General features: G+C 39.4%; 8 protein-coding genes and 2 long non-coding RNA genes across 14 annotated transcripts; 2 read left to right on the top strand and 8 right to left on the bottom strand.

The window, feature by feature from the left end:
* Nucleotides 1–11,092: 11,092 nt before the first annotated feature.
* On the bottom strand, nucleotides 11,093–16,431 carry LOC120732119 (formyl peptide receptor 2-like). Its single transcript, XM_040029472.1, has 3 exons — nucleotides 16,285–16,431; nucleotides 14,572–14,688; nucleotides 11,093–14,185 (listed from the first exon to the last, which is right to left on the bottom strand). The coding sequence occupies exons 2-3, from the start codon at nucleotides 14,579–14,581 to the stop codon at nucleotides 13,092–13,094; spliced, it is 1,104 nt and encodes a 367-aa protein (XP_039885406.1). The 5' UTR covers nucleotides 14,582–14,688; nucleotides 16,285–16,431; the 3' UTR covers nucleotides 11,093–13,091.
* A 3,242-nt stretch (nucleotides 16,432–19,673) lies between these two features.
* LOC120732120 (formyl peptide receptor 2-like) lies at nucleotides 19,674–22,549 on the bottom strand. Its single transcript, XM_040029473.1, has 2 exons — nucleotides 21,970–22,549; nucleotides 19,674–21,582 (listed from the first exon to the last, which is right to left on the bottom strand). Exons 1-2 carry the CDS (start codon nucleotides 21,977–21,979, stop codon nucleotides 20,510–20,512), a joined length of 1,083 nt encoding a protein of 360 aa, XP_039885407.1. The 5' UTR covers nucleotides 21,980–22,549; the 3' UTR covers nucleotides 19,674–20,509.
* A 1,620-nt stretch (nucleotides 22,550–24,169) lies between these two features.
* Nucleotides 24,170–26,590, bottom strand: LOC120732118 (C3a anaphylatoxin chemotactic receptor-like). The gene is made up of 2 exons (XM_040029471.1): nucleotides 26,326–26,590; nucleotides 24,170–25,533 (listed from the first exon to the last, which is right to left on the bottom strand). The coding sequence occupies exons 1-2, from the start codon at nucleotides 26,333–26,335 to the stop codon at nucleotides 24,488–24,490; spliced, it is 1,056 nt and encodes a 351-aa protein (XP_039885405.1). The 5' UTR covers nucleotides 26,336–26,590; the 3' UTR covers nucleotides 24,170–24,487.
* A 4,154-nt stretch (nucleotides 26,591–30,744) lies between these two features.
* LOC120732110 (C3a anaphylatoxin chemotactic receptor-like) lies at nucleotides 30,745–35,264 on the bottom strand. 3 transcript variants are annotated; one of them, XR_005695528.1, is made up of 3 exons: nucleotides 34,786–35,264; nucleotides 31,005–34,521; nucleotides 30,745–30,915 (listed from the first exon to the last, which is right to left on the bottom strand). XR_005695528.1 is itself a non-coding variant. In XM_040029466.1 (2 exons), exons 1-2 carry the CDS (start codon nucleotides 34,793–34,795, stop codon nucleotides 33,470–33,472), a joined length of 1,062 nt encoding a protein of 353 aa, XP_039885400.1. In that variant the 5' UTR covers nucleotides 34,796–35,264; the 3' UTR covers nucleotides 30,745–33,469. The 3 variants fall into 3 exon arrangements, 1 of the variants encoding a protein (XP_039885400.1); XR_005695529.1 differs by having other exon boundaries at nucleotides 31,014–34,521; XM_040029466.1 differs by having other exon boundaries at nucleotides 30,745–34,521.
* A 127-nt stretch (nucleotides 35,265–35,391) lies between these two features.
* LOC120732111 (chymotrypsin-like protease CTRL-1) lies at nucleotides 35,392–37,241 on the bottom strand. The gene is made up of 7 exons (XM_040029467.1): nucleotides 37,120–37,241; nucleotides 36,745–36,848; nucleotides 36,538–36,617; nucleotides 36,376–36,457; nucleotides 36,096–36,276; nucleotides 35,765–35,895; nucleotides 35,392–35,568 (listed from the first exon to the last, which is right to left on the bottom strand). The coding sequence occupies exons 1-7, from the start codon at nucleotides 37,163–37,165 to the stop codon at nucleotides 35,407–35,409; spliced, it is 786 nt and encodes a 261-aa protein (XP_039885401.1). The 5' UTR covers nucleotides 37,166–37,241; the 3' UTR covers nucleotides 35,392–35,406.
* A 467-nt stretch (nucleotides 37,242–37,708) lies between these two features.
* On the bottom strand, nucleotides 37,709–42,290 carry hsc70 (heat shock cognate 70). Its single transcript, XM_040029456.1, has 9 exons — nucleotides 42,094–42,290; nucleotides 40,743–40,947; nucleotides 40,377–40,582; nucleotides 39,909–40,061; nucleotides 39,281–39,836; nucleotides 38,972–39,174; nucleotides 38,652–38,850; nucleotides 38,308–38,540; nucleotides 37,709–38,116 (listed from the first exon to the last, which is right to left on the bottom strand). The coding sequence occupies exons 2-9, from the start codon at nucleotides 40,945–40,947 to the stop codon at nucleotides 37,922–37,924; spliced, it is 1,950 nt and encodes a 649-aa protein (XP_039885390.1). The 5' UTR covers nucleotides 42,094–42,290; the 3' UTR covers nucleotides 37,709–37,921.
* A 475-nt stretch (nucleotides 42,291–42,765) lies between these two features.
* Nucleotides 42,766–53,092, bottom strand: si:dkey-238d18.4 (GTPase-activating protein GYP7). Of its 2 annotated transcripts, none has more exons than XM_040029465.1 (10): nucleotides 52,554–53,092; nucleotides 51,181–51,366; nucleotides 50,936–51,054; nucleotides 50,543–50,646; nucleotides 44,913–44,980; nucleotides 44,645–44,791; nucleotides 44,122–44,212; nucleotides 43,804–43,952; nucleotides 43,561–43,699; nucleotides 42,766–43,478 (listed from the first exon to the last, which is right to left on the bottom strand). In XM_040029465.1, the coding sequence occupies exons 1-10, from the start codon at nucleotides 52,759–52,761 to the stop codon at nucleotides 43,310–43,312; spliced, it is 1,380 nt and encodes a 459-aa protein (XP_039885399.1). In that variant the 5' UTR covers nucleotides 52,762–53,092; the 3' UTR covers nucleotides 42,766–43,309. The 2 variants fall into 2 exon arrangements, with proteins under 2 accessions (XP_039885399.1, XP_039885398.1); XM_040029464.1 differs by having other exon boundaries at nucleotides 43,561–43,702; nucleotides 52,554–53,087.
* Nucleotides 49,573–57,800, top strand: LOC120732113. Of its 2 annotated transcripts, XM_040029468.1 has the most exons (10): nucleotides 49,573–49,702; nucleotides 55,138–55,254; nucleotides 55,390–55,450; nucleotides 55,725–56,111; nucleotides 56,205–56,225; nucleotides 56,318–56,368; nucleotides 56,452–56,572; nucleotides 56,917–56,991; nucleotides 57,251–57,329; nucleotides 57,431–57,800. In XM_040029468.1, the coding sequence occupies exons 3-10, from the start codon at nucleotides 55,390–55,392 to the stop codon at nucleotides 57,503–57,505; spliced, it is 870 nt and encodes a 289-aa protein (XP_039885402.1). In that variant the 5' UTR covers nucleotides 49,573–49,702; nucleotides 55,138–55,254; the 3' UTR covers nucleotides 57,506–57,800. The 2 variants fall into 2 exon arrangements, with proteins under 2 accessions (XP_039885402.1, XP_039885403.1); XM_040029469.1 differs by lacking the exon at nucleotides 55,390–55,450.
* A 2,405-nt stretch (nucleotides 57,801–60,205) lies between these two features.
* On the top strand, nucleotides 60,206–62,162 carry LOC120732115. The gene is made up of 4 exons (XR_005695531.1): nucleotides 60,206–60,262; nucleotides 60,379–60,431; nucleotides 60,523–60,857; nucleotides 60,944–62,162. It is a non-coding gene; the product is annotated as an uncharacterized LOC120732115 (long non-coding RNA).
* A 5,235-nt stretch (nucleotides 62,163–67,397) lies between these two features.
* Nucleotides 67,398–68,011, bottom strand: LOC120732117. Its single transcript, XR_005695533.1, has 2 exons — nucleotides 67,901–68,011; nucleotides 67,398–67,752 (listed from the first exon to the last, which is right to left on the bottom strand). It is a non-coding gene; the product is annotated as an uncharacterized LOC120732117 (long non-coding RNA).
* Between the last annotated feature and the right edge of the window lie 169 nt (nucleotides 68,012–68,180).

The following is a 68,180-nucleotide window of genomic DNA, read 5'->3' as shown; positions in this document are numbered from 1 at the left end:
GACTGTTCCCACCACTAACACATGACCCTACGCTGTGTTCACTGCATCATTCCATGTTTGGCACTGATCACCACCTGCACTCATGTATATATCATGTATATATCTATCTATCTACTTAGCACTTTTAATTCTTATTCTCATTTTTATTTTCATGTCTATTTAAGCTTAATTTATAACAGTATTTATAACAGTATGTTTGCACTGAAGCACCGCAGCAATTTCCTAATGTTGTAAACCCGCTCAACATTTGGCAATAAAACCCTTTCTGATTCTGATTCTGATTCTGACACTAAGGAAGGACAAGCTCCTGTTTTTATGCGTTGTGGTTAGCAACAACGACGGTAACACCATCGTGTGTCCGCTTGTTTATGTTCCACATAAACCTTTCACAATAAAGTTCAAGATCCTGTTGAGACTTTTCAAAATAAACTGAATCACGTGACAGAGCAGATTATTTACGGATGAGAAGTAAAAAAGAGCCGCCAGGTGCTAAAAAATAAACCTTAGACTCAAACGTTAGAACAGGCTTTTCCCCGTAGCACGCCGTGTAATAAATACTCACAAAGAAAACGGCGGCTGTTACAACTTATGTCTAAAAATGTATCGTTTCATACATCGGTTAAAACACTCGACTCCAGCTACATGACGCGCAGTCGAGATTCACAGAATTTACAGAAAATGTTACATTTTTGTGATTTATATCGTTATTGGGACAATAGAATTCTTATATCGGGATATGAGATTTTGGTCATATCGCACAGCCCTACAATCCAGTAAAATATCAATGCTATATGGAAGTACTCATTGATGCTGGGATGAGAAACATGTAAAGGTGTTTTGGTTTCTTTGTTAAAATATTCATTAGCTGTGCTCTAAACTAATCCTTCCTGCATGTGTTGCAGTGGCTTTTATAAAGACAAAGACACCAGAGCTTGACAGACACACAGAAGGGATGGCACCAAGGCAAGACAGGAGGCATAGAAAGGGAATACAAAAGGGGATAAATAAACCCCACAGAAAAAGCAATCAGGAAACTACAGGCACAGAACATAGCATCGTCCTAAGCCTGGGAATGTAAATATAATTTCATAACCAGAAGACTAAATAAGGAATACAGAACCAAAATACAAAAACAGAAATTCAGGAGAAGATATGGAAAACATGCTGCCTTGTTCTGTACTGAATAATCCAACACCATCAGAACTGAATGACTATAATCCAGTTGCCCCCATATCACATGTGACGAATGCACTGGAGAGACTTCTGTGCAATTTGCATACAGCCTAATTCTGGGAGTGGATCATCTATGCTGCAGTGAGCTTACAACTGCCTTGTGAGGATCAGCTTCTGTAATTTCTGTGCTTTTAAAAGGACTCAACAACATGAAGCTACAGGAAATGTCAGTAAAAACAGCAACACATCAGACCATCAGTGCAATAACTGCTACTGAAACTGAATAACACCTTAGATGGTGATTGACTTCTTAAGGGAAAGGATGGCTACGTGACCTGTGTCTTTTCAGGGACAGGATGTTGAGGTGGATTGCTGTGGTGGACAAATATGAGTCCCTGGGTTCCCATATTCTTCAAAGACTCGGCAATTAATTTTTGCCAGGAACATGAGTGTGAGACCTTTACATAAAGCACCATTCTTGTAATTCATATAAGTCCTACTGTAATATCCTGTAAGAGGCCATCCTGAGCTATCAATTAAAATCTATTGATGCCACTAGTGATGGGAATTCCAGCTCTTTTTAGAAAACCGGCTCTTTAAGCTTGGCTCACTAAAAAGAACCGGCTCTTTCGGCTCCCAAGCAGCTCTTCAGGTTGTTTTGTTGCTTTAATTAATATATTATCAACAACAATATAAAATTATGCACAAAATGAATGACTTTTTATTTATATATGTTTAATATATAAATATGCTTGTGACACAGGACCCCGGAACACACACACACACACACTGGCGTTATGTTTGGGCAGCAGCCCTTTTATTTATGGCAACACAAACTGCGGTTTTGTTAGCCTTTCAGGTCAGGATGCAGACAGTCCTGGTTCGTTGCCACCTCACTTCTTCCCAGCCAACACTAGAACAGAATACACAGACTCATCATCAATCAGCCTGCCCAGACACACCTGTTCCCACCACGCTTCCGTGTCTTTCCTCCGAGCTCACTGCGTCACCCCTCCTCTGCAGCAGAACCGAGACCACACCTCCGCCACAATGCTTTTATTTATTCACTCCACATAAAAAATTATATATATATATATATATATATATATATATATATATATATATAAACAACTATTTATAATTCAACTTTGCAAAAACTGTCTCATAGAGCTCTGGGTTGGTTTAGGTGGTTGTATACTGCATGATTATGTAGATACTGCAGCAGAAGAAGCAGCAGCAGCACCAACAACAACATTTGCAGTAGACACACTGGCACCTTCAATAATATCACGCTCAACTGACTGTGTTTTATCTTCCCATTCCCATTGATGGGTGGACAGTTCTCAGGTGCCTGTGCTGCTGGTTGTTTGTAGAGCCGGCTCTACATGACACTCTTTTCTTGCAGACTCTCTGCAGACACTCTGCCTTTGTATTGTCAATAAAATTTAAATGGTTCCAGCTTTTGCTTCTTTCTTGGTGTCATTCATTTTCTTTATTATACCTTTCTAATGTGTCGATGTTGTCTCTTGTTGTTGCCCCGGCTCTCGTTCTCTCACTCCCTCCTGCTCTGTTTGTGTGCTACTGCTGCTGCGAGTGTAACTACCGCCCCTTCCTCCTGTGATCAGCAAAAACACAAGGCACAAACACATATTGACCAATCACGTCCGGCGTGATGCGAAAAAAGGTGTGAGAGAGAGGGTGAGAGAAAGAAAAACAAAAAACAAAAACACGGCTCCCAATGAGGAGCCAGCTCCCATCGTTCACTTCAAAGAGCCGGCTCTAAGAGTCGTTTGGTTTGCGACTGACCCATCACTAGATGCCATATTTGTGGGGGCTGGGCAGAGCACACAGATTAGATTTTCAAAATGACAAGATTTACAGCTTCCACATTTTATGGTGCAAAAGGTGGTTAAGTTATTAGATATTATAATTATGCTGGTAAAACTCAAAATTGGAGCTTCAGTTTGAGAACCTTAACTTTGATTTGGTAAGATTTCAGTAATGTTTAGTAATTTTACCTCTTTCAAAACAAAACATTTGTTTAGTGTCCTCTGCAGTCCGATGAAGTCGAAAAGATGCTACTGAAAATTGTGGAAGGTCTTATTTCTGTCAGGAGACATTGGACCAAAAAAAACAAGATAATGCTACCCCCAAACAGCCGGTCCTCTGATTACATCCAACAGAAAACAGGTGACCAGGTTTTTGTCATTTGTCATTTTTGTCTGTGTGGTAGGCAGGCTGGAAAGGTGGACCCAAGAGTAGGACTCAAAACCGTGAGGTTTAACTCAAAACGCAGCTTTATTGCTGGAAAAATCTCCTCATAAATAAAACTTACAAAAACAAAACAAAACTCTGAACAGAGGAACTAAGGACAGCACAGAAGTCTGAGCAGTTCAGGTGGCCGACTTGGAGGCCAGCAACAGAGACGAAACAGTTCTGGAGGCCGACCGCGGGGAAGGCAGCGGCGGCAGCGAAAAAGGTCTGGAGGCCGTCTGCTGCCATCTGCTTCACAGGGCAGTGGCTCTGCTCAGGCAGCAACAGCAGGATGCAGTCCTTAGCTGGCCGAATGAGCTCACTAGAGCTTCCAGCAGAGGATGGAGGTAGCAGAGTTAACTCCTGAGCTCTCAGCAGGGACCAATCGCTGAGACAACCCGGATGAGCTCCCAGGAAAAACAGGTTGCGCTGGCTTCTTCGTCTCCAGGGGTCCAGAGTTAGCTGAGAGACGAAACTCAGCCTCTGGGGAGGCCCTGAAGAGAGTAACAGTCTCCAAATAGGCCATCTCATGAGAAACAACAAAAGTCTTAGTAGGGCTATCTCCCTTCTTATAATGGGTGGGTGGAGATGGTGGCTAAATAGACAGTGGACCTGAGCTGATAACAGAACTGCAGGCTCCAGTCTGAATTAAAAGTTTGACCCCACCAACTTCCTGTTACAGTGATTACCATAAAAAAGTTTATTGAAATGGACAGAGAAGAATGCATGAGGGGAGTTGAGCAGCCTCAAATATCTGATGGTGTGAGTGAAGAAGATATCATGGAGCCGAGGGAACTGTTTATGTTCTGTTTTAACATAAACGGTTAAAGTTCCCAGGATGATTCTGATACATTTTGTGTTATCAAAAAGAGGAAAATACCATTTTTGGTTCCTTTATAAAAAAAAAGAATAACACTCTGTTCATTGTTCATTGTTTAAAGTTAAGAAAATACCACAAAGAGAACAAATTGTTATCCAATGTGCATAACCCTGACCATCACCCTCACCTCTTACTGGCAATACAGACAGACAGTAAAGCCCCTTCGCTAAAGGACAGATAGGGGAAATCTTTCATACCATGTGTTAGTACCCTCTGTCATGGTCTCTCTATCTCTTTGGCTGGTTCACACTGGCTACAGGTTTTGTTGTTTTTCTCCTTCTCTCTGCCTGGGCGGAGCTCGTTACAGGTTCTTGCTCTTGGCCCACGCACCTGTGATTGTCACCACCTGCTGCTCTGGCTGAGTTCCCCAGCTGCTATTTAAGGCAGTGGCACAGAGCAGCTCACCGCTGGAACGTTGAATCTCCTGAGTTCGTGCTCTCGGCTTCATCTAAGGATCTCATATAAATCATATACATAACAAAATTTCAAGAAGTGTCTCAATCGTAAGTAAAGTAAAACACATTCTGGACCACAAATCACTCCACATTCTCTATTGTTCCCTGATTGCACCGTATTTGAATTACTGTGCAGAGGTTTGGGGCAATACTTACAAATGTTCGCTATCATCAATCTTTATATTATAAAAAAGGGCCATAAGGATAATCCATAAAACTGGTTACAGAGATCATACAAATCCACTATTCTTAAAATCAAAAATTCTAAAATTCACAGATCTGGTTCATTTTCTCACAGCACAAATTATATATAAAGCAATAAATAACCTGCTTCCTGACAATATTCTAAAAATGTTTTCTAAAAGGGAACGGGGATACAATTTGAGGGGGGGATTAAATTTAAAACATCCTCATATCCGTACAACATTAAAAAGTTTTTGCATCTCTGTGTGTGGAGTGAAGCTGTGGAACAGACTAAGTAAAGATATGAAGCAATGTCCGAGCATGGCGCAGTTTAAAAAGCGGTTTAAGGATATGGTTTTTACAGGGTACAGGGAAAAGGTAGAGATTTGATAGGGTGTTCTTGTCTAATATTTTCATGTGTGTGCGGGTGCACGGGTATGTTGGTATGGGTATATATATATATTTGTAGGTTGTGTATCCTTGAGGTGTTAATCGGGTTATTGAAAATGTGTATATGTGCGTATGTGTATATACCTATGTGGTTGATCTGATATCCTCGTGTTGGTGTTGTTCCCAGATCATCATACTAAATGTTGTTCCAGGATCAACATTGCAAGTGACCAATCAGAATGTTGTGACGTCATACTTTTGCGACTTCGGGAAAAACCGGCGTAAAACAAAAAACTGTACTAAAGCTGCGTGAAACCGCCTCTGTCCGCCGATCAACGGACCCTGACCCTAACCCTAACCCTAACCGTAACCCTTTAATAAACAGTAAGCAGAATTGATATTGTCCTTGCAACATTGGAATTTCATAAATGCACGAATGGCTTGGCGCGCAAAAGAATAACGTCACAACAATGTGATTGGTCACTTGCAATGTTGAACCTGGAACAACATTTTCATGATGGTCTGGGAACAACACCAACACGAGGATATCAGATCATCCATACGTATGTATGGATAGATAGAAACATATATGTATATATATTATAAAAAAAAAAAGAGAAAAAAAAATACACATGACATATAATGTAATTGCAAGGAGGTATTTCTGTAGTCTATTGATACTAGATAGAATAGAATAGAATAGAATAGAATAGAATAGCCTTTATTGTCATTGTACAGAGTACAACGAAATTGGAGTGCCACTCCCTTGGTGCAAGTTTCAATAATAAATATAAATGTAAAATATAAAAAGTACAAAAAAACAATCGTAAGTACTCAAACAATAGTATGTACAATATATACAGGATAGCAGCATTAATATAATGACAGTATGAATAGCAGCATAATATAATGACAGTGACGGTATGGAATAGGTTCAATTGTTTTTGTGCTTATTTACTACAGTGATAGCTCTGGGAAAGAAGCTATCCCTGAATCTGTTTGTCCTGGTTTTATGTGACCTGTACCGTCGGCCTGACGGTAATAGTTCAAACAGTTGGTTGCTGGGGTGAGAGTGGTCCTTGATGATATTGCCAGCTCTGCTGAGGTACCGAGAGTTTGCAGTGACCTCCAGGCTGGGCAGAGAGCAGCCAGTGATCTTCTGGGCTGTGTTAAAGTGGAAAAGGGGTGGGATTAAATAAGCTTATGCTTCTTCCTGCTCCTTTTTGAACATGAACGTTATTTGGAGTTGTGGTTGCTCGTTTTCCTTTTGTTTTGCTTTGTTCATTTGTCTCTTTTAATTCTATTTTGTTGTACTTTTTCAACATGTTCAAACTAAAGATTCAATCAATCAATCAATCAATCAATCTCCCTGTGAATTCTGTGTGTAGATACCCTCCTCCTGGAGCAGATTATGGACCCTTTCTGTGTGTGGCGGCATGAGTTGAGTTTTGGAGAGTGTGCGGCTGAAGAGGAGTGAGTGTGTGTGGATTATCCCTTCTCCCTTGAGCCCTGGACCCCCCTCCCAACTCACTGTACATATATATAGCACTGAGGTGTTCCCTGTTGTAAATAAATTGTCTTCTTTTGTTTGCAAAGAACTCTGCGCGTGAATCCATCCAATAGCCATGACACCCTCTATAATATAATATATCGATCTGGCAGAAAAGCATCTCCCAGATACTACTACTAATAATAATAGTGCATAAACATTTCAACTTCTGCAACAAAATAATTTAATTTAATGTAGAAACAACCAGTCCCGAGGTGAGAAAGACATGTACCCAAAATGTGTGCAGGCAGATAACTAGACCCAGCTGAGGGTTCCTGCATTTCCTCATTTATTGGTCTACCATTAATGTTAATGTATTAATGTGCTCAATGTTTTTTTACGAATTAATTTTTCCTTTTTGCTTTTAATTTTAATTTTTAACAGATGCTTTTGTGGTTTGTGCATAGTATGATTTACATAGTGTGACTCACAGTTAGAGGACCATGAATTTTAACAATGCCATGAAGATCTGGGTGAGTCATAGCCTTCAATTCTATAAAATTGCAAACATAGAAGGGCAACCAGCAGATGAAGAATGTAAAAATGATGGAGAAAATGATTCGGTTTCCTTGTGTCAAGATCCTCTCTCGATTTCTCTGATCCTTTTGTTACTCAGCTGTAAAAAATAAACACAATTGACTCCAAAACATGTGCGATGCAAACTTTCAAAGCACGCTGGCTTCACCCGATTCTTTGATGGCAAATAGTCATTCACAGACAGTAAAGTTCAACTTCAACCCATTATTTAGCAAAGCATATGCATATGGAGATCACCCATGTCACACTCTAGGCCTGGCAGAGTATGCTCCAAGGAAGCTCTGAAGCATTTCCTCTTAATAGAGCTACTTTTATACTTTTCCACTACCCCCCTCCACATCAATGGGGAGGGTGAGTTCACCCCCCTCTGTGAGCTTATCATAACATGTTTGATTGAGAGGGCTGTACGCATTTACTGTACAGCCATAGAAAGGGTCGCAGGCTTTTGCTGTACAGCCCTTTAAAGGGCCGCCTGCTTTTGCTGTACAGCCATCTAAACGGCTGTTGTACAGCCATGTAAAGGGCTGAACACGCAGTGAAGCACTACAGTTAAATGCAGCTGGATGCAGAGAAGGGGTCCGATGCGCATACTTTAGCAGTGCCAAGCTGAATTAACCCTATGTTAGACTAGTCACAGTTGGCCATAACACTATCGAAGGTTTCTTACTGATCCTCACTGTTACATTTTCAAACAGTACTGATCAGCATGTATTCATACAACAAGTGGCACAAACTTTTTCATTCATATAGTGGTAGATATATTTGACCTAAATATATGGGTCATGTGAACATGCAGGTTAATTGCTTAACACAGTGACTCCACTATATAAGACACTTCATTGTAAGTGTGCATAGTATATATGATTGCACAGAATTTATCTGAGTAATTATGATTACATATCTAGTGTATACAGGTATATATGTCATAATAAAATCCATTTCCACTAGCCTACACATAATTTCATATCCTCAATGCCTGGCTCTTTTAACCTTTGAGCAACAACATCTATCTTGCTTAATATTTCCACACTTGTTATTGACATGCGCATTGCACGGATGCCTATGGCCACTTAAGAGACAAGTATTACCAGGAATGGGATCACAAAGCCCACGACATGAGCTGAGCTTTGCAGACTGTCCTTTTGTTGTGTGCCCACACCACCACCCAGATGGACAAATAACGATCCAGACATCCAGGCTGTCAGAAAGAAGATACTGGCAAACATGTTGACTACACTCACAAAAGTGTTGAGCTTGCACATGAATTCTCCAAAAGGCCATTGGTGACTCTAAGAGAGAGAAATGATCGAGAAAATAAGGAAGGCCGTGAAGAGGAAGTCAGCTATGGCCAGGTTGAGAAACCAAACCGAGTTGGGAGTGAACAATGCGTAAATTGCGTAAATGCATCCTGGCTCCATGTCCCCATTCATACACTGTATATATTTTGTCCTTGTAAATACCTCCCCCTCACTGTAAATAAACTGTCTTCACCGCAACTGTGCCTCCGTGCGTTCTGCTTCCTGGGTCCATCTGCATTTGCCATAACAGGTGGAAGGAACAAAAATCCTGGAGGGCCAGGATTTCCCAAGGTGCTGTGTGTTACTCGTGGGCATAATATATGCTCTCAATCTGAGCTATTGCATGGATCTAAAATATACTTTTGAAGTTTTCAGAAGCTGTTCCTTGACCTGGATGGACTGAGAGCCAGTGGAAAGTCCCAAGAACAGTATTTTCTAAAGATGTCACTTGTTTTAGAGCACTAAGAGATTTTATTCAGATTGTGTTGCTTTGTACTTGGAAGTCCATTGGAATAAAATGATAGTGTTGACAAAAAACAGAAGACAAAAAATGTTTTTTTCTTTTCTCTACCTAGCTGTTTTTGATATTATATTCAACAAATTGTGCCTTGGCAGTTGTTGTAAAACCTTTACAACTGTCCTTAACACCTATCCAGTATTTAATCCTCAGAGAGATGTGCTGATAAATGAACCAGCATTACGTTAAAGATGCTGACTCTGTTTCAAAAATTGTTAACTGTTTGGAATTCTGCATGTGTAACATTGATCTTAAAGGTGTTTGCTGTATTGTGTAAAAGAAAAATGCAAGATCTTGTAAAGTTTGGTAGCCATTGAAAGCTAACAAAAATAAGAGAAAGCTAAAATGATGATAACAATGAAGAAAATCAGCAACTTAATATTTTAACTTAAAAAATGATTAACAGGTTGGGAGCAGAGCAGCAGATTAACTTAACTTTTTTTGTAATTGCTGTAATTAATTACATAACACTTAAAATCGTTTTAAATAATGTGGAAAAAGTAATGGAGGAACATAATTTTTACGAGTAAACAACTTAAAAACATGTTTTTAAGCTACCAATTATTAAGTAAGCTGGTTCAAAACTCCGCTGACCGCATTATTACCAGAACCCCCTCCTGCCAGCACATCACCGCTGTTCTCCAGGAATTTCACTGGCTCCCTGTGAAATTCTGGATAGTGTACAAACTTCTACTGCTCACCTTCAAGGCCCTTCATAACCTCGCTCCTCTCTATCTTTCTGACCTGTTAAGTGCTATCTCTTCCACCTGCTCACTTCCATCCTCTTCTTCTATCCAGCTTGCTGTGCCTTCTTTCCGCCTCACCACCATGGGAAGCAGAGCTTTCTGCTGCTCTGCTCCCAACCTGTGGAACTCTCAACCCCCAAATATAAGAAACATTGATTCTCTCACCCAGTTTAAATCCCTACTCAAAACCCATCTATTCAAATCTGCATATTCACTGTTAACCTATTGTTTGTTTATTTTATCTTGTGCTTTTGTTTTCTTATTTTTCTTTGTTGTCATTGTTCTGTTATGTATTTTATTATATTGTTAAGTGTCCTTGGCAGTCTTGAAAGGCACTTTCAAAGAATTATTATTATTATTATTAGTATTAATGTGGTTGTGTTGTATATTTCACTGTTTATAGCCATTGTTTTTACTTATCTACATTTTCCTTTTGCCAACTGTGCCCGTAAATTGAATTTTTTGCTTGATTTTTCCACAAAGGCATCAAACAGCAGCAAAGAAAAGCACAAAAAGCACTGAATCGATCTGTGTTTTGCAGATTTTAACTAGACCATTGTTTACAACATTTGTTGTAAATAGTAATCTGTCAATCCCATTGTACAGGAAGGACCCACAGCAGTATACTGCAACGGTAGTTAGAGGTGCCCCAGGAAACAATATCAACAGGGTATCAAATACCATTGATCCCACAGGCGAGTGGGCCACCCTAAAATGAGACAAATGACTTTATTTTGGTTTTTTTAGGGAACACAAAAAAATGTTTTGTTAAACTGTTGATATTGCTTGGTTGTCATGTATTTAACTGTGTACACCATAAGCAATGCATCATTACTTAGTGGTGGGTTTGTGAATTCTTTATATGGCCGTGTATGGCATTTCTTCTAAATCTAAGTCTTCTAACCCAGTGATGAGCTGCGGGCATAGAACCTTAAGTCTGAGGAGATGCAATTTGCTGCAATTTACTGCAAGTTACTGACTACAGAATCATATTACATAGTATACAAATTCCTATGCATAAATACAAAAGAAATGTATGACATATCTGACAAGTGTATGTGTATTTATACATAATGTTTCTACACAAAGGACCAACTGATGGCACGGAATACATTAGTAATAAATAGAAGGAGACTCACTATCCCTGAGGTGCTACAGAGGAGACAGAACTGCATATAACTGGAAAGCTAAAATGAGGGATATAAACCATATATTCAGCTATCATAATGGGCAGTGTTACATTCTTGGGCAATTACAAACCCAATTCTTGAAAGGTTGGAATGTTGTGCAAAATGTGAGAAAAAAATCAGAATGCTGTCATTTGCAAATGTTTTCAAGGAACCGCTCAGATAATGTTCAGTGACTTTATTTACAGTATGAAGGTGAAACAACAATCCAAACACAAGTTCAACAATAGTGAAGGTCCTGATTCCACAGGGCAAGTTTCTTCAAAAGTCCAGTATCTCCACACATCTCTCAAGAAGCCATATATTAACATGATCTAGAAATGCTCCATCTTCTTTGGGTCAAAGCTCATTTAAAATGAACTGAGACAAAGTCAAAAACTGTTCTGTATTCAGACGAATTGAAATTTGAAGTTGTGTTTGGAAAACATGCAAACATTTGCATCCTCTGGGTTAAAGAGGGGAGAGACCATCCATCTTGCTATCAGCAGTCAGTTGAAAAGCCTGCATCTCTGATGGTATGGTGATGCATTACTGTCTGGAGAGGCACCATTAATTCTTTGTAGGACTATTGAGCTGACAATCATGTTCTCTCAGGAAATGGTAGAAAGAAAGAAAGAAAATAAGACAGCACTCCACACCCCAAGGCCTAATGACGTATTAAAAAAAAAATCTCAAAAAAGGTTATTTGCATATTTAAAAAAAATATACTTGAATACAGAGTAACTGAAATGAAGGCTTTTAAATGTTGCTAAATCTCAAGGATGTACATCTTTTCTAATCTCAGACCTTAAAGTCATAATTCAATTTTTTTAAAAAAGGAAAAAGAAAATAAACGACATTTTCATACTAACTTCAGCACACTGCTCCTTGAACTGTAACTATTGCATCTTTTTGTTTACATACTGAATAGTCAATGTAAGAAAACTGACTATTTAGCATGTTTTCTTTATACATTTCTTTATATTTTGTTTCCATGGTGTCAGAATTCGTTACTGTAATTTTTGAAGGGGTCTCGAGCAATAGTTTTCTTTAGACATGGGCTGCTTTTTTACTCATTCAGTCTCTAACCATTTTCAGAGTAATGTTTTTTGTAACACATTTAACACTGATCTATGAATCAATAAAGAAAAAAAAATTGCAACTAACTTAAGGGACAGACCAGTTCGGTGTCTACACATAACAGCCAACTAAGCAAATAAACTATTGTAATTCATAAATTTTGGCACCTTTTTATTAGCATTATTTGTTCCCATGTATTTATCGATGAAAAAACGCCAAGGATTAGAGCTTGAAAGCTAAATGTTTCCCAAAAAGTAGCCAAACAACATATGAACTGTATCTTAAGGCCATGACATGAAGAATTACGAAAAAAAAATGATTTATTGTATTTTTTGCTTTGCAACATCTACCTTCTAACATAAAAGTCACTTAAAATTAATTTAATGATGAAATCCAAATCATGGAAAAATGACAGCATCAAAGTAAAAAAACACAAAACAAAACAAACAACACAAAAAAACCATTCATATGTTAAATTGTTTTAGTAAATTTTAATGCAGAGATGCAGCACGCATAAGTTTTAACGTATTCTGACTAATTAAAGTTGTAACTCCTCTTTCTTACTATTGTAAGTAAATATAGTAAGCATAGTGGGATATTCCCTGTCTGTGCAACAATAGATAAGTACCATACTAACAAGCTGACATTTTATATTTCTGTGAAAGAGTTTAAAATTTAAAAAACAAAAAAAAAACATTTAATTCAATAAAATTCATTAGAAATTGATGTAAAATTCATTACATGAATAAATGAGGGTTTCATTCAAGTCCATATACATGTGAAGGCAGACGAGCAAATTATATTGTGTATGTCTGTTCATGAGCGTAAATATGTAAAACAAAAAACAATGATTCATTTCAAAATTCATTGTCTGGTGGGGCACTCTTCTTCAGTTCTAGGAATCCCCTCAGTGATGATTACTGTGCTTTCTGGGATGTTTTCATAAATGGCTGGGTCGATCCGATCTAAAGTGGCAGCAGTGTCTGATTTTTGGGAAGCTTTTGAAAAGGTTGATGACATGGAGCGGGTGGACAGAAATGACAAATGGTCTTCTGCCAGTGCACTCTCGAGTACAAAACAAATGGACTGTCGAAATTTCTTCTGGAATTCTTCACACATGAAAACATAAAGGATGGGGTTCAAGCAGCTGTTCAGAAAAGCCAGACTCACAGTCAGAGGACCATACATTCTAACAATCCCCTGGAGCTCTAACTTCAATTCTATGAAATTGAAAATGTGGAAAGGCAACCAACAGATGAAGAATGCAAAAATGATGGAGAAAATGACCCGGCGAGATCTGCGTCTCCTTGTTCTCGGCATGCGCATTGCACGGATACCAATGAACACATAAGAGATCATTATTATCAGGAATGGGATCACAAAGCCCATAACAAAGCGAAAAATGTCGAGAGTCAATTTGTGTTCTTTGATTGTTGCAGAATAACCACAGGAACTTTCCCCTCTGTTCCCCACTGATGCAGTGCGAAAAGTGGCATAAGGAGTGCTGAAGACGCCAGCGATCACCCAGATCCCAGCTGATATAAGCTGAGCTTTACTGACTGTGCGTTTGTTGTGTGCCCACACCACCACACAGATACACAAACAACGATCCAAACTCATGGCTGTCAGAGTAAAGATGCTGACAAACATATTGACTACACTCACAAAGGTGTTGAGCTTGCACATGAATGTTCCAAAAGGCCATCGGTGACTCTGAGAGAGAGAAATGATCGAGAAAATAAGGAAGGCCGTGAAGAGGAAGTCAGCTATGGCCAGGTTGAGAAACCAAACTGAGTCGACTGTTTTCTGCATTTTGAATCCCGCCACGTAGATAACAAGGCTATTGCCCAGAGTTCCAGCTATAAATATCACACAGTAGATGACAATGGAGGCTGTTTGTATGTGTGTGAAAGCTGCATCTTGTTCAGGTGACTGAGTTGCATTGAAAGTGATGTTATCTGAAAGCAAAAAAGAAAATGTTTTATTAAACAAATCATGTTTCCACGATATATTATATGAACAGATAAAATAAGAGGATTTCATTACATTTGTTGCCAAATTATGCAAATTAAGTAATTTTTAAGTAACAAAATACAGCTATGCATTTTCATAGTTGGCTCCAACACATGTTCTATGCAATACTAGCTTCTACTTTTGTGATGCACATACAGAATTCTGTGTGCAAGTTGGCATATGCATTTATCGAACTTTTTTGTGATTAATAACATAATTAATAACAGGTATGAGTGCTCATTTTGAACAGTTTAACAAGAACTCAAATAACCTTTCACATATTGCTGCTTAAAGAGAAATAGTAATATATGTCTAGACTAAATTAACTTACCCGTCCCCATGCTCTTTTTAGCTGAGAGAGTCTGTCGTGGTTATAAGTTGATCTCTATCAGTTGCTGCTTCTACTTGCTCTCTGTCTTTGATAACGCTGCCCTCTCAGTTTTTGCAGCTGCAGATGAAGCAGTATGCACATACAGAAATGAGCAGATAATTTAATAGTAACTACTCAGAATATGCTAATGCAACAACATTTGCCTGAACTGAATGAACATTTTTGTGATGACGCTCAAAAGGTTGGACAAATCTTGCAAGAATATTATTTATATCTGTATATTGTGCCAATGTTGTACATATATCACTGTAGACAATCACCGATCGTGGTTAGCTACATTGTTCTTGTGCTGCACTGTACTCACATTCATGCACCCTTACAGACACTCTTTGGCTTATCAGATGAACACAAAAGACAAAGAAGTGCTAAAAATGTAAGAGTTTATTGCATAAAGATTCCCCAAATAACATTAAAGTGGCTGTTTGGCAAAGACTGTTGTTATTAAGTGTCGATGCAAACAGTAAAACTGTATATTATTGATTTTGTATGGAAGTAGTCACTGGTGCAGAGATGGAAAAAATGTAAATATGCTTTTGCTTCTTTGTTAGCATTAGCTGTGCTTTAAAAACACAGTAATGCTTCCTGCACACGTGTTGGAAAGTTTCTGTGTGTTTGCACATTAGCTGTAATTATCTGGTTGATCTAGATGTTCAGATAGAACTAAGTAGAGGTGCCCAAGGACACTTTTCAAATAATAGAATACCATATGTCCCAAGCAGTTGATTTTTCTCGGTGGTCATGCATTTAACAGTGTATACCAGTACTATGTAAATGGTAAATGGTAAATGGCCTGTATTTGTATAGCGCTTTACTAGTCCCTAAGGACCCCAAAGCACTTTACACATTCAGTCATCCACCCATTCACACACACATTCACACACTGGTGATGGCAAGCTACAGTGTAGCCACAGCCGCTCTGGGGCGCACTGACAGAGGCGAGGCTGCCGGACACTGGTGCCACCGGGCCCTCTGACCATGTATATCATTACTTTCTGCACATGGCACTGGGTAATCATTTGCATTAACAGTTTGTTTATAATTTATTGATACGATCTTGCTATTTCTTTTGTAATTTCTGAACTCTGCACTGAGTACTTGACTTCAGTAATATCATTGAAAAAGATGACATAAATTGTCATATATCAGAATCATTGCCACAAGTGTCCATTTCCCGATTCTACTACCACGGTGCCATCCTAAATGACAGCTCGTTACAGGAGTGCGTTTTTATGATGTTCTTCTGTTTATTTATTAATTTATTAGTTTTGCTTTTTTCTTAATCACATATTCAGTTATTCTTATTTCTTAGTAAATTTGTTACTTTATACCAGGGGGATTGTTAGAGTTTTGAAACACTGAGCCCTTAGCCCAGCTCTGAAATGTTTTGGATTTTCCTTTGATAACAACACCTCTTTGAAGTTTTTTAAAATTACATTCATATAACATATCAAACATTATGAACACTAAAGGTTGAATTCTTAGAATGATTCAGAAATAAACAGTAAACAATAAAAAGTTCAATTTGAGTTCTTCTTGTTTAATGCAATAAAAAAAAAATTAAGCAGCAGGAATAAAACTTTAAAAAAAATGTTAGAATGTCGATGAAGTATTCATTTGAGAAAGTATTTATCTAGTTAAGTTTTTAAATTTTACCTGCCCTGGTCTCATAACTTCTTTCCTGTTATTTTGGTATCTCGCTGTTCAGCTCCTCTGCTCTCCGCACCTTCTCTTCTCTCCTCTGTCCTGCTTATAAGAAGAATGTAATATAAACCGTATACTAAACAGGTTTTCTTTCAGTGGATGGGAGGAGCTGTTAATGAGGAAATTAAAATAGTAAACAAAAACATGCCCACCAATCAATAACAAGGCCGGAGCCATCATACCTATTATTTATTTTTTGCTTTGCAGTTCTACATCTATCCTTGTGTAAGAAAAATGTGTTTAGTAGCCATTTTTAAAAAAATAATTCTTGACTTAATTTTATTTTTAGTCTCAGAACGAATAGTGAGGCAATACCATTTTGATTTTGCAACAACCACAAGTCCTAATTGAGAAGGGCACAGCTCATCCGTGCAATAACAAACCTATAATAAGCGGAGGCTATCTCTAGTTCTTTGACTGTATTTCATAGTTTAATAGCCTACAAAAATCTAATGTGTTAATCTGCTGGTTATAATTTTAAAGGATATATATATATATATATATATATATATATATATATATATATATATATATATATATATATATATATATATGTATAGTGAGATGCTTGGCTACAAGTTGAACAGCCACAAGGGGCAGTACCCTCCATGGAGAAGGAGGCTAGAGGGCAAGATCAAAGTAGCACGGAGAGAGGTTAGCCAACTAACGGAGTTGCAGAAAGGTGCAACAAGGAAGGTGCATAAGAAATACAGCAAGCTGTCCATACCTGAGGCCTTGGAAACTGCCAAGCAAAGACTCACAGCCTTGGCCAGCCGCTTGAGGAGGTACACCAGAGAGATAGAAGGCATGAGAATAAACCAGCTGTTCTCCACAGAACCAGCAAAGGTGTACTCTCAGTGGCAAGGGAACAATAATAAGAGAACAGCACCACCAAGGCTGGAGACGGAGCAATACTGGAAGAGCATATGGGAGAAGGACGCAACCCATAACGGCAATGCTCAGTGGCTAGTGGATCTGAGGGCAGACCACAGCGACCTCCCTGAACAGGGTCCAGTAACCATCACAGTGGCAGATATCCAAGAAAGGGTCTCCAGTATGAAGAGTTGGACAGCACCAGGGCCCGACATGGTTCACGCCTACTGGCTGAAGAAGCTGTTGGTTAACGAGAGACACCCGGAATGGCTAACCGAAGGTCGGACGGTCCTGATCCCCAAGGACCCCAAGAAGGGACCAGTCCCCTCCAACTACCGACCAATAACCTGCCTCAGTACTACATGGAAGCTCCTATCAGGCATCATATCGGCTAAGATGAACAGGCACATGGGTCAATACATGAGCGGGACACAGAAAGGGATTGGCAAGAATACCAGAGGCGCAAAACACCAGCTACTGGTAGACAGAACAGTCAGCTGAGACTGCAAGACCAGACTGACCAACCTGTGCACTGCCTGGATTGATTACAAGAAGGCCTATGACTCAATGCCCCACAGCTGGATACTGGAATGCCTAGAATTGTACAAGATCAATGGGACCCTAAGAGCCTTCATCAGGAACTCAATGGGGATGTGGTGTACAACACTAGAGGCCAACTCCAAGCCCATAGCACAAGTCACCATCAAGTGCGGGATCTACCAAGGAGATGCTCTGTCCCCACTGCTGTTTTGCATAGGCCTGAACCCCCTCAGTGAGATCATTAACAAGACTGGCTACGGATACCGACTACGGAACGGAGCAGTTGTCAGCCACCTCCTGTACATGGATGACATCAAGCTGTATGCCAAGAGTGAACGAGACATCGATTCACTGATCCACACTACCAGGCTATACAGCAATGACATTGGAATGTCGTTCGGACTGGAGAAGTGTAGTCGGATGGTAACAAAGAGAGGGAAGGTAGTCAGAACTGAGGGGATTGAACTACCAGAAGGCAACATTGCAGACATAGAGGACAGTTACAAGTACCTGGGGATCCCGCAGGCGAATGGGAACCATGAAGAGGCCGCTAGAAAAGCTGCAACCACCAAGTACCTGCAGAGGGTCAGGCAAGTCCTGAGGAGTCAGCTGAATGGTAAGAACAAGATCCAGGCCATCAACACGTACGCCCTGCCCGTGATCAGGTACCCTGCTGGGGTAATAGGCTGGCCAAAGGAGGAGATAGAAGCCACTGACATAAAGACAAGAAAGCTCCTTACCATGCATGGAGGGTTTCACCCCAAGTCCAGCACCCTGAGGCTGTACGCTAAGCGGAAGGAAGGGGGCCGGGGACTGGTGAGTGTCAGCACCACAGTCCAGGATGAGACAACGAACATCCAAGAATACATTGGGAAGATGGCCCCAACTGACCGAGTGCTCAGTGAATACCTCAGGCAGCAGAAACCCAAGAAAGAGGAGGGAGACGAGGAACCATCATGGAAGGACAGGGCCCTGCACGGTATGTACCACCGGCAGATAGAGGAGGTGGCTGATATCCAGAAATCCTACCAGTGGCTGGACAAAGCTGGACTGAAAGACAGCACGGAAGCACTAATCATGGCAGCACAAGAACAAGCTCTGAGTACAAGATCCATAGAGGCTGGGGTCTATCACACCAGGCAAGACCCCAGGTGCAGGCTGTGTAAAGATGCCCCAGAGACAATCCAGCACATAACAGCAGGGTGCAAGATGCTAGCAGGCAAGGCATACATGGAACGCCATAACCAAGTGGCCGGCATAGTGTACAGGAACATCTGTGCCGAGTATAACCTGGAAGTCCCGAGGTCAAAATGGGAGATGCCCCCAAGGGTGGTGGAGAATGACCGAGCTAAGATCCTGTGGGACTTCCAGATACAGACGGACAAAATGGTGGTGGCTAACCAACCGGACATAGTGGTGGTAGACAAACAGAAGAAGAAGGCCGTAGTGATCGATGTAGCAGTTCCGAATGACAGCAATATCAGGAAGAAGGAACACGAGAAGCTGGAGAAATACCAAGGGCTCAGAGAAGAGCTCGAGAGAATGTGGAGGGTGAAGGTAACGGTGGTCCCCGTGGTAATCGGAGCACTAGGTGCGGTGACTCCCAAGCTAGGCGAGTGGCTCCAGCAGATCCCGGGAACAACACTGGAGATCTCTGTCCAGAAGAGCGCAGTCCTGGGAACAGCTAAGATACTGCGCAGGACCATCAAGCTCCCAGGCCTCTGGTAGAGGACCCGAGCTTGAAGGATAAACCGCCCGCAGGGGCGTGCTGGGTGGTTTTTTTTTATATATATGTATATATATATATATAAGGATTCCTTTTATTTTTCAATTTGCATAGTGTGCTCAATACTACACTGTGACGTAAAGTATACAGCCTTATAAATATCCAGTGAAATAAAAGAAGAGTAAGCAGAGTGTAAGCCAGTTTTGTCATGCAGACAACATCAGCATGTTTTTATTAACAGGTTGATCAAAAAAACCTTAATGATCAATAAAAAGACACAGCTCTCGTGTAAGAGTATGATGCATATTGTTTAAACATGGTTAGAAACATACATACAAAAAGGTGAAAGTAATTTAAAATGAAATGTCATAATGGTATTTCAAATCATGGAAATTGACAGCATGAAAGAAAAAAAAAGAAACTCCCTGGAGTTTGTTTGATGGTTCTCTGGAGTTATGAAACACACTTCTCAGTCTGGAAATCTGATGGATAAGTCTGGGTTTGGTTGTTGCCAGGAGAATGGTAATTTTCTGACTGCATTGTGCCAAGTGAAAGGAACTGTAATGAATATTTAATCTTCCCAAATTTGAAACAATTTGGGGATGGCCCCTGCCTGTTCCAATATGACTGTGCAAGAATGCACAAAGCACTGTGTCCATAAAAACATGGATGAACGGGTTTGGTGTTGAAGAACTTGACTGGCCTGCACAGGTTCCTGACCTCAATAGAACATCTTTGCGATGAATTAGAGCCGAGACTGCGAGTCAGGCCTTCTCATCCAACATCGCTGTCTAATCTCACAAGTGGTCTTCTGGAAGAATGGTAAACACATTCCTAAACATCTCAGATGAGTTGAAGGGTGGGCTGACATCATCTTAAACACTATACATTAGAATGGGATTTCATTCAAGTTCATATACATGTGAAGGCAGACAAGCAAACACTTTTGGAAATATTGTGTATGTCTGTGCATGAGCGTAAATTTGTAAAAGAAAAAACAATGATTCATTTCAAAATTCATTGTCTGGTGGGGCACTCTTATTCAGTTCTAGGAATCCCCTCAGTGATGATTACTGTGCTTTCTGGGATGTTTTCATAAATGGCTGGGTTGATCCGATCTAAAGTGGCAGCAGTGTCTGATTTTTGGGAAGCTTTTGAAAAGGTTGATGACATGGAGCGGGTGGACAGAAATGACAAATGGTCTTCTGCCAGTGCACTCTCGAGTACAAAACAAATGGACTGTCGAAATTTCTTCTGGAATTCTTCACACATGAAAACATAAAGGATGGGGTTCAAGCAGCTGTTCAGAAAAGCCAGACTCACAGTCAGAGGACCATACATTCTAACAATCCCCTGGAGCTCTAACTTCAATTCTATGAAATTGAAAATGTGGAAAGGCAACCAACAGATGAAGAATGCAAAAATGATGGAGAAAATGACCCGGCGAGATCTGCGTCTCCTTGTTCTCGGCATGCGCATTGCACGGATACCAATGGACACATAAGAGATCATTATTATCAGGAATGGGATCACAAAGCCCATAACAAAGCGAAAAATGCAGAGAGTCAATTTGTGTTCTTTGATTGTTGCAGAATAACCACAGGAACTTTCCCCTCCGTTCCCCACTGATGCAGTGCGAAAAGTGGCATAAGGAGTGCTGAAGACGCCAGCGATCACCCAGATCCCAGCTGATATAAGCTGAGCTTTACTGACTGTGCGTTTGTTGTGTGCCCACACCACCACACAGATACACAAACAACGATCCAAACTCATGGCTGTCAGAGTAAAGATGCTGACAAACATATTGACTACACTCACAAAGGTGTTGAGCTTGCACATGAATGTTCCAAAAGGCCATCGGTGACTCTGAGAGAGAGAAATGATCGAGAAAATAAGGAAGGACGTAAAGAGGAAGTCAGCTATGGCCAGGTTGAGAAACCAAACCGAGTCGACTGTTTTCTGCATTTTGAATCCCGCCACGTAGATAACAAGGCCATTGCCCAGAGTTCCAGCTATAAATATCACACAGTAGATGACAATGGAGGCTGTTTGTATGTGTGTGAAAGCTGCATCTTGTTCAGGTGACTGAGTTGCATTGAAAGTGAAGTTATCTGAAAGCAAAAAAGAAAATGTTTTATTAAACAAATCATGTTTCCACGATATATTATATGAACAGATAAAATAAGAGGATTTCATTACATTTGTTGCCAAATTATGCAAATTAAGTAATTTTTAAGTAACAAAATACAGCTATGCATTTTCATAGTTGGCTCCAACACATGTTCTATGCAATACTAGCTTCTACTTTTGTGATGCACATACAGAATTCTGTGTGCAAGTTGGCATATGCATTTATCTAACTTTTTTTGTGATTAATAACATAATTAATAACAGGTATGAGTGCTCATTTTGAACAGTTTAACAAGAACTCAAATAACCTTTCACATATTGCTGCTTAAAGAGAAATAGTAATATATGTCTAGACTAAATTAACTTACCCGTCCCCATGCTCTTTTTAGCTGAGAGAGTCTGTCGTGGTTGTAAGTTGATCTCTATCAGTTGCTGCTTCTACTTGCTCTCTGTCTTTGATTTCTCCTCCCTCTCAGTTTCTGCAGCTGCAGATGAATCAGTATGCAAATACAGAAATGAGCAGATAACAAAACAGTAATTTCTCAGAACACACTAATGCAGCAACATTTGCCTGAACTGAATGAACATTTTTGTGATGACAAGTCTTAATAGAGTATTATTTTATAGCTAACTATTGTACCCTTCTTGCATATTTTGCTGTAGAGAGTCCCATTTGTGGTTACCTACATTGTGCTTCTGCTACACAAAAAGTCACTTGACTTATCAGATGGACATGAAAGACACACATATGCTAATAGTTTTAGAGATCATTTAAAAATCGTTCATAGATTTACCAATTAACATTATAGTGTATGTTTGGTATGTTGTTAACAAGTGTCAATACAAACAGTAAAATTCAGTTAAAAAAATGATGCTGTTGAGTTCAGTCTTATATTTATTGTCAAGGCTGAGTGGCCGGTGTATGGCTTGGACCCTAACGCACACAGCCGTGTGATGTGAAGGCCCTGAGTAAATGTGGTTATCCCAGCTGGACTTTTGTCAAAGCTGGGAAGGCGCCAAAAGAAAGCTGCTACAGGCCAGTGGACACTCTTTCAAGGATGAGGATGTACTCATCCTGGACAGGGAGGAACGCTGGTTTGACTTATCTAATTACTGTGTCAGAAAAGTAACTTAATTACTAAATAAGTAATTTAACTAAATACTTCTTAAAATCCCTATAAACCTTGAGCGGGCAAACAATAGAAATTAAACTCTTTAAATAATAAATACATTTTTTTTTAAGACGGAGACTCTACAGTACGCAGCGGTAGCATCTCTTCCACAATGTAGACTGCAATAATTTTTTTAAGATCACCTTCAGACGCTTTCTGTGCTGCTGAAATAAAATCAGGTTTTGCCTGCTTAGCAGGAGTTGCCGCGGTGTTATCCATGGATGATGAACAAGGATCACTCAGAAGTGTTCGCCTATGCTCTCGTGTCAGGCGCTTCGGTAGATTACTCATGCTATTAACAGCAGCCGATAGTTTTTTCTCCCTAGGACATAGCTTACATATTACTGTAATATGTAAAAACAGCCACTCGCTTCAGCCGAGTCCGACATCTTCTGCTTTAGAATACGACTATGCAGCAAAGTGGCGCGAAATGACGTGCAGCTGCACTACAGCGATGTTAAAGCGGCAGAGTTTACGTCTACGTTTAGAAGATAAATGATTGAAATTAAATAATGATTTCAGCGAGTTTAATTATTTTACAATGTAACACAAGTACATTGTAAGTAACTGTAATTAAAATACCTAAAAATGAACAGTAATTAGTTACTCTACTTTTTCAGTGGAAAAGTAATTTAATTACAGTAACTCGTTACTTAGTAACGCATTACACCCAACACTGCTCATGGCCTTTGATCAGTGGGTTTTGGTCAGTGGTTGTTGATCAATGGTCATGAGAATCTGCATAATTAAGATTAAGGAACTGACCTCCCAGCCCATTGTTCCTTCAGTGGGCAGGTTTCAGTCATTATGCAAATATACTGTTTAAAAGATTGGGGAAAACTGCAGCCAGCTGAGACTGAAGAAGACAATGGGATGAGTGACGAAACATTTCTCCCACTGAAAACGCTACGTCCAGATAAACAGAATCAGACTCAGAATCAGAATCAGACTTCATCAGAATGTTTTTATTCTTTTATTTTATATACAAGTGTAACAAAATCATAATGCTCTATTAAAGTTCAGTGTCTTCTGACATCATTATGAATTCTGATCATAAAGAAAAAACTGGTTGATGAGCAGGAGTATTAAAAGCTTACTTAGAAACATATATAACTTTTCTCAAAGGAAATTTAATGATGGCAATCCAATTTCTATGAACAATATAAAGTTCAAAAAAAGAAACAAAAACAACCCCCTCTCCAAAGAAAGAAAGAAAAAAAAACGCTTCATGTAATACTTCATGTCATCCTTCTCTCACCCTAACCGGTCGCAGCAGATGGCCGCCCCTCGCTGAGCCTGGTTCTGCCAGAGGTTTCTTCCTGTTAAAAGGGAGTTTTTCCTTCCCACTGTTGCCAAAGTGCTTGCTCATAGGGGGTCATATGATTGTTGGGTTTTTCTCTGTATCTATGAAGCGCCTTGAGGCGACTTTTGTTGTGATTTGGCGCTATATAAATAAAATTGAATTGAATTGAATTAATCCTTTGTTTTAATCAAGAACTCAATAGCTATAACTCCAAGCTGCAGCACAATAACATAGGTTTTCAGTTACTCTGACTCTTTCTTGCTTGTCTAATAACATGACAAGACAAAAACATGTGCTGTGCATGAATGTACTTTATGTTATAATCTGATGTGAAAGTTTTGGATTAAAAATCAATTAATTCCTTTTTACATTGCCTTTTGTTACACTGGTTTTTGTTGCTGTGTGTTGATTTTACTCGGAGACCGGAATCTCCTCAGTGATGATCACGTTGCTTACTGGGATGTTTTCATAAATGGCTGGGTCAATTCTTTTTAAAGTTGCAGCAGGATCAAATTTTTGAGACATTTTTGAAATGGTTGATGACGTACAGTGACTGGACACATGGTCCTCTGCCAGAGCACTCTCAAGTACAAAACATATGGACTGCCGAAGCTTCTTCGTGAATTCTTCACACATGAAAACATAGAGGATGGGGTTCAGGCAGCTGTTCAGAAAAGCCAGACTCACAGTCAGAGGACCCATGATTCTAACAATGTTCCTGAGGTCTGGGTTATTCACAGCCTTTAATTCTATAAAGTTAAAAACATGGAAGGGTAACCAGCAGATGAAGAATCCAAAAATGATGGAGAAAATGATTCTGTGAGATCTCCTTCTCCTTGTTCTCTGCATGCGCATTGCACAGATCCCTATGGCCACATAAGAGACGACTATTACCAGGAATGGGATCACAAAGCCCATAACAAAGCGAAAAATGTGGAGACTCCATTTTTGTTCATGTGTCATAGAATAACCACAGTAATATGTCCCATTATCTCCTAACACGGTGCGAAAAGTGGCATAAGGAGTGCTGCAGATCGCAGCAGTCACCCAGATACCAACACATATGAGCTGAGCTTTGCAGACTGTGCGTTTGTTCTGTGCCCACACCACCCAGATGGACAAACAACGATCCAAACTTATAGCTGTCAGAGTAAAGATGCTGGCAAACATGTTGACTAAAGTGACAAAGGTGTTGAGCTTGCACACGAATTGTCCAAAAGGCCATCGGTGACTCTGAGAGAGAGAAATGATCGAGAAAATCAGGAAGGCTGTGAAAAGGAAGTCAGCTATGGCCAGGTTGAGAAACCAAATTGAGTTGACTGTTTTCTTCATTTTGAAGCCCGTCATGTAGATAACCAGGGCGTTGCCCAGAGTTCCAACTATAAATATCACACAGTAGATGAGAATGGAGGCTGTTTGTATGTGTGTGGAAGCTGCTTCCAGCCCAGATGACTGACCTGTTGCGAAACAAAAAAACATGAAAGCAATGCATCACAGACATTAGTTGAAACTTATAAAAACGCTTCTTTACTTAAGTGTACATGGCTATGTAATTGTTATGGTTGTATGTTATAGTGCTTGATTCTAACACATATTCTGTGCAACACTAGCTTCTAGTATAGTATCCAGAATATGTGACATACATACTTCTTTTATCATAAAAAAAATCACATAAAATATCAGAAAAACAAGATTAAAAAAAGAAACAAAACAACAAAAAAGGTTTGATTGTGTTAGCAGGTTAAAAACATACATATACATATACACATATATATATATATATATATACACACACACACATATATATATATATATATATATATATATATATATATATATATATATATATATATATAGATATATATATATATAGATATATATATATATATATATATATATATGTATGTGTATATATATATATATATATATATATATATACATATACATATATATATATATATATATATATATATATACAATTTTCAAGTGCATATAATTCTATATTACAGTGCTTTGGCCTGGCACATGGGCTACAGTAGTTGCTCAAGATAGAGTACCAGATTATGTGAAGTACTCACAGAATTCCTTGTGCAATTTCACATATTTATTTATTAATTTCTTAATTTCTGTTGTGATCAGAACTAATAACAAGCAGGCATACTCATATTAATCATTTTAGCAAGAAATCCTAATGACATTCACTTAATGCAATTTAAAAGAAATGCTCATAGATGTTTAAATTGTCTTACCTGTCCCCATGGTTCTTTATCTGAGAGAGTCTGTCTTTACTCCAAGTGGATTTTATCTTCTTTTTGCTTGCTGTCTGTCTTTGCTTAACCCTCCCTCTCAGATTATGCAGCTATAAATGAGGCAGTATGCACATGCAGAAAAGAGTTGGGAAAAGAAAACAGGAACACTCTAGAACATGCTAATTCAGCAAAAAAGGGGGAGCTGCTGCCTGCGAGTGCGCTGTTGGAGAAACGGAGCCAGGCAGACAGAGGAGAACTGAAGTTCGACCAGGTACCAAAGCAAATCATTCGTACTGTACAAATAATGTAAATATGACGGTGTATCACAAAAGATTGATATCAAACTGATCACTTGACCCATATTACGTTACTTGCTCTTCAAGTGAATTAACAAATGGCGAAATGAAAAGCCGAACAACAACAATGCTGTTTCTTTAGAGAGTCTTAGCTTACATGTGTGTCTATTTCATATTTTCAGTTGTTACCCTCCACGGCTAAATAAATCGGTTTCAGTAATGTACTGATATACAAGAATGGACATAAGGGGCTTCTTTCAAAGAAAAAACTCTGGTAGTATTTTATATATTATGCTTTGTATGTTGTTCAGTATATTTCTATGCAAAACAAGAGGAATTTCAATACACAGCAGTATATTCACAGTTGTAACCAGATATTTACATACACTTTATGGAAAACACAAGAACATTTTTTTTACTGTACAACATGAGTAAACTTGTTTTGTTTTAGATAAATAAATATTGAAATATCTTTTGAATTAGTTAAATGTCAGAATAAAGAGAGACAGAGCTGTCTGTTTTTTATCACTTTCATCAAATTTAGGAGTACATATACACTAAATTTATTGTTAATTAATAAGAAACTCCAGACGATTCCATTCTGAGCTGAAGAAGCTTCTGATAGGTTAGTAGAGTCCATGTGAGTAAATTGGTGGCACAGCTGTGGATGCTGTGGGATAAAAAGGGGGTGTTTTTTCTGTTATTTTAGTATCGGCATTATTAGTACATCAGAATCATATAACCAGCTTTGCATTAAACATTTATTGAAGCTTTTGACATTACATTTGTCATGAACTGGCTGTGTGGAGGCAGAAGAGGACCCAAACGCAAAACTCACGGAGACAAAAAGCTGAACTCAAAATCACTGCTTTATTGCAGGCTTCACAAAGAAACAGAACTAAACTGGGAATGCTAACAGAAAACCGAGGGAACACAGAAAGACACACAGGTTCGGGGAGGAGACATTGACAACGCAACACTGAACTGAGGGAGACATGCACATAAATACACAGAGGGTTAACGAGGGAAGTGGGAGCACACGGGGAACACAGCTGACACAGATAATCATAACGAGACAGGGCAGGAGTGAACACAACATGACGCATACTGACGAGAGACTCAAAGTAAAACAGGAAGTACACAGAGGTTCAGACAGGAGGAGGGAGCACAGACATAACGGGCTGGGGAAAACATTGAATGAAACACAAGGAGAAACGAGGACTCACAGATACACAGAGGGGCACACAGGGGGTAATCAAATAAGGAACATCTTAACAGAACCTAGGAACCACGGCATAAATAAGGAACAAAATACAAAAATACAAGAAAACTAAGAATGCTGGGCCAATATGGCCCAGGATCATGACAACATTAACATTTGTATTACAGTGATTGTTATAACCTCAGGTTAATCTTCTATTTACAGGTGCCAGAATAATCATATGATCTTTCATTGCAGGTGTAACCATGATCATCTCATACATATTGCAGTTTGTTGCTCATTATAGAGTTGTGCTCAAGTTAATTAGGGTTAAAAGCTACAGTCAGCGCGATGTCTGGCTGATCTATGGAGGGGAGAGGCTTCGAGCATGGAAGGCCGCACGCGCTTACACAACACTGATATCATGTTATTCTTTGTGATCTTATATTCAGTTATATCTTTTGTTATGTTTTAAGTAGTGGCAGTTGATTAAACAACATTCATTTAATATTACATACTTGATTCAGAGCATTACACACTGATCACCTTAACAAATCTGGAAATCCTTGTAGCTGCAATGTTGTGTCTCCATAGGGGACGGTTGGCTCCAGGAGATAAGCGGGAGTCAGTGCCTGTCCTCGGGATGGAGAGAATGTTCCTTTGCTGTGTCAAATAACTGTCAACATTGATTGTATTGTACCTGTCTTACGCATGAGGGGGCGTTCTAATACCCTGATTTCATAAAACTATTGTGATGTGGTTTTTGAGGTGAGATCTGATGCTGTCTGCGCACGGTGTCCATCTCCCACGCGTGTGATCATTAAAATCATCGTTTGACTCAACCCGGCCGGACCAGTGTTGTTATTTTGGTTTTTCCTCTTGTATCCATCCCCAATATTTGAATCCGTAACAATGCATATAAGGCAAAACACAGAGCCTGTTTCTTTGAAATGGGAAAATCAAGAGATGTCAACCAAAACACCAGGAAAAGAATTGTGGAGCTCCATAAGTGTGGCTCAATTTTGAATACAATTTGGTGCCATTTACAATTAAGAAATACAGATAGTTTCTCTCTTTACTCTTAAAGTTAACAAATATGTTTTTATATTTATCAATCTAAAAAAAAGAAACATTTAGTCTGATTTGATGTTACAATTAAAAAAGTGTTTGTGTTTTTATCTGAAGAGTATGTAAATATCTGGTTTCAACTGTATATTTGGTGACTGTCAGCACAAAGAGGGAGAGAGAGGAACAGAGATGGAACAAGAGCAGGTGAGACACACGTTAGTCAAATGGTTGTTTACCAAAAGTATCACCGTATCATAGGTCCTCATGTATCTCGTACCTAGTGTTCCTTTTTAGGTTTGTTATTTTTCAAGTTATATATTTATTAAGTTATGCAGGCTTGTTTGCACAACAAGGCTAAATAATTATATAAACTTTTCTCAATCTAAATAGTGGACTTTGGTAGAATTAAAAAATAAGTGTAGTGCAGGTCTATGATGATTTTTAGTGCTACTATCATCTAGTTCTGATTCTGGTTCTGTCTTGGTTAAGTCCTCAGTAGTCCTGATTTTGAACTGTTGTAGTCCTGTTTTAATTCTGGATCAGTTCTGGGTCTGGTTGAATTGGGGTTTAGACCTCATGTCTTGATACAGCCCCGACTTTGTTCTGCCTTGCTGCTTAATTAAAAAACTAGTTTAACGTGTCCTGCATATGTGATATATATATTTTTCCTATATGAAGTCATTCTTTTTTGAACAAAACTCAAAACAGAGCCAATTAATCTTTCAGTCATTTTTACACCCCCCCCCCCCCCCCCCAAAAAAAATAAATAAATAAATAAATAAATAAAATAAAAATAAAAAAAATCCCACATGCATACTACCCTTTAGGGCTAAGCCCCGGGTGTTTCAAATGTCTGGCTCCGCCTCTGCTTGAAGACCTGACCTGAGTATTTCAGAAACTACTGCAGAAACTGCTGCATATTCTACAGTAATTTTCCCACACAGCCATCTTTAGGATTTACAGAGAATCATCCGAAAAAACGTAACGTGAGTTTTCATTATGTGGTTCGGAATCACCAAGATGGAGATGGATAACGTTCTCAGCAGCACGTTTACTCTCTGCACCTCAACAACATAAAAAACAGTTCCTGTGTAAAGCCTTCATGATAATCCTCTGGCCACTCAGAAGCCAAAAAGCTTTGCCAGGTCTGATGAGCCTCAGTCTCTGTTATAGGATCAGAATTTGGTGTAAATATTATGACAGAATGGATCCACCCATTTTTTTGCACACTTAAATACACTAAGTACCAACCGAGCATTGTTTACATTCCACAGACTACTGGAGGATTGCTGTAGTTTCTTGAACTAGTTTAACAAGAGTTCACTGTACTCAAATGGCCTCCACAGTCACTAGATCTCAACCTACGCCGACAGATTGGATGTGCAAGCATTATTAAAGGTCATAAAACCTGTCTTGGTGGATAGAAGGCTGTCACATTATATTGGTCAAATTAACGTGGGAGGTACTAAATGACTCAGATGAAATATTTTATTTTCACAATAAGATTAATCTTTTATTTACAGATTTTTCCTGGAGATTCTTTAAAAGGCCCACAATTTCATTTTCTCAATAGTTAACACAAACTTCTCAAGATCATCTGTGCATGTCTGAGTACAAATCCAATCCAGAAAATGAGTGGGTGACAAAGAGGTAACAAATACTGAACTTACTGACCAGCTACAGATAGATCCCAACAGGACAGCTCCAATACCACAGTTGCAAATGTGTCTGCATTCATTTTTAGTATTTGTGCTTTTCCTTGTTGTCTTTTGTCGTGGAATTTTGTAAATAAAGTCTGCAACACTGTGATCAAACTGTCACGGACTGTAGTAGGACTCAGGCGCAGAGCAGAGGTCAATGCAAGAAACAATGTTTATTTACAAAGTCACCAGGTACAGATATATAGAGTGAGAGAATAGCGAGGGTCCAGGGTCATAAAGGAAAGTCCGGGAAGGGAATCACGTTCACTCTTGCTCCTCTCTTCACAAAGGTTCACACGTCGGGTTGGTCACGGCTCCGGGGAAACTGTGCACAGAAAAAGGTGGGTTACGCTAACGCAGAAATCACAGACAAACTTCACAGAGCTAGAGATGACAAAGCTGAGATTCACTAACGTGTCTCACACAATCATCCAGCGATGAGACTGTCTGCGTCCCGGCCTTAAGTGTCCAACCTGTAATTGGTGCCTGATGAGACACAGGTGTGTACGCCGAGGGCGGGAGCCCGCAGTGAGCTCCGCCCTGGCGGGGAGGCAAGAGGAGAACGTACACAAAAACACATGTGGCCTTGTCGAGCCGGCAGGGCAGACACGGGGACCATGACACAAACTATTTATTACTGCACAGGAGAATACACATACAAACTCCCAAACATGACAGGTTCATAGTAATGAGCATTCTAACCTCGGGACACGCACGTTTATAACATCCCACAAACTGTATATCGTTTCAGTTACAACAGTCTTTTGTCCAGCCTGGGCTGTTGCTGCACAAACAAGACTCCCACTATCCTTTCCCAGGCCACCACCTGGCGCTGGCCGTGCACTTCATCCTTCTGAGCAAGACAGTTAACAGATAACATAGTGAAACATCGTTAGGCCTAGGTAAGCAGTTTTCACAAGCTCATGCTGACACATACTTGCTTCATCTTAAGCAGGTTATACAAAAGTTTATACAGAAATCATACAGTGAAGATGTACCAAAAGCAGCATTAGAGCTTGTGAAGCTTCAGATACTTTAGACACAATAGCCTGCAGAGACCTGGCCTGATGAAGTAGCTCGCCAGAATCGCAATCACAAACAAAATTACATTTATCACCAAGGTTTTACCCAAATGAGGAATTTGTCTGCTTGTCATAGTGCACCAGTGGTACAAAACTGAATACATGTCTCTCTCTCTCTCTCTCTCTCTCTCTCTCTCTATATATATATATATATGTCATCAAATTCCTGTAACACTTTTTCCTATAAAGACAAAGGCCCAGTCAGCATTTTCTCACATTTGCACAGAAGCCTTTTATATGGTGTTGTTTTGTTTCCATGGCCACTGTGTCTATGGAGATGGTGTTTGCTTGGTATTGCAGTTCTGTGTGTCTCAGTGCATATTGAATCCTTAGCCAGATTCTAAGCAGTACCAAACATTACAGTGATTTGCTGTCATGTGATTGACTGGTTAGAAATTTGCCTTAACACGCAGTTTAACAGGCGTGCCCAATAAAGTGGCTGATGAGTCTAGGTTGTTGGCTTTCCAAAATCTAATTTTACTGACACTTCAGATCCTCCATGAATGCCACCCGTTAACTTGCTTATATAGAATTAAAGAAACATTAGACAAAGAAAATTGCAGTCTTTGGCATTTCGAGTTTTTATATACACATGTTTCATTTCTAAACAGCTTGACAAAGGGAGTGATCACAGATGACCAGTTTTGGGACACTGTGTTCAAAAGGATGGGTTGTCAGGGTTGAGCTTGTTAGCCAACTCTGAATACACTGCTTGTCCTTCTTCTAACATTTTCACACTGGAGAATGGAAAACTGGGTGTGAATGTAGCATTTGTGGAATTGTTTTTCTTGAGCAATATTGGATTTATTGGAATTTTAACAATGACTGAGTTTAATGTGCTAAAGGGACAGATAAATATTGTATAATTTTACAGTTTTTGAATCTAATAATGTAAATCATACAGCCGCCATTGTAGGATTGTAGTTTTGCGTTTAGCGATATTGCAAAATGTTTTTCAGCAACATTGTGGTAAGAAAAAAATGTAACAATGTTTTTATTGCTACTGAGTTCCATTTTTAGTTTTAGCATGAATAGTGAAGCAGGTGTTGTTCTGATAATAAAAAAACCACAAGAAAAAAGAAGCGAGCACAGCACATCTGTGCAGCAAGATAAGATAGATGCTGTTTAAATCTCAGGTTCATGTACCACACTTCATAGTTTAATAGCTTACAAATAATATTAATGTTGGTCATTTTTGGGACCTGTTTTCATTGTTGTTTTGTTTTAAAAGTGATGTTTTTGTGGATTGTGGTGTACTTTGATTTACGCAATGTGTTCCATTTTGCAAATGCAAGAAGTATACAGCACCATGATATCCTGTAAGATAAAACAGCGGTTGCCAGGGCATGTTTTTCTTCACCAGACAAAAGAAAAATGCAAAAAACTCAATCACTGTTCAGTCACTTGTCACAGTTTTATAGATGTTGATAGTAATTTACATGGTTAAAGAAGCTGGAGCAATAAAATGTAGATATATATATACAAATATATAAATGATGTAAAAATGTTGACATTCAAAATGATAGAAATCCAAGACCTTCAAAACCACAGTATAGAAGTCTTATTTTCTTTTTAAAAAATTGTGTTATATGTTACATTAATTGATTAATCAAGAACTTAATCTGACTGATTTGATTTGATTATTGTTTCATGCATAATTATATTGTGCCTTACCCCAACGGACTTATAGGACACCCATAATAATCAGAGCCAGGGTACCAACATTATATGTTTCAAAGAGATGAGATGAACATCTTGCATTGTTGATTTATTTCATCATCTATTGGTGAGATCTTATTAAGTGCTAAGTGTCTTTTCAGTGATGACTACTTTGCTTTCTGTGCAGGATTCAAAAGCAGCTGGGTTGATCTTCTCTAAAGTCGTGGCAGCATCTGACTTTCGGGAAATCCTTGAAAATGTTGATGACATGGAGTGAGTGGAGATAAATGACACGTGGTCCTCTGCCAGAGCACTCTCAAGTACAAAACATATGGACTGCCGAAGCTTCTTCATGAATTCTTCACACATGAAAACATAGAGGATGGGGTTCAGGCAGCTGTTCAGAAAAGCCAGACTCACAGTCAGAGGACCCATGATTCTAACAATGGTCCAGAGGTCTGGGTTATTCACAGCCTTTAATTCTATGAAGTTAAAAACATGGAAGGGTAACCAGCAGATGAAGAATCCAAAAATGATGGAGAAAATGATTCTGCGAGATCTCCTTCTCCTTGTTCTCTGCATGCGCATTGCACGGATCCCTATGGCCACATAAGAGACGACTATTACCAGGAAAGGGATCACAAAGCCCATAAGAAAGCGAAAAATGTGGAGACTCCATTTTTGTTCATGTGTCATAGAATAACCACAGTAATATGTCCCATTATCTCCTAACACGGTGCGAAAAGTGGCATAAGGAGTGCTGCAGATCGCAGCAGTCACCCAGATACCAACACATATGAGCTGAGCTTTGCAGACTGTGCGTTTGTTCTGTGCCCACACCACCGCCCAGATGGACAAATAACGATCCAAACTTATAGCTGTCAGAGTAAAGACACTGGCAAACATGTTGACTAAACTCACAAAGTTGTTGAGCTTGCACACGAATTGTCCAAAAGGCCACTGGTGACTCTGAGAGAGAGAAATGACTGAGAATATCAGGAAGGCTGTGAAAAGGAAGTCAGCTGTGGCCAGGTTAAGAAACCAAGTTGAGTTGACTGTTTTCTTCATTTTGAATCCAGTCACGTAGATAACCAGAGCGTTGCCCAGAGTTCCAACTATAAATATCAAGCAGTACATGATAATGGCGGCTCTTTGTATGTATGTCGAAGCTGATTCCAGTGTAGATTGACCTGTGAAGTATTGTATTATTATTTTAACACATAATATAATATAATATAATATAATATAATATAATATAATATAATATAATATATACACGCACACACAAAATAAGTGCTTTGCAGATTTTATATATGTATATTAAAGTATTGGCACATGATCTATGCACCATATTACAAGATCATGTGTTTCAGTTTGTGTAACTTAACATGTGCACAGCTTTAACTAAATTTCTGTTTTAGTGAGAACTGACAACAGGCATGTAAGTATCTTACCAGTCCCCATGTTTCTTTTAGCTGAGAGATTCTGTCTTTACTGCCTCTTCTAGAAGTCTTTGATTACTCTTCCCTTTTAGTTTACGCAGTAGCAAATGAAGCAACGCACGCAGAAATGAGCTGATAAAAAACCAGGAACACCCCAGAATATGCTAATGCTGCAACACTTTTGTAATTATGCTTCAAAAGTGGGAGACGCCTTACACGTGTAATACTGTACAAGGTCTGTCTTGTTATAGTGTGTGGCTTCCTACATTTTAGTTCTGCTATGCAGTCTTTAGTAACCACTTTCACTATCCTACCCAATCACCCTCACTCTCTGGCTTATCAGATGGGCATGAAAAACAACAAACCAACAGTAGCTGTTTTAGAAATCTATTGTTCTGTTTGTCACAAATTCACCAAACATCAGTATTGTGTGATTTGCTAACATCAAATGTCAGTTGTAATAGTAATAACTAGTAAAATACTAGTGCGATTGTTATTCATTTACCGATAATATTGTAATCATTGATGGAAAGATGGGAAACGTGGTGTGCTCTTATTTATTTTGCTAGCAGTATATTAAAGGGAAGCCTACACATGTGTGTTTTGCTGATTTATTTATTTTTTTCTTAAGCTTCAGTTATTAGCAATTGTTTGGTCGACCCAGCTGCGCAGGTAGGACACACGAGAATACACAGCAGGGGTGTAGACATTGCAGTTAGAGGTTCCCCAGGACACAATACCAGTGAGGTACCATACACCACTGCTCTCACAGACCAGAGGGCCACCAGAGTCACCCTAAAGTAGACAAAGGAGATGTTTTTACTTTGTTGATATAAAAGAAAATATTATATTTTTTATCATGCTCTTGATATTATTCAGCAGTGATGCATTTAATTTCTGCATTTTCTGAAAATTCTGAGCTACCCCCTAAAATTTGACCTTCTAAGAGTATTTCTGATCATTGTCATAATCATTTTGAAGTGGTTGTTACCTGACAGGAAGACACTCCAGAAGCACCAGCACAGATCATGGCATCAGTGATTCTGTTGTAACCCCAGTAACTCTTGCACTGATCAGGGCTGATCAGAGGCAGGGCGGTCTGCTGGAGGAAGCGAGGGCTTGCTGAGGAAAACAAAAAAAAGAATAGGAATAAAAAGAATTAGTCTAATTGCAAACCAAGTCTTTCACATTTTTCTCCAGGAACTATGCAGCAGTGTATATTATTCATTTATTTATCTGCATTACCTTTTTGTAAACTAAGCTTTTTACACCAGTGTATTGTGAAATGATTATCTCAATTTACCCATTAGAAACAAACTCACATGTTACTCCAGTCCGGCCCCATCCAGTGGTGACACATTTGGTTCCAGAGGGGATGCTGCTGGTGGAGGACATCAGGCACACAGGTGACACACGGGACGTATACTGTGCTGGGGAGGACAGCCTCAGAAGAGTGATGTCATTGTTAAAGTTCTGGGAGTTGTAGTAGGGGTGAGTGATGGCCTAGATGAAGAGGTGAGGATAAACCACACACGAATATAATACGATTCAGACAAGGGCTTTGATGAAGACAACTTTCATTTGTGTTGTATTATAGCTCACCCTAGAAATGTACATGACCTGAATTGGCTCGCTATTGTACTGGCGATCATGTTCTCCCAGGATCACACGGTGGAGTGATGGACTAAAAAAAAGAAATAAATCAGGAGGATGATCAAAGTGTTGGAAGACTTATTGTGTTGCTACAGCACTCAAGTGACTTACTTCACACCGCAGTGAGCAGCAGTGACAACCCAGTACTGGTTGATCAGTGAAGCTCCACAGAAGTGGAATCCAGTGCTATCCTGCAATAAAGAAAAAAAAAAAATCTGTAACAAACTTCTACATTTTAATTTAAAATGAAATAAGTTGTTGTAAATTGTGACTGTAGCAAAACCACATTGTTTGTGAGTAGTAAATAACTGAAACTACCTGAAGCGAAACCTGCCAAGGCCAGGAGCCAGACACAGCATTTTCCCCGTTCACAATCTTGTTGTATCCACTTACTTGGGGCTTGATAGCAGGCACTCCACACCCTGAGACCCAGTGACATAAAAAAAAAGCTCAAAGTTATTTGACAAAAAGTGTCAGAGTTCATTCTGTGTGTATTTTTGTACTTGTCTTTTTTGGTGGTGCACAAAACACTTAACTGTGTTTCCCATTTACGCACACAGCTGACCAGTGTGTAAAGTGTTTACTTTACTTTTGTGCAGCTAGTCAAACAGCAAGAGTAAAATCCACAACTGCCACCACAGATCTCAGAGTGTGGTAGCAAATTTCTTTGTCATGAAATCACAAATCACTCACCCAATGCAGAGGCCACAAGAGCAAAGCAACTGATGATCAAGAACATGTTTGTGTTTTGGTCGTGATTCCTGAGTTTCAGATGTGGGGCACACTTGCTTTTATATGCACATCCAATATGCTTGACCCTGAACTGCATGTGTAGGGCTTCATGCCCCACCCACAACCCCACCCTTCATCTGCCCACAGTATGGGAAAATGGCATCTGGTGATAAACTCAGTTTTTGCTGAATTCTAAATTCATTTTGCTAAAAGGCAAAAGCACCAAGTTGTCATGTAATAGACAGGAAAAACCTTTCAATGACCTTTGATCAAGATGTTCCAAGGTACATGCTCTTGCTTGCATCTTATCTTTCAAACTCACACATTTGCAGTCAACATCTCTTTTTAACACCAACCTTCTTTCATTGTGGCAATATTTCCTGTAAATATTTCTTGTTAATAGGCAGGAAGAAGATACTGATCAGATCACATATGATTTGTTTACAGGAACCAGTTTTATCTGCACTTTTCTACAGCTGCAAGTTGAGTGTCTCTGTGCATACCTTAGTTTCACCATAAATGAGAAGATACACACGTTACAGTTTTCAAATCAGAATTTTACTGTTGATATTTATTGATTTTTTGCATAAAAAAGCATTGATACAAAGGTGTGACTTTTAAACTATCTAAATATGCATCTGGATATTGAATGTGATGTGTGCTTAGATATTGCAAAACATTTGTTATAAACTTGACTAGATATTTATCAGATGTGTACTAGGTAAGGTGAATATCTATTGGCAAATAGTAAAAAACACTGAGTTCAGTCAACTTCCTCGATAGTTGGGCCAGAAGAGGAGCCACCTCCTGCACCGTCAGGGAAGCCACCGGGCATTCCTCCTGGCATTCCTCCTGGCATTCCTCCTGGCATGCCCCCTTGATATAGTTTAGAGATGATAGGGTTGCACACCTTCTCCAGTTCCTTCTGCTGGTGATCATACTCCTCCTTCTCTGCCATCTGGGGAAAGAAAAGAGCAAATATACTCTACTATGACAGAAGGCTTTGTGGGTCAGGAGTTGACAGGAAGCATATGACAGGAAAAGGAAAAAGGATATTGATTCATAACTTTGATACAATGTAATGCTCACTGCTTTCACAATTTTAGATAAAGAGGAACCTCGGTCTGCTTTTAAGGCATGGCTTTTTACCTGGTTTCTGTCCAGCCATGCAATGACTTCGTTGCACTTGTCCACAATAGTCTTCTTGTCCTCTGGGCTGATCTTGTCTTGGAGTTTCTCATCCTCTACGGTGCTCTTCATGTTAAAGGCGAGAGATTCAAGGGAATTCTTGGCTGTCACTTTCTCCCTCTGGACTTCATCCTCAGCCCTGAACTGCTCTGCTTCCTGCACCATGCGCTCAATGTCTTCTTTGCTCAACCGGCCTGTGACAGAATTACATTTTTTTCCCCTGCATTCATGTATAGGATTTGATTTTTTCATAATAAATTTGCTGCTGGATATATGAATTAGTATGTATTTTTTCGTAATTGTACCTTTGTCATTGGTGATAGTTATTTTGTTCTCCTTTCCAGTGCTTTTGTCCACTGCAGACACATTGAGAATGCCATTTGCATCAATGTCAAAGGTCACCTCGATCTGAGGAACCCCTCTCGGAGCAGGTGGAATACCAGTCAGTTCAAACTTCCCAAGGATGTTATTGTCCTTAGTCATGGCTCTCTCACCTTCATACACCTGAAAACAATTATTCATATTGTAGCTTAATGTGTCAGAGTCAGGTTTTAGTGTACACAAGTACCTAGAATGCAGCTGGGCATAAGGGTTAAACAGTTACACAACTTTAACCCTGATGTACCTGAATGAGCACACCGGGCTGGTTGTCTGAATAGGTGGTAAAGGTCTGGGTTTGCTTAGTGGGGATGGTGGTGTTTCTCTTGATAAGGACAGTCATTACTCCTCCAGCTGTCTCGATTCCCAGGGAAAGGGGTGTGACATCCAGCAGGAGTAGGTCCTGTACATTCTCAGACTTATCCCCAGCCAAGATGGCGGCCTGCACAGCTGTGGAGATTTTCCACAAAGTTAAACTGATTATGGTTTCAGTCAGCAGCTCTGTTTTATTGAGCCATAGCTGAAATATATAGTGATAAATGCTGCAGAGACCCACCTGCACCATAGGCGACAGCCTCATCAGGGTTAATGCTCTTATTGAGGTCACGACCATTAAAAAAGTCTTGGAGCAGCTTTTGAATCTTAGGGATACGTGTGGAGCCGCCCACCAGGACAATATCATGGATCTGTGTCTTGTCCATCTTGGCATCCCTCAGGGACTTCTCCACAGGCTCGAGGGTTCCACGGAACAGGTCTGCATTGAGTTCTTCGAAACGGGCCCTGGTGATGGAAGTGTAGAAATCTGTACCTTCGTAGAGCGAGTCGATCTCGATGCTGGCCTGGGTGCTGCTGGAAAGGGTACGCTTGGCGCGTTCACAGGCTGTGCGGAGGCGACGCACGGCTCGCTTGTTGTTGATGATGTCCTTTTTGAACTTGCGTTTAAACTCAGCTATGAAATGGTTCACCATGCGGTTGTCAAAGTCCTCACCGCCCAAGTGTGTGTCACCAGCAGTGGCCTTCACCTCAAAGATACCGTCCTCAATAGTCAAGATTGACACATCAAAAGTACCACCTCCGAGGTCAAAGATAAGCACATTGCGCTCTCCACCAACCTAAATTGAGAGGAGAGAATTACAAAGAGGAAGCCAAAATAGCAAAAGCTGAACATTTTAAGATTAGCTTACCTTCTTGTCCAGTCCATAAGCAATAGCTGCAGCAGTAGGCTCATTGATGATGCGCAGTACATTAAGGCCAGAGATGGCCCCAGCATCTTTGGTGGCTTGACGCTGGGAATCGTTGAAGTAAGCTGGAACTGTGATGACTGCATTGGTCACAGGCTGTAAAGAGAATAAGACACTAAGTTAATATTGCTTCTTTTTTTTTAGATCTGAAACTGCAAACATGAAAACTGTAAGGAACCACTTTATCTAACTATAATTTACTATACAGACACCACAGACACTAGATAACCTGGGGAACCTGCTTCATGTCAAAGTCATTAAACTTCAGCGCTATTATATTTTCGAGAAGTATTCATATTTAGAAAGATTAGCCAGTTTAGTTTGGTGATAGTTGCAGGGTTTTTTTCCTGCATAAAACCCAACTTTTCCACCTAATTTCAACGATCCTGTTATCCATTCACTTTTATCTACCTTGCCAAGATATGCTTCAGAAATCTCCTTCATTTTGGTGAGGACCATCGAGGATATCTCCTCTGCGTAGAAGGTTTTGATCTCACCCTTATATTCAACCTCCACTTTAGGTTTGGATGACTCATTAATGACTTTGAAGGGCCAGTGCTTCATATCAGATTGTACCACGAGATCGTCAAACTTACGACCAATCAGACGCTTTGCATCTGGAAATAGATTTAATGGAAAAAATTTGAATTGGTTAATGTAATGTTCAGTTTGGAGTGTATCGACAATATTTACGTGGTTATAAAGTGAGGACACAAAGAATACTTTTATTTGATCACTGCTTCAACTGATTTGTCGGTTGGGTATTGGAGTTCTTACCAAATACAGTGTTGGTTGGGTTCATAGCCACCTGGTTCTTGGCGGCATCTCCAATAAGTCTCTCTGTGTCTGTGAAAGCCACATAACTGGGTGTCGTCCTGTTTCCTTGGTCATTAGCAATGATCTCCACTTTGCCGTGCTGGAAGATTCCCACACAGGAATATGTGGTGCCTAGATCAATACCCACTGCTGGTCCTTTAGACATCTGTGACACAGAAGAGAAACGTAGTACTGCAATCCCACATTTTTGCACATACTCATCATTATTGAGCCAAGGATTATTATCTGTTTGTATTTTTATAGTTCTAACATTTTCTGTGTGAAAATGTTATTTAAAATGTTACTGTAAGCATCTAGAAAGGTGAACCTGGTGCTGTTACATAAGCCCAGACACCACTACCACGTGAGGTCCGGTTTGCGGTGGTGTGCTGTCACAGTACCACAGTGACTTAAATGACCAGCTGACACTTGAAACATATACTACTGCTCTTCTGCCTTGGCAACATAATACTAGAGTGTCTTACTCAAGCTTTTAAATGTGCTACACTAATCCTGCAGTAGTGACCGGTGTATCTATTTTCCGACAGCTGGCTCTAAATAGCTTTCACTTATTATATAGAGTATCCTCATGTCTGCATAGTAATGAATGGACTGTGACAAAAATTTTCAGGGATCAGTTAATCAGAGACTCAAACCTGGCCTGGTTCCTTTTAAAACTAATGATGTGAAAAAAAGAAATGGACAGCATTGATATTCAGAAGCAAAACTACTGGATTAGCAAAGTAGTCCTCTTATTATCACAGTTCTTGGAGTCGTGTTTTGAATTAATTGCCAAACTAAGGGAGCAAGACCCTTTTAGGAGCTGTGAAAATCACAAACACCCAGTTGATTATTACACTAAATCACAGAGCATAATGTTTCTTGGCTTATCTCCTGTTTTCTTTCTGTAAATGTGTCAATCATTGTTCCTCCAAGGCTCCAGATATGTTGCAAACAGAACTTATTATTGAATTATCACTTGTTATCCAGTTGGGTAACACAGAGCAGAAAATGCTGACAAACTGTTGTGGCAGCACTGTACCAACATCTGAAACTTGTTGCAAGACTGTTTTTACATGGAAATTAACCACCCACACAGAAACCACCCATGACCTTTGTGGAAATTTGTGAAACGTGAGCACTTTTCTTCATAGAGAATTAGACTTATTTTGTCATGCGATTGTTTGAAAAGAACCATGCAAGCCTCACTTGTTTGTGAATTTGACTTCTGCCAGTTAGACGTTGAAAGCAGTAAGCAAGACAGACTATGAAGCAAGGCCAGAAAGCAATTTATGCTTTTTATTCTTGTTACCTTTGCTGTTGAATTTTCAGCGCCTGACAGTTTACAGAATTAAAATGCTTTTTTTTCGCTCAACACCCAACACAGCCGTCTGAGCTTCTCTCCAGCACTCCTTTCCCCTCTTCTGGCAGGCAGACTAAGAGGACGAGTGTCAGTTCCCCAGTGTATAAAGAGCACTGTGCAAGGAGAGAGGGTGTCAGGTGATCCCATTGAGGAAAGTTCTCGACCCACGTCTTCTCTCCCCGAATCTCCAAATAGATTTCTATGTAAAAGCCTCTATTTTTAACTCTGTGTTTCTCTCCCAGTTTTACAGAACATGCTCTGTAATGAAGAAAGGTAGTTCCTGAACATTGATAATTAGGTTCACATACTCCATAAATGGTGATGAGTGAGGACTGTTTTTATTAAAAACAGCTTGTAAATATTGCATGGTGCACATTAACTCACTTTAGCAGAACTATTTTTTATAGCACTGACCTCATTTCCGATAATCGCCTGTAAAGTCCATCTTTTTATGTGTCTGAAGTTGCACAGTTATTCAGATTTGATGTTAAGGCTTCTTAGAGGATCTTCTTTTGCATTCCTACATATCAAATGACTTTAATTCAGCTCAATCAATTCACATAGTAAAACTGGGTCTTTCAAAACAAGGTCATCTTTTATTTTAAAAAAAATTCAAAAATGTAAATGAAACAGGTTTATTCACCAGCAGAATAAAAATGTTCAACACTTTTACTGAGGTACATTTTTTTAAACATTCATAGTGTAGTGTGCATGTTTGTCATTCTCTATTTAGGACAGTTATGCAATGCGGTTTCTTGGACACTTTGTGGTACACATACTGTAGGCCCCTCTGACACATGTATCATCTAGCATTAAATATAACTGCCAGCGAAGAGACCGGGCCTATTTATAAACTGCTAACAACCTGGAAAAAAATAAAACAAAGCTCCTACTGTGAAGTAATAAAAGATTTGACCTTGCATAAAAAATAAAATAAAATAAAAAAATCACTGCACAACAACTCGCACCCAGTGTTGGTCAACTATAAGACAATAAATAGTGTACACGTACTCATAGTGATGAGTGAGCAAATTTAAAGTGAGCAGCAACCAGCAGTACATTAGTGTTTCCCTCAGACAAAAAAGTAAGTGGCATCAAAAAGTGCATGTAGGGATTAACTGTCAGCTACAGATTACAACCTGTGAGATCATTAAAAAAAATAAAATCATTTTAAAACAAATAAACTACGGAGATGATAAAAAAAGTCCTCGTGTTTGCTCCGATCAGGCCTGCAGCGACCGTTCGTAAAATCCCAAGCACAGCGCTTGCAGTAGTTGTAGAAATGATGCTCGGCTTTCTTCAGTATACTGTTCAGGTCCAGTGTCCCCTGAAGGCTGCACAAAGCACACACACACATTAACTAACACATGCACATCTTATTTGTGATGAGCCGTGTGATGCAGCACAAAAACAAACCCGTTAGTATATTGGAGGAGCTGAACGTCATCTGGGCACTGCAACAGAGACTCTCTGTGCTGTAAAAGGATGGCTGCACAGATGAAGAGCTCAAAGGTGAAGTCAGTGTTGATCGCCTGCAGCTCTGACTCTGAACTGTCTTCTGGCAATATCACAAGGCAAGGGCATAATAAGAAGTAGCAAAGAGGTTTGTGTTTTTTGTGGGGTTTTTTCTACTTTTTCTTTTGTGTTTCCGGGCTTTACCTGTGCTGAATTTCTGAGCAACTCTTTCTTGGTAACGAGCTCGGTCGACTTGCTGTGAGATGAGCTCCAGGTGGTCACAGCTCAGGATCTCGAACAAGCGTAGTGCTTCGCTGTGTTCAAACTCCCTCTGGAAACCAAGCAGCAGCCACCTTAAAGGAGGGGCAACATGTGCTTACATGTAAATAAGACGTTTGTGTGGGGGGGAAACAAAACAAAACAAAAAAACCTTGCCATACTGCATTTGAAAACTCAAAATAAATAAATAAATAAATAAATAAATAAAATAGAGCACAGAAAAACAAAGCCTTGCAGATCTACCTGTGACAAAACGTAAACCTCTCCATGTTGTCTTTCACCAGATGAGCATAAAGCGGAGGGTCCAGTTCCTTCAGCAGAGCTGCCTCCAACTCTAGATGTTAAACAAAACTTTTATACTTTAACTAAACTAATTTATACAAAACATTTTTTTGTTTTTATAGAGACTTAATTCTATTTTAATTGGATTTTGGGCTAATATGATTTTGTTCTGCATATCCGACCTACCATCAAATTTCTACCCTGGAAATAAAGTTAGTGTCTTTGTTTGACCACTAGGGGTCAAAGTAACATATTACTCTTTAGATAAAAGGAAAAAAGCAGGCAGTGCTTGACTGAACTATTAAAATAAGGGTGCATATGAGCACAACGGTGCAGAAGCTGAATGAAATGTATTATCTGAAACAGAAAAGGAAAGTTTAATTTACAGATCTTACACCATGACAACAGTCGTTGTGGCAGACACAAACAAAACACTATTTGGTGTCAAAGTATTTTTTTTAAATATCTGTTTTGTTATCGCTACCTATTTTCCTGTGTAGACCATCGGCCCTGAAGTCCCTGGAGAATTTCTCCATGTAGCACGAAAAACTCCAGAAAGTGTCAACCTCACAGTCGAGGACCTCCAGGAATCGGCTGCACAGGTCATTCATCCCCTGGGCATAACTGACCTCTGGATTTACAGCAAAGGGAGCAATGCATAAACAGTTAGCCTCTTTTTTATGGCTCAACAAACAACCTTTAAATCCATCTGATCCAGACCGAGTCAGCAAACCTGACACAGGGTCATTTACCTGGATGAAAAGCAGCATAAGTGATAAGGATTTCTCGCAGAACCAACAGATTGCCTAAGCCTTCATTCCTGCAAACATCCACAGACACAAACAATATTAGTATGTTATAAATAAGCAGAATTAGTTCAACACAGCTGCCAAAACTTGTTTTGATGCGTAACACTGGTGATGCTTTATGCCCCAAATTAAACCTTCACTCATGGAGAGATTGTCAAATGTGACATTTAACTACTAAGTCTTCAATTGAAAGTCAGTTAAATAATTTTAAGTTTCTAAGAAAGAAAACAAAGCGAGGGGTTTTTATTCAGTGTTGTCCACTTAGTCATCATTTACCCAACTTCACTTTTCCTTAATAGAGCAAGCTGGATTCCCACCCAAAATTTAAATGTTTAAAATGATTAAGCTTGTCAAGAACAAAATGCAGGTGACAGAAACTGCAAAAAAGGCAGTTTAATTATGAACATTAAATGCTATTCATACCCAGTAACACTGATTTGGGTCATTTACATAGAAAAGAGGAAAAAATTTTGTCGAAATGCATTAAAAATGTACAACTAAATTTTTTAAAATCATCTGTTGGTTAACAGCATTTATTGGCTGTATCTAAAAGTGTGAACATAAATATCTTATTAATGAAAGGCCTTCAGAATATTTCCTTTTCTCCTACTTCCCACCCACTTTTCCAGTTCAGTGTCACACTGGTCTTGGAGCTTACCACCGCTCCCTCAGATATCTGTAGCCTCGATTCAAAAACTCATTTTAAGCCGCAGTTAGTCCAAATTTAGAATCTGAAATGTAGTTAAGACTCAAGAATCTACACATCATCATCTCTAACATGATGCCAATACATGACACATTTTTCCAATCAGTGAACAAATGATTATTCACTGACCATTGTGTCATGTGTCTAAATGTTGTCTCATGGTGAGGTACAGGAGCTGCACTGAAGCAGAGAGGCTACAGCACATCAATTAATACAGCTCAGAAGATCACCAGGTCCTCTCTGCCCCATTTGACTTGTTCACTTCCTGCTGCCTCAACAGTGTGTAAAATATTTTCAATTCAATTCTATTTATATAGCACCAAATCACAACAATAGCTGCCAAGGTGCTTTATATTGTAATGTAAAGACCCTACCATCATAGACCGAAAAACACCCCTATGAGCAAGCACTTTGGTGACGGTGGGAAGGAAAAACTTTTAATAGGAAGAAATCTAAACCTAAATGGAAAGTTTTAAGCCTAATCTTAAAAGTACAGACAGCGTCTGTCTCCCGAATCCAAACTGCGGTGGTTCCACAGAGGAAGGACCTTAAAGCTGAAGGCTCTGTCTCCAATTCTACTTTTAAATATTCTAGAAACCATAAGTAAACCAAAAGTCTGAGAGTGCAGTGCTCTAATGGGGTGACATGGTACTATGAGGTCTTTAAGATAACATGTGGCTTGATTATTCAAGACCTTGTAACAGGGAAGCCAAAATAGGAGAAATATGCTTTTTCTAGTCCTGGCAGTAGTCTTGCTGTAGCATTTTGGAAAAACTGAAGGCTTTTCAAGGAGTTTTAGGAAAACCTGATAACGAATTACAGCATCAACTTGAGACAGGATATTTTTAATTTTGGAGATATTGCCCAAATGGAAGAAATCAGTCCTACATATTTGTTCATTATGCCCATTGAAGGACATGGCCTAATTAATAAAGACTCAAAGATTCCTCACAGTGTTACTGGAGATCACAGCACATGCCATCCAGAGTAAGGATCTGGTTAGACATCACATTTTTAAGATTTTTAGGGCTGAACACAAAAACCTGAGTTTTATCTGAATTCAAAAGTGAGAAATTAGAGGTCAATAGAGGTCATTAGACGCAGATCGTTACGTGTATTATCTGGTTTCATGGAAACCTGGGTATCATCTGCAGAGCAGCGAAAATGTATGCTATGCCTTCTGTGTAAACAGACTGTACAGAACTGGTTCTAGTGTGGAACCCTGTGGAACTCCATAATTAACCTTAGAGTTTGAAGAAGACTCCATTAACATGAACAAATTTGAATCTGTTAGATATGACTCATACTACTGCACAGCACATTACCTTTAATACCTACAGGATTTTGTAATTACTGTAATAAAACATTATGGTGAACAGTATTTAATGTTGCACTAAGGTCTAGCACAGGGGTAGGGAACTCCAGGCCTCAAGGGCCTGTCCTGCAGGTTTTAGATAAATAAAGATTAATTCATTACAAGGCCTCTGGAGAATTCAAGACATGTTGAGGAGGTGTTTTAGCCATTTAAAATCAGCTGTGTTGGCTCAAGGACACATCTAAAACCTTCAGTACACTGGAGTTCCCCACTCTAGCAGGACAAGCAGATGTATGAGTCCACTGTCAGAGGCCATAAGAATATAATTTGTAACCCTCACTAAAGCTGTTTTTGTACTGTAATGAGCTCCGAAACCTGACTGAAACTCCTCAAATAAACCATTCTCTGCAGATGATCTGTTCCACTACTTTGTAAGATTTTTTTTTATTTTTAGATAAAAGGAAGGTTGGAAATTGGGTTATATTTTAGAGGATCCATCACATCCTTGTTCTGACTGATTCAAATTGCTCACCTCTGGCATCAGCTACAGCGACTTGTAGATCAAGGGGGACCAAAAAGAAACAGTTTATTCTCAAACACCAGTACAACGGCAAACTTTGCACTGACTCCCCTCTCTACCACCACTACCACATCCTCTTTTATTAAGAGTCTTCTTCTTGGTGCATTAAGTTCTCTTCTGTACAGTACCACAATGAGTGGTATCTTAAATTTTTAGAATACTCTGTATATTATATTTATCTATACTCTGTGTAATATTGTATTGTTATTTGTTAAGTCACTGTGAAATTACAAAATACTTATCTCTACAACTCTCAAATGTACAACTATATAACTCTGTACCATAACCACATTACCTCATGATCATGACCTCAGTTATTGTCATTCTGATGGTAAGCATAATTACTCAAAAGGACTTCTTACAAGCATGTTTTGTATTGTCAAAATAAATAATTTACCATATAAAGATTTAAAATATGTTAGATTTAAACTCTTACCTCTCCTCCAAAGTCAGACTGATTTGAAGGTCAGCGTGATGATAATAATGCTGTATAGAGTTATTTAAAACAGTTTTTCTTAATGCCATTGTTTGTATTGCCAACATAAATAGGCATATAACTAATGATATATGGGTATTCTAAATATCAAGTTATAGCTTGCATACAAATATCATGTCACATTTTACCTCCGACCTCACTTTTACATTTTCAATCTGTCTTCATATCATGCTGAAATTAAAAAGTGTTTTATCTTTAAAGAAAGTGTTGTTTTTTATGACTTTTATAAAGGGGAATTAATATGCATGTTGACCTATATACCCCATTTGTGTTGGCCTACATGCGCAGGTTTTATCTATATTTACATCATATGTTATACTACTTATGCTTGAACACCTGTTGATGCACAGCTGTTATTTTTCAACCTAATAATGGGTCACTTTTGGGTCACTGTGACAGTTTTGTGTTCCATTTTGACAGCAGCTTGCTGTATAATGACAATGAAAGGCCTCTAATTCAAAAGCTTTATACAGTTTTATTTCATTTAAACAGCAATTGGTACAGTAATAAGCAACGAATCTATGTAATATTGAAATCTCAATAAATTTCAGTGCAGGTGTGGACTACCTGATAGCTGTCTCAATGCCGACAAAGTATCAGTGTTAGAAAGATGGAGACCACAGACTTACAGATTCTGAACTCAAAATAAATATGTGACGCCCAGCAGTGGGTGTCTCTGACATTACACTGATGACTCAGTGTTAGTAAAACCCTTGTTTGAAACACACACACACACGCACAGAGAAATAAGTTAAACAGGACTGTAATGTTTGGGGGGGGTTGAAGTTATTCTGTGTTAATTGTGACATGGTATTGTATCAGAAGAACATTCTTGTTCTTGTTCTTGTTCTACATGAACAATAACCATATGACTGTTCCCACCACTAACACATGACCCTACGCTGTGTTCACTGCATCATTCCATGTTTGGCACTGATCACCACCTGCACTCATGTATATATCATGTATATATCTATCCACTTAGCACTTTTAATTCTTATTCTTATTTTTATATTTTTATGACAGTATGTTGCACTGAAGCACCGCAGCAATTTCCTAATGTTGTAAACCTCCTCAACATCTGGCAATAAACCCTTTCTGATTCTGATTCTGATTCTTAAGGGAATGTTTAGCTGCTTCAAACTGCTGAGATAATCAGATGATCAGAAGTGTGAACAACAACTGCCATGATGCCTTACCACTGCTCAAAACTATTTCCAAGGTGCTCCAGGGGACATTTAACCGCATTCTTTATGCTTTGCAGCCTCCCCAACATGGATAATGTGACAGACCCCCTCTGTAAAGTTTCTTTTTTAGCACATGACGGCTCTTTTTGGCTATTCATCTGTAAACTCTCTCCATACTCTTTCACGTGATTCTTGCGTAGGTGGTAGAAGTTTGTCATGTTTGAGTCTGTGGTTAGGACCCATTTGCGGCATAATTTGCATAGTACAGTTTTCTGGTCTGTGTCAGACTTTTTATACCCAAACCATTTCCATGCTACAGAGGTAGCCCCTTGTTTAGGAATAAGGTCCTCAATTTGTTTTGACCGGTCCTTCTGTTTGGAGCTACCTGGTTCTGCCTCATCTTCACTGGCCATGCTGGTATTTTCTGTGCCTGCATCCACGTGTTGACTGTAAGCGCCATTTATAGTTACTTCATGTTTTTATTTGAGGTAATTTTTTTGATGCATATTCTGAAATTTAATATTTGCGAATAATGTATTTTCCCATCATTTCAGCTTATTTTGAAAAATTTCAACAGGATCTTGAGCTTTATTGTGAAAGGTTTATGTGGTAAATAAACAAGCGGACGGCGGAGATACACGATGGTTTTACCGTCATTGTTACTAATGAACCGATGCGTAAAAACAGTCGCTTGTCAGTCCATAGTGTGATTATTTTAAATATATATATATATATTTAAAATAAAAAAAAAAAATAAAAGAGAGAGAGAGAGAGAGAGAGAGAGAGAGAGAGAGAGAGAGAGAGAGAGAGAGAGAGAGAGAGAGAGGAGAGAGAGAGGAGAGAGAGAGAGAGAGAGAGAGAGAGAGAGAGAGAGAGAGCTTCAAGACATTATTATAGCCACTACAGTGACCATAAAAATGATGAAAAAATATTGCCGTAAACAGCTTATTTTGCGACACCACGAAACAAACGATAGCGTATAACATGACACGATAGATGTTTTCATATCGTCATCCGATATGTATATCATCATATTGAACAGCCCTAACTGTGGTGTTCTTTTTTTTTTTATCGTCTTGCCCCGAACCTTTTAGAGAGCAGAAACTCACTTTGGCAATATCTAATTGTTTAAATTGAAGGACAATTTTATTTTTTGCTGCTGGCTGCTGTGAAAGATATCTGGTGCTTGATCAGTGGTGACAGACAGACAAAATAAGTGTATGCAGACCTCTTTAAAGAATGATCAAAGTTAGTTAAAAAAAAACATACCATAACTGATAATCACTTACTGGTAATAGCTCAGGTCTCTGTTGGTTCGGGGCACATCTTTATCAATGATTCGAATGGCTTCCTGCAGCTCCTCACGGTCAAATGTGACCCGCTCAAACAATAGCTGTTTATAGGAAAAGTTAGTACAAAGAGGTAGTAGGTAAATGGCAAACCCTTTAACAAATTTAGATCCTGTTGTTTCATTTGAATAAATATACTGCATTTATTTTATTTCCCTCACTTTAAACTGTTCTTATGTTCTACAAAGAAAAACCAAAGGAAACATTTTAAATATAACTTAACAAAAAACAATGCAGAAAAATAGTGAGTAGAGACAAGTATGCGTAAAAGAAGCAAAAAGCCAGACATCAGACAGGTCACAATAATACTCACAGATGTTTAGTTGAACTGACCTGTGCCTGAAGCTCCAAAAAAGCCATTCTAACTCTGACCGCCTCTGACCTGTCCTGAGATTGTTGCTGGGTCTGTGCCTGTCTCTGGTCAAAGTACCTGACGGCTGCCAGCAACTCGGCTTGATCACATATAAGATATTTAGGGAAAAGAGTGAGAAATCATGGCAGTTAAAAACAAACAATAGAAAAAAAATTTGAAAAAGAAGGAATCTACGTGGCTTTTAATTGACAGCCGTACAACTTACCATCAGTACCATTGAGGTGCATTCGCATGGCTGAGGGGAGGAAGTGCTGCCATTTTCTCTTCATCACCTGATAACGTACGACCAACTGGTCCTGCAGCAACGAGCGCTCTAAAGCTGTTGAACCACACGGGTACATCCCGAACAAAAACCGCCACGCGAGGCCACGCTCAGATGGACACACCCCACCTGGACAGAGAGTGCAGACCTTTCAATCATTGTCAGTGGACAATTGTGCTTGAAGATAAAACATTACGTGACCTCCTAACATTTAGTTAAACCAGTCACCACTGGTCTGAAAGAGAGCATGAGAAGATCAAACCTGAAAGGAACAAATTTTAGATGTAAATCAAAGCAACAAGACTGCAAATACATATTTTAGTGAGCTTGAGCCTGCTGAGACAAATATTTAAGAGGCCATTTGTAACGTCTTAGTCTCTGGTGGAGTTCAACATCCTCCACAAAGAGGACAGATTCAGCAGGATTGCTGAAGTGCTGATAAGTTCTGGCATGAGATGACAGTCTTCTTGCATTTAAAACACTAAAAAATACAGCTAGAACACAGACGTATTCTGTCCGTCTTTGCTTCTTCTAGTTCACAGCATATGTTTATGGAGCCATTGACACTCATGTGATCTCACTCCTAGAAATCCTACCAACCCTATAAATGGAGCCGCTTTATCACAGTAGTCACGCTGGACTTCTTTGCTCCAGGCGGTCTGGTGAACAGTGAAATGTTGGACTTTACAGAAGCGTCTGATTGTGCTTTTCCCCAGAGGCAAAGCGTCACCTGATTTAATCTTTAGGAATGAAAACCCATTTAAAAAAAAAAAAAAAAAAAAAAAAAAAAAAAAATCATGTTAAATATTTTTTACCGTACACCAAAACGGTGCTAAAATGGACACATGTATATTTTGTCAAAACACTATAGCCCATTTTTATTTTTCCAAAGAGTCAAATTTAATTTCTCTAAAAACACACATTGAGCGAATGCAGTCACGCCTTTTATCAGCAGGTGCGGTGCATTCAGGTTTGTTCACAACAACCTGAGGCCTCAGCAGCAGTGTGAGAAACTACAGCTTTAAATCCAGCTGCTTCATGGACTGCGCTGATTGCCAGCCCCTGTCCTGTTATACTGTATCAATACAGAAAAACGCAATTATCTCTCAAACTTATAATTAACTAGATGAGAAAAGAGTTTGCTTTTCTAAACGTGGATAATTAGATATTTTAAGATTTCTGCTTGGTCTTCCGTACTCACTAAAGTATGAAAACGGAAGTGCGGACAAGCAGTCTTACTTCATGTCTCCTGCAAAACTGCACGAATCAAGTTTACATTAAAAACTACTTGCAAGTAAGTTGTGCATTTTAGAAACCGTTTTTGAAGATATGCATCCTCAGTCTTGACTCGTCGACCCTCCCCTCGGCGTCCATGACTCTGGGTAAAGTGAGGCGCGCTACAGCCAGAGCAGGAGAGCTGATCGCTGCTACTCTCCTCTGAGAGCCTCCATCCAGCCGGGTGCTGCTGGCTGTCAACCGTTCCTCTGCGGTCTGCCTTGGATTTCCTGTGTTTAGATCTTCCATGTGTGGCTGCGGTTTTAAATCACGCAGGGGTGAAGTTTGTCATTCGCGCTGCATCCACATAACAGGCAACATAATCATCCTCCTATGGCCCACCGCTTCCTAAACAACACAGCTCGTCTCCCTCCGTGAGCTACAACTGAAATCATTCAAGACTCATTTCCAGCAGCGTGGTCGAGTCGTTTTAACTTTGCTAAACCCGTCGGAATGACTTTCAGGAAACCATATCCAGCGAGCACAACTCTCATTCGGCCATCTGGGAGTCATATGACTGCACCTTTAAGATCCCAGTTTGCCCCACATTCCAGGTGGAGTCCAAACCCATGTGCTAAAGTTCACAGTGGACTTGTGCGTATATCTTGCTCCAACTAGTGGTTGTATTTAGCAAATGTCCCCCAGAAGAGGGATTTCGCTAACTGGCTGATCTGAGTATTTCCCAAACCGTTGACCACTGGGGCTTTCACGCATAACCATCTCTAAGGTTTGCAGAGAATGGCCTGGGTAAAAAAAAAAAAAAGAAAATATCCAGTGAGTAGCAGTTCATATCAGCTATTTCTTCGAAGTGATAGGAAGGAACTCCAATAATCACAGCCAAGGGATACAGACGAGCATCTCTGGACACCCAAGCACATGAACTGCAGCAGCAGAAGACCAAATTTTTCATTACAATAGAAAACTCTAAAAATGTCTGGTTAGAATTTGGAGAAAACAACATAAAAGCATGAATCCATCGTGTCTTGTTTAAGTAGTTCAGGCTGCTGCTGGTAGCAAAATGGCAGGGGAAATATTTTATAACATTAAAAAAAACAATTTTTGATTATTTAGATTTGAAAGCTAACTTGAATATTGATGCAGAACATTTTATCCCCCTGTGACCACAGTGTATCCATCTTGACTGCTACCAGCAGGTTAGCATACCATGTCAAAGAGCTCTAATCATATCATAACTGGTTTCTTAAACATAACGAGTTAATTCATATGAAGTCATTGTTATGTTTAATGACCCCTGCAGTCACCAGATCTCAATCTGATAGAGCACTTTTGGGAGGTGGTCGGCTGGGAGATTCTCATCATGGATGTCTAGCTGACAAATCTGCAGCAACTGCGTGATGCTGTCATGTCAACATGGACCAAAATCTCTGAGGAATGTTTCCAGCATCTTGCTGAATCTATACCATGAAGAATTAAAGCAGCTCTGGAGGCAAAAGGAGGTCCAACTCAGTATCAGCAAGGTGAAACTAATAAAGTGGCCAGTGAATGTTGCTACCACATATATTTTGTGCATAATCAAGCCACTCCACACACCAAATAGTACCCAGCTTATGGTAAGAAAGCTGCCACTCTCTCCAAAAGTTGATTCTTTTCCTCTGGACGTAGCGTCTTCAGTGGGAGAAATGTTTCGTCACCCATGCAAGTGACTTCTTCAGTCTTAGCTGACTGCAGGTTTCCCCAATCTTATAAACAGTATATTTGCATAATGACTGAAACCAGCCCACTGAAGGAACAATGGGCTGGGGGTTCAGTTCCTTCAACATAATTATGGAAATTCTAATGACCATTGATAAACAACCACTGATCAAAGACCACTGATTAATGGCCATGAGTACCTCGCTCAAACCAGCGTTCCACCCTGTCCAGGATGTTACATCCTCATCACTGAAACAGTGTCCACTGGCCTGTAGGTGTAAATAGACTGTAGAGTCCTGGCCTGACGAGGCCTCTGCAGTCTACTACCACTCATTCACAAGGGGTCACCAGAGTAGGTGGGTCCATATATTTGATTTGACCTCTACGCTGTGCAATTTTTGACATCAATACAAATATTTGTCTAGCTATAATTACTTCTTGTTACCAAAAATATCACATTACAAATTCACGGAATCTCTTCTGTGTGATAAGGAAAAACACAAACCAGGTCTAATCCAACTTGCAACTCAGTCTTTTTTTTTCTCCAATAACATAATATCATCTATCCTTTGTTCATGTGCCATATAGTCAGGTGTAAAGCTCAATCCTCCTCAATTAATAGAAATTATAGTCTGGTTTAATATTTTTGACAGAGTGGAAGGGCAACTGTAAATGCACTAGACTACACTGTTGAGTTAGAAATGACAGTTTTGCAAACACCTCTCTGCTGTTGTGACACTGACCTGCTATGTTTTTCACAAATGTTAATCAGAGAGAAAAAAAAGGGAGGAGTTCAGCAAAGTGCGACTTTTACACTTTGGTTAATATGTAAAAATTAAATGATATAAGAGAAGGAAGAGAGTGTTTCTGATATACAGTATATGTGCTTAAAATTTGAAAGTTGAACATAGTTATTGTGGGGACGGCGTTCACTTTTCTTTCCCAACTTCCTTTTTTTTTTCTTTTTTCAAGTGATCATTAGAGTGCAACGGGAAACAGACCCATGTCATTTCACATCAGTGCAGAGATCTAATACATACTGAGAAAGCACAAAGGAACATCATTTTCTTACACCTCCCTCCTCTCATAGTGAGTATTTACTATGTGCTAAATAGTAGACTATAGGCAATTTGCTGTACAGTATGTTGGCTACATGTGATGAGAATTCTGTAAAACTAAATCGGGATTTTGTCTACTAACCTGTGACTGTCTTGCTTTGGCTAGATGCAGCTGCCAGGCCTTATTGGTTTCATTTCAGTATTGATTCTGGCTTGTAATTCAAAAGGTGAGTGAAATAATAAGCTCATGTGTATGATTTAAATTGGAAATGCACTTTCAGTATGTAGTAAATATGGTACTTGGAGCACTTTATATGCTTCTCATTCACCCATTTACACAGATTCATACACTAATGATGGTGAAGCTGTCATATAATGTGCTTTTCTAATGCTGGCCTTGCTTCTGTAATAAACAATTTGTTCTACAATGTAAATTATAGCTTTAAAATTAGCCTTTGAAAAATAAATGCAATTCCTGACTTGCTTTGTTTTTATTTGCAGATACAAAATGGAAAATAAATGTCGAAAGAAAGATCACAGCACAACCTGGATCAACCGTTACCATACAATGCAACTTTAGCTATCCAAAGGAAATCTCCACTAATAATGTTACAGTTTTTTGGAAAATGTTATCAGTAGATGACAAAAGTAACTGCAGTAACGGGGACAACGACAGGAAGGCATTTGTTTTTAACCCAAATAATGACTGTGTGCTTGAGAAGTACCGAAGAAAGACTAAGCTCATCGGAGACCCGAACAAGGGCAACTGTTCTCTCCAGATCACCAACATCACAGATGTTGAGCAAATGATCTATGTAAGAATTGATGTGCAGAAAGATAAATACAGTTTCATCAAGGACCCTGTCCGTGTCTCATTTTCCATAAATGGTCAGAATTTAAATCAATTATTTTAAAATTTTAATTTAAACTATGCATTTATCAAAAAAAATGAAATTAATAGCTTGCATGTTTCCTCCACAGAGACGGGGGCTTCTAAGCCAGGTATTAACTTCATTTCTGCATTATTTATATTTAAATTGAACAGAGCCTTTTAAAAAAATTTGCCATCATGCTGTGTAATATTTTTTCAACAGGTACCGATTCCTATACGACTCAAGACCTTTTAACCACTGAAACAACAATAAGTAAGTTTAATATTCACACAGTTTGTTGAGTATGTCACACTCTGTACTTCAGCTTTCTTTACTGAACGTATTATTTTTTGCAGCAAAAGCAAATGAAAACGACACGAGCCATGCAACAATACTGTCTGTAGTCATCCCTGCAGCAGTTCTTGTGGTGATCATTCTTCTTGTTGCTGGGATATTTATTTTTATAAAATACAAGAGGTAACGTTTTCATCATTTGTAAACCGAATGTGTGGCCTACAAGCAGCAAACTTGAATGAGCTTTATTTCCCAGATTGATATACTTGATGTACATAGTTTATCATCTGGATACTTTTCAGGCAAATGTGTGGTATGTAAAGCAAAGCATTTATGTAATCAAAAGACATTTAAATGTGGAAATTTAACTTTCTGTGAAGCATATGTACAGTACGAGAGAGAAATAATCCAAAGCAGATTATATTCATTTATCATAAACATACCAGAGTGCTTCGAATGTTAACTTTGTTTAAATTTTAGTTATCATGTACAAACAACCGCAATAACAGTAATCATAATTGTCCCAGGTCACGCAGTCTCACCAGGGAGGACTCTGGATACTATGCAAACTTTAGCAGAGCACTATCAAACCCACCCAAAAGGTTTGCATTAATGGAAAAAGTATACCATACATGTGTACCCATCTAAGAAGCTTGACATTTCTTTTATTTTTAATTGAATGTGTCATTATGATGAATCCAAAAGTAATTATTGTAATTTGGTGTTGTACCATTTGATACATTTGTGTTATTAGGATATAATTATGTATTTATTTGATGCACAGTGACAAAATTCTGATGACCTTTTCCCCAACCTGGCATTTTTAATTTCTTGCTCTCTTTCTTTTTTTGTTCTTTTTAGAGAAGTCAGTTGTGACAGACAAACTAAGAAGCTGCCTGAAGGGAAAGCTATTGATGATCCTGTTTACATCAATGTCAAGGTACAATGCCCACACTGACACAAGTTTTACTGTCCCAAGAAGTTAACAGCAAAGATAAAAATGACTAAAGCCAACTTTTATGTAACCTCTTGTCTCTGCAGGCTCCAACAAATCACTTGGCTCCAAACAGCAGTTGTGCAGACAATATATATGCAAATGTGGATTACAGAACTTAGAAGGACAGCTGCATGTCATTAGTGTACGATGCTTTCTACACATGTTCATGTGTATGTATTACTATGTGCCTCTATACATTTCAGGCAGGTCTTAATATTTTTTGTCTTTTTTGAGAGTGTTCACGTATGCCCAAAAAACCCCTGACTAGTCGCTGTGGGTTCAACTGAAGGATGAAAGTGTGAAAACACTCTAAATGACCAAAAAAAAAAAAAAAAAAAAAAAAAGCCTGCACAGCATTGCAAAACAATGATAATTCCTTTTTTGCATACTTGTGATTGCAGACCTTCAGATGGTCAGACAAGAATGTTGTTTCAAAACATGAATTTATGTAAAAATGATATAGCATAAAATCAGAAGTGAGATGTCAGTGTTAGAGATGGGGAACAGTAGACACACAGTAACAATAATCTTTCTCCAACCCTAACAACATTACTTTTGTCAGAAAAAGTCTTCTCCTAGCCTTACTTGTGGCATATTGTGTAATTGGAGAATGAAAACCTGTTAGGATTGAAAATTAGGAAGGATTTCATTTTTTTGTCAAATGCTTTGGGTTTTTTTTCTTTTTAAGAAATCTGCCATTGCAATGTTCTTGCCCAGTTTGCCTAATACAGGCAATATATGCTGGTGAGCATAACAATACTGTAACCAATACTGATGACAGTAACTTTGCCAAATAGTCTGTAGCAATAAATAAAAACAGCAACTTTATTAATATACTTGATCTTATGCAGTTTTTTTTTTTTTTTTTTTTGCTTTACATCAGTGTCTTTGACCTTGGTAAATAAACCTGCCAGTGTTACACCACCAGGTAACTAAGGAAATGAAATCAAGCATCAGTTTTGCAACTTTGCGGCAATATCGCTTGAGTGGAGTTCTCTTTTCGTTGGAACTTTGGAACCCATTTTAACTAAACTAGTTAAAATACAGAAGTGAGGGGTGAAAATTACATTCACTTTGGGTACATCCTGTGTCATGTCTGCTGAAACTTATTTAAAGGGTTGAAAAAGATGGATGCACTGCAGTTTTAAAGAGAATTAGCGAAAATGTGTAGAGGCTATTTGTAATTTAAACTGAGTGAAACTGTAACTGCTGCTAATACCTTTTGCTTTCTGTTTTAACTTTGATGGGCAATGCTTACTGAGAGGCAGAAGTCCTGGAACGTTGCATTACTTAAGAAGTGTAGTGAAAACTCTGTTATCTACATGCACTGACTATTCAGATAAATTGAAGAATATACAGTCATGACGGAGTGTACATTATTTTAGTATCACTGAAAGTATTGGCTGCATACATTTAATTGCATTTAGCAGCGAAATGTAATGTTTGGATGTTCTTGGACTCAAAACCAAGTTCAAGACAAACAACACGTGTCCTTATATCCACTTTTAGCCAGTTCAAGGGGCATTAAAAATGAAGCACTGATTGATGTTCAAATAATTCAAGGTAATCTTGCCACAAGCAGAAGTAAGATCTCATCATTGAAACAAACCCATTCAAGTCCATTCACTGATATTTTCATGTAAACCGACATTGAAAGTAAATACAAGGAGCCTGACAAGATTGTGCTGACGACTCAATGCTCTCGACCTTGGCTGTATCAGTGCCCTGATTACTGGCACTGGCTTATCATCATAGATGGGATTAAGATAAGATAAGATAAAATAGAACTTTATTAATCCCTCGGGTGGGTTCCTCTGGGAAATTCGATTTCCAAAAAGCACAGCACCGACAGAAGTTACAGTTACAGAATATTATATATATATATATATATATATACACACACACACACACACACACACACACACACACACACACACACACACACACACACACATATATAAATACAGAGACAAATATAAATAAAATATACGAAGGGGATAAATAGAATAAATAGGAATAAAAATAAAAATACAAGTGAATTGCACATTTCAAGTATTGAGGTCTATTGCACCATTGACTATTTACAAAAAGTATTGCACAGGCTGTTTTCATGCACTAAACTAAAGAAATGTACAGGTCAATATTATCTTCAAATGTAGAAAAGTTAGTTACATTCATTATTTACACGTTTACTTTATAAACACGAACAAGAAAACTGTGTCCAGAGATAGAGAAACATACTTAATTGGCCATCAATGAAAAATACTTACAATAAAGAACATTCTACATCTTCTATGAGAGGGTTATATTATGTAGAATGTTGACTTAAAAATGTAACACAATGCATACAACAAAGGAAGCTAGGACAAGAAACACTTACTTCCTCTGATTTAAATGTGGTAAATGTATCTTTTCTAGTACCACATTTAGATGTGGTAACATTATAAATGAACAGTTCATTACATCATTATGCAGCTTTTAGTTTTAAAAAGGCCTGCAGTAACATCACATGAGAGCCTTTTTTTAAACAACACATGTTTGTATACACATCTTTGTAATTTGTCACATGGTATTTTTCATGAAACTGTAGCTTTTGTGCACTCCTGGGTCTCAGTGTTCTCTGAAATGTTCATTTGCTTGCAAAAAGACTAACCAAAATGTAACAAGTTAAATGCCAGACTGCTGGCTACATTTTGCAACTTTCTTGGTATCAAAAGCATCTGCTGGTGAACACATGGTATGAGCAATCAAAAAACAAAAATGATAACACAGTTTTTGAGCGTAAAAATAGACTATAAATATGGCATCCAAATCTCACACGACTCCAAATCTCACAAGGACTACAAGTTCAGTCAGTGATTAAAACAGATTCAGAGGTGAGTAAATAATTGAAATATTTGCAAAAAGTACAGCAGTGAAAATCTGCCTTTAATACACCTATGTGTATTTTTTTTTATCACTCCTTTATGCTTTTTAACTATTTTATTTTCAGGTCCTCATCAGTGATGGAACTAAAGTTGTGCCTTTCATTTCTGATGTTTTTTGGTGAGTGTCTAACTTTAATGTGGTGGAACCGCACACTACCTTCTACATAACACAACATAATAGTATAATTCAATGCTATCTTTTTTATTAGTGATTCATGATGTCCAGTCAGCCAAAAGCCAAAAGTGTGGTTATTCCCTGCACCTATAATTACCCCAGACCTAGCTCCAAAAAGATCATAAACAGCTGGTTAGGATTCTGCAAGAAAGGGAACAAGGTTGTGGCAACCTCTATCCAAAAATGGAAACTGCCTGTGGAGTACAAAAACACGAACTCAATTTCTGGGAAAACTGAGAACATGGAACTGCACGATGCTACTGGATAGTGTCCGGAGCACTGATGTTGGACCTTTTTACTTCAGGATTGAAATGCCACAATACAAAAGCTTTTCCTACACACAAAACGCTGTATCCATTGATGTTATACGTAAGTAAGTTATCGATTTATAAAGAAAATGCAAATTTTAAAAAATGATTTTTTTATAATAGTGGTGTCATATTACAACTCTGCAGGCAACCCCCCACCGCCAACTCTGTCTGTGGAGGTGAATGATCAGGTATATGCTACCTGCTCTGTTTTTCACTTCTGCCCATCTATTCCTCCTCAATTCTCCTGGAGTCACACTGGAGTCATCAAAAGCCAGTGGAAGAAAGTGAATGCATGGAACTGGCAAACAGTGTCAACTCTGACCTTTCCGCCTTTAGCCACTGATTTCAACAAGCCTTTAAACTGCACAGTGCGACACAGAGGGGGGAAGGAGGCACAAAGCTCCATTATTCTTCTAATATGAGCCCAGTGCATGATCGAAGTATAACTTCTTACTCTACACAATAAATTAATTCAAGGTTTTAATTTAGCATTTGAGGTATATAGCGTCTTTAAACTACTTAAAGTGAATCTTAAAACAGATAGCTTTGCTATTTGTGAAGCCCGAAGGGGTTTTGTGATTGTTTGGTTTAAGTGGATGTCAAAGAGTGTGTCTGCACTAAAAACACATGTTTTAGTGTTATCTATGGTGAATGATAAGTGATCAACAGCTTCTCCTTCTTAAAGTTGTATTTCTCCAAATGTTTACGTTAAAATACAGTTAAAAAAATTGATACATATATATTCTTAAATAATATTCTTAGAAAGAGGTGTTGTTATGTGACAATGTGAAAATAATAAGGTAGTTATGAAACATATTTTGCAATTCAGAAACTTTGTGTCCACAAGAGTACTGTCAGGGACTTGAAAGAGAGCATATTTTGCCATAATCTGTAAAGATCTGTATAGAAATACAAAATTAATTAATTTTTTTCATGTATGATTTAAAGTAAATCAAATGAAAGCAAAATGGCATCAGTATGAATGCCTTGGATCAGACGGTCCTGGGTCGGTGACCAAGTGTTTTATGTATTGTTATTTTATGATTTTCTTGTAGTTTGAGATTTCTAGTGTTTAGTGTTGTTTTTGTTCTGTGCCAGTTTGTTTCCTGCTTTACTTTGACAGTCTGTGCCCTACGTTAGCGTTTCTAGTTTGGTGTCTCCCTGTCCTGTTGATGTCAGCTGCGTCTTCCAGGTGTTTTCCCTTTGCCCTGCTTTCCTCTTGTATTCAATGTCTGTGTCTGCTCCTGCTTGTCGTCACATTGTATCCTCATTCTGACCAGTTTAGTTCAGTTTCATGCCCTCATCGTTCTGTTCCATTTCCTAATTTAAGCCTGCAATAAAGCAGTCGGTTTTTTAGCTTAAATTCCACCTCCACGAGTCTGCATTTTGGGTCCTTTTTCCTGCCTGCCCGCACACAGCCATGACACAGACCTGTTTCATCCATCCATCCATCCATCCATCCATCCATTCGCTTTCACTAAACCTAAAATAGTCAGAAATGCCAAACACAGTTGTTGAGGTCTCCCAGCACCTTTCTCAGATTTCGAAACTGTCCCAGAGTTTTAGATGACTTGATTATGGACATTTATTACAAATCCATCTGAGTTTTCTGACCTTCCCCTCTGGTTCTGGGTAGTTATTAGGGGTGCAATGATACTCGTATCGATATTGAACCGTTCGATACAGTGCTTTCGGTTCGGTACGCATATGTATCAAACAATACAAAATCTTTAATTTATTTTATCAACTTTTCTTCTGACGATGCTGTCTGTGTTGAGCGCTCAGTGGATCTGCGCTCGACAGTGCAGCCTAGGCGGTGTAGTCGAACGCAGATTCACTGAGCGCAGGGCAAGCTAGCCAGACAGAAGTTAAGCTCTCGTTGCAACATGGCAAATTGAACCTCCCCCACCCTAATTCAGATCTGGTGTTTGGAACTATTTTGGTTTTCATGTGACGTATGACCCTGAAGGTAAGCGCGTCATGGACAAAAGCAAAATAGTATGTTGGATGTGCCATGCAATGCTCAATTACATGGTGGGAACTACTGCGTTAGCGCAGTTAGCTCGTTAACGTGTTGGCCGTCCAGCCCCACGCACGGGGCGATCCGCGGTAGCTCGTTAACAGAGATTTGCCGTGTTGTGGGGTTAACGTCATTTCAACGAGATTAACGCTGACAGCACTAGTGGGAACACAACGAATATGACTGCACATTTACTCCGACATCATCCTAGTGCAAAGACAAGTGGAAGCAGACAAAAACAACAAGCACGCATGCTACAAACTTTACCCGAGTCATTTAGACAGCCGTTAGAATAGAATAGAATAGAATAGAATAGAATTCAACTTTATTGTCATTGCACATGCACAGGTACAGGGCAACGAAATGCAGTTTGCATCCATCCAGAAGTGCTTTAGTGATATAGATATATTACAATATATATTAGCAATAATATAGATATGTGAGTATATTACAGAAATGGGTCTATTATGGTATGTTATAATGTACACGGTATGAAGTATGTTGTGAATATTCTATAACTATAAGTATGTACAGGCTGTAGTGAGTACAAGCTATGTACAGGATATGAACAGGATATAAATATGAAAAACTATACAGAATATGAAATAAATAACTTTACAGAATCTGAGATATACAGCTATACAGAAATGGGAACTATGCAAGTTGTAAACAGTTGTAGGATTAAAGATTATCGAATGTACAGAATGATTATTTACACAGAGCTATACAGTAGTGCAGTTAAGATAAGTGAGGGTGTAGATAGTTTCTACAGAGGCTATATAAAGTGCTAGTGGTTGTGAGTGGTGGTTCAGTCCATGTTATTATTGTGTGTTTGAGGGTACAGTTGTCCATTGTGGGTGTGTGTATGTTCAGTCCATGAGTTTAACGTGGGTCAGATGTCAGGAGGCAGAGTTCAGGAGTCTGACAGCTGTGGGGAAGAAGCTGTTCCGGTACCTGGTGGTCTTAGTCCGGAGGCTCCTGTAGCGCCTCCCAGAGGGCAGGAGGGTGAAGAGTCCATGTGATGGGTGACTGGGGTCTTTGATGATTTTCCCAGCCCTTTTCAGACACCGCTTCCTGTAGATGTCTTTTATGGCAGGAAGTGGTGCTCCGGCGATGCGCTGGGCAGTTTTCACGACCCTCTGCAACGCCTTCCGGTCCGAGGCAGAGCAGTTCCCGTACCAGACTGTTATACAGTTGGTCAGGATGCTCTCGATGGTGCAGCGATAGAAGTTCACCAGGATGTCTGAGGACAGGTGGTTCTTCCTCAGAGTCCTCAAGAAGAAGAGGCGCTGGTGAGCCTTCTTGACCAGCTTGGAGCAGTTGGTCGTCCAGGTGAGATCCTCGGAGATGTGGACTCCCAGGAACTTGAAGCTGCTCACACGCTCCACAGCCGTCCCCTTAATGTGGATGGGTGGATGTGGGTCAGCATTCCTCCTGTAGTCCACGATGAGCTCCTTGGTCTTCTCGGTGTTAAGCAGCAGGTTGTTTCTGTCGCACCACTCAGCCAGACGATCCACCTCCTCCCTGTAGGCGGCCTCATCGTTGTCACTGATGAGGCCAATCACCGTGGTGTCATCTGCAAACTTAATGATGGTGTTGGAACCATCAGCAGGTCTGCAGTCGTGGGTGAAGAGGGAGTAGAGGAAAGGGCTCATCACACAGCCTTGTGGTACACCGGTGTTCATTGTGATGGTAGATGAGCAGTGGTTATCCAGCCGGACGTGTTGGGGGCGGTTGGTCAGGAAGTCCAGTAACCATTTGCAGATGAGGGAACTGATGCCCAGGTCTGTCAGTTTCCTGATGAGTTGTGAGGGGTGGATTGTATTGAATGCTGAACTGAAGTCTATAAACAGCATTCTGGCGTAGGTGTTGTTGTTGTCCAGGTGTGAGAGGACAGAGTGCATTGCGATGGAGACTGCATCCTCTGTGCTCCTGTTCTGGCGGTATGCGAATTGGTGGGGGTCCAGGGTGGGGGGGAGACAGGATTTGAAGTGTGCTAGGACCAGTCGCTCTAAGCACTTAGTGATGATGGGGGTGAGTGCTACTGGGCGGTAATCATTGAGGCAAGATGGGTTGGAGTTTTTGGGTATCGGGACGATGGAGGTGGATTTGAAGCAGGCCGGTACCACAGCGTGGGCCAAGGACAGATTGAATATGTCTGTGAGCACTCCTGCAAGCTCCCCAGAACACGCTCTGAGAACACGCCCGGGGATGCCATCAGGGCCTGCAGCCTTGTGGACATTGATCCTGCTCAGCACCGCTCCTACATCGGTGGGGGAGAGAGTCAGAGGTTGGTGGTCTGGCGTCATGTCTGCTTTGGTTGTGGTTGTGGGGTTCCCTCGCTCAAAACGAGCATAAAAGTTGTTGAGCTCGTTGAGGAAGGAGACATCAGAGGATGCGGGGGAGGGTTTGGTGGTCCTGTAGTCTGTGATGGTCTGGAGTCCTTGCCACATGCGTCGGGGGTTGGAGTTGGAGAAGTGTTCTTCTACCTTCTTTTTGTAATGGTGTTTGGCTTTTTTGATGCCCTTCTTTAGATTAGCCCTGGCTGTACTGTAGGCGTGTGCATCTCCTGACCTAAAGGCGGTGTTGCGGGCCTTCAGGAGGAGACGAACATCCCGGTTCATCCAAGGCTTCTGGTTGGGGTACATGGTGATCCGTTTCTGGGTGGTGACACTGTCTGTGGTTTTGGAGATGTAATCTAGTACAGATGAGGCGTACTGGTCCAGGTCTGTGTGGGTGAACATATTCCAGTCTGTGTTTTTAAATCTGTCCTGGAGCACTGCGTCTGTCCCCTCTGGCCACACTTTAATTGTCCTCACAGCAGGTTTCACACGTTGGATGAGTGGTGAATACCGAGGTGTGAGGAACAGGGAGAGATGGTCCGATTGTCCAATGTGGGGGAGGGGTGTGGCTTTGTAGGCTCCAGCCAGGTTGGAATACACATGGTCTAAAGTCTTGTCTCCTCTGGTGTGGCAGGAGACATGTTGGTGGAATCTGGGGAGGACTGTCTTTAAGTTGGTGTGGTTGAAGTCGCCAGCAACAATAAAAGCAGCCTCGGGGTGTTGATTCTGGTGTTTGTTAATGGCTGCAGAAAGTTCTTTCATGGCCAACCTAGCATTAGCGTCGGGGGGTATATACACGGCAGTGAGTATGATAGAGGTGAGTTCTCTGGGGAGATAATAAGGTCTGCATTTGACCATTAAAAACTCCGCATTAGGTGAGCAGTGACTCTCAGTAGTAGTGGAGTTCATGCACCAAGCATTGTTAATATAAATGCACAAACCTCCACCTCTGGTCTTGCCGGAGTCATCTGCTAGCCTGTCGGCTCGGTGTGTGTGGCGTCCTGCTAACTCGATAGCATTGTCCGGGCAGCTGTTGTTCAGCCATGTTTCGGTGAAAAACATGACATTTGAGTCCATAATCCGTCTGTTGTTAGTGATGGAGAGCCGTATCTCATCCATTTTGTTTGCCAGAGAACGGACATTGGCGAGAAAAATACTGGGTAAAGGCAGCCGGTGTGGTGTTAGCTTTAGCTTAGCCCGTAGCCCTCCGCGCCTACCTCGCCTTTGTTTACGATCTCGGCGCCGTCTGCGTGCACTTCCGCCCGGCCGGGGAGAGTGGGCAGCCTCCGGTGTTCTGGAGATCTCTGGGATGAGTCGGAGATCGGCGATAAAACTGTTGGAGTTGTGAGTCCAGATGTCCAGAAGCTCTTGTCTGCTGTAGGTCAGCAACGCACAGCAATTCTGGACGAATAATCCGGTTAAAAGTAGATAAAAAACCGCTAAATAGCAGATTCTGGAGAGACACTGAGCCTCGCGTTGTTCACGCGCCGCCATCTTGGTTGTTAGCACATGATTCTCCTTATGGGGACCTGATATGTTTAATATGCTGCTGAGAATATAGCCCAGAAGAAGCGTATAGTATAGCTTTTATTTTGGAAAGAACCATTTCTCTGTAATAAACTCTCTTTTCCAAAGATGAGTGATTTCGTGATCTGATATTTATTTTTTTTATTACTTTGTTATTTCAGCAACATTAAATTTAAAAACTTTACTTTTGAGTTAAAATATATATTTATAATTTTAATAAATGACAAATTAAAAAGGCATGAACAGTTTTTGTTGCATCGAAAAAATATCGAACCGTGACACCAAAGTATCGAACCGAACTGAACCGTGAATTTTGTGTATCGTTGCACCCCTAGTAGTTATATGAGCAGAGGATCACAACTAATCAACCCAGGAGACCTTTCACTGAGAATGGCACATCAACTGTCTAAGATGAGCTTTCTGTTTGGGGATCTGTGATAAAAGTGCACAATGAAATATGATAAAGTGAAGCACAGAAATAAAACAGCCAATAAGACAAGAAGAGCCTAAATGAATGGCAAAATACAGAAAAGCTTAACTAATACTGAAAATATTCTGGACAAGAACTATGAACAGGACAAAAACCTGAAGAGCAAAGATCATTGCAATACCATCTTTACAAACATGGTGTGGCTGCTTTTATTTCCTTTAGATAAGAGGTGACTGTAGCTGTCCACTTGGAATTACCACTCGTGACGCAGAGAGCTATGACTGATACAACTTTATTCTCTCCTCTTTAAACCACCGACAATATGGCACCGTGAAAACTATAAAGATGCACAAACAAATACCATTAAACATTTAAGTACAAAGTGCAGAAATGTTCACATTTTACTATATAGAAAATTATTTTGATGAACTCAAATCGTGACATTGACATAAATCAATCGCTTTTAAACAATTTATGTTACAGCATTTAATAAAATGAATTAACGATAACCGTTCTGTCTCTTAAATACATAAACAATCATTTGCAATTATTAAACCAACCTCTTTCTGCTTCCAAGGGTGCTAATCATGCTGAACCAGCTAGCAACCTCCTCCATGCGCATCTCTTAGCCAGTCTTTCCACACCACAAACAAATGAGATGCATATACACAAAAAACGAATTCAACCACATTGTGTAAACTTTCCAAAGTTATAGCATGTGACAGGTAAATAAAATACATGGTTTTGCATGAGTATTTTCAAAAAATAAATGCCTTACTCACTCTGAAGCAACGTGTTTGTGTCGTTTCACTGAGAACAGAACAGGGAGTCTGACACAATAAAAGAGGAAGTGCTAAGGTACTCTTCAAAATAAAAGCGCAAAGTAAAGTGGCTTTGCCGGCATTTTACAGTGACTTGTATGGTTTACATTCTGCTTTTAATAGTCACTGCATCCACTTTTATCACAAACAAAATCTATCTTTTGTCTCATATGCCACAGAGTGAAGATGAATTACATTATTTTCAGTATTTTTGAATTAGCAAATTAGTACTTAAATATTT

The sequence above is a fragment of the Simochromis diagramma genome, unplaced genomic scaffold (assembly GCF_900408965.1).
Source record: "Simochromis diagramma unplaced genomic scaffold, fSimDia1.1 OVJJ01000361.1, whole genome shotgun sequence".
Lineage (NCBI taxonomy): Eukaryota > Metazoa > Chordata > Actinopteri > Cichliformes > Cichlidae > Simochromis > Simochromis diagramma.
This window is presented reverse-complemented; position numbering and strand designations above follow the sequence as displayed.

What these genes read in the sequence shown, in the direction of transcription:
- LOC120732111 (XM_040029467.1), bottom strand. Translation starts at nt 37,165, where the DNA reads ATGTTCTTGATCATCAGTTGCTTTGCTCTTGTGGCCTCTGCATTGG. An exon ending in GCTGCTCACTGCGGTGTGAA is followed by an intron (nt 36,458 to 36,537) that starts GTAAGTCACTTG and finishes TCTTTTTTTTAG; the next exon opens with TCCATCACTCCACCGTGTGA. An exon ending in CTGGAGTGTCTTCCTGTCAG is followed by an intron (nt 35,569 to 35,764) that starts GTAACAACCACT and finishes TGTCTACTTTAG; the next exon opens with GGTGACTCTGGTGGCCCTCT.
- hsc70 (XM_040029456.1), bottom strand. Translation starts at nt 40,947, where the DNA reads ATGTCTAAAGGACCAGCAGTGGGTATTGATCTAGGCACCACATATTCC. An exon ending in CCCAACCAACACTGTATTTG is followed by an intron (nt 40,583 to 40,742) that starts GTAAGAACTCCA and finishes ATCTATTTCCAG; the next exon opens with ATGCAAAGCGTCTGATTGGT. An exon ending in CATGGCTGGACAGAAACCAG is followed by an intron (nt 38,117 to 38,307) that starts GTAAAAAGCCAT and finishes TTCTTTCCCCAG; the next exon opens with ATGGCAGAGAAGGAGGAGTA.
- si:dkey-238d18.4 (XM_040029464.1), bottom strand. Translation starts at nt 52,761, where the DNA reads ATGGAAGATCTAAACACAGGAAATCCAAGGCAGACCGCAGAGGAACGG. An exon ending in GATGCATATCTTCAAAAACG is followed by an intron (nt 51,367 to 52,553) that starts GTTTCTAAAATG and finishes CTCTCTGTCCAG; the next exon opens with GTGGGGTGTGTCCATCTGAG. An exon ending in TTATGCTGCTTTTCATCCAG is followed by an intron (nt 44,792 to 44,912) that starts GTAAATGACCCT and finishes CTGTAAATCCAG; the next exon opens with AGGTCAGTTATGCCCAGGGG.
- LOC120732113 (XM_040029468.1), top strand. Translation starts at nt 55,390, where the DNA reads ATGCAGCTGCCAGGCCTTATTGGTTTCATTTCAGTATTGATTCTGGCT. An exon ending in TCTGGCTTGTAATTCAAAAG is followed by an intron (nt 55,451 to 55,724) that starts GTGAGTGAAATA and finishes TTTTATTTGCAG; the next exon opens with ATACAAAATGGAAAATAAAT. An exon ending in AACCACTGAAACAACAATAA is followed by an intron (nt 56,369 to 56,451) that starts GTAAGTTTAATA and finishes TATTTTTTGCAG; the next exon opens with CAAAAGCAAATGAAAACGAC.